Source organism: Vigna unguiculata, chromosome 3 (assembly GCF_004118075.2).
Source record: "Vigna unguiculata cultivar IT97K-499-35 chromosome 3, ASM411807v1, whole genome shotgun sequence".
Classification (NCBI taxonomy): domain Eukaryota; kingdom Viridiplantae; phylum Streptophyta; class Magnoliopsida; order Fabales; family Fabaceae; genus Vigna; species Vigna unguiculata.
Window position 1 is genome coordinate 59,257,933 of NC_040281.1, and position 72,089 is coordinate 59,330,021.

At 28.9% G+C, this 72,089-nt stretch overlaps 7 protein-coding genes across 14 annotated transcripts in view; 2 read left to right on the top strand and 5 right to left on the bottom strand.

Moving 5' to 3' along the window:
* Positions 1 to 7,912: 7,912 nt before the first annotated feature.
* On the bottom strand, positions 7,913 to 15,048 carry LOC114179083 (glycosyltransferase BC10-like). Of its 4 annotated transcripts, none has more exons than XM_028065294.1 (11): positions 14,777 to 15,048; positions 13,623 to 14,138; positions 12,909 to 13,007; positions 11,620 to 11,720; positions 10,737 to 10,808; positions 10,530 to 10,620; positions 10,080 to 10,160; positions 9,175 to 9,234; positions 8,978 to 9,100; positions 8,509 to 8,547; positions 7,913 to 8,425 (listed from the first exon to the last, which is right to left on the bottom strand). In XM_028065294.1, exons 2-11 carry the CDS (start codon positions 14,007 to 14,009, stop codon positions 8,297 to 8,299), a joined length of 1,182 nt encoding a protein of 393 aa, XP_027921095.1. In that variant the 5' UTR covers positions 14,010 to 14,138; positions 14,777 to 15,048; the 3' UTR covers positions 7,913 to 8,296. The 4 variants fall into 4 exon arrangements, with proteins under 4 accessions (XP_027921095.1, XP_027921097.1, XP_027921098.1 ...); XM_028065296.1 differs by having other exon boundaries at positions 13,623 to 14,196; positions 14,777 to 15,042; XM_028065297.1 differs by lacking the exon at positions 14,777 to 15,048 and adding an exon at positions 14,665 to 14,684.
* A 10,592-nt stretch (positions 15,049 to 25,640) lies between these two features.
* Positions 25,641 to 26,484, top strand: LOC114179149. Its single transcript, XM_028065383.1, has one exon. It carries the CDS (start codon positions 25,694 to 25,696, stop codon positions 26,180 to 26,182), a length of 489 nt encoding a protein of 162 aa, XP_027921184.1. The 5' UTR covers positions 25,641 to 25,693; the 3' UTR covers positions 26,183 to 26,484.
* A 1,057-nt stretch (positions 26,485 to 27,541) lies between these two features.
* On the bottom strand, positions 27,542 to 35,781 carry LOC114179759 (oxysterol-binding protein-related protein 4C-like). The gene is made up of 7 exons (XM_028066206.1): positions 35,620 to 35,781; positions 30,099 to 30,242; positions 29,035 to 29,280; positions 28,825 to 28,921; positions 28,379 to 28,670; positions 28,154 to 28,256; positions 27,542 to 27,916 (listed from the first exon to the last, which is right to left on the bottom strand). Exons 1-7 carry the CDS (start codon positions 35,620 to 35,622, stop codon positions 27,665 to 27,667), a joined length of 1,137 nt encoding a protein of 378 aa, XP_027922007.1. The 5' UTR covers positions 35,623 to 35,781; the 3' UTR covers positions 27,542 to 27,664.
* Positions 35,782 to 37,614: 1,833 nt separating this feature from the next.
* On the bottom strand, positions 37,615 to 40,230 carry LOC114179616 (oxysterol-binding protein-related protein 4C-like). Of its 2 annotated transcripts, XM_028066026.1 has the most exons (7): positions 39,930 to 40,230; positions 39,697 to 39,840; positions 39,268 to 39,513; positions 39,100 to 39,196; positions 38,680 to 38,971; positions 38,420 to 38,522; positions 37,615 to 38,311 (listed from the first exon to the last, which is right to left on the bottom strand). In XM_028066026.1, exons 1-7 carry the CDS (start codon positions 39,930 to 39,932, stop codon positions 38,060 to 38,062), a joined length of 1,137 nt encoding a protein of 378 aa, XP_027921827.1. In that variant the 5' UTR covers positions 39,933 to 40,230; the 3' UTR covers positions 37,615 to 38,059. The 2 variants fall into 2 exon arrangements, with proteins under 2 accessions (XP_027921827.1, XP_027921828.1); XM_028066027.1 differs by lacking the exon at positions 39,930 to 40,230 and having other exon boundaries at positions 39,268 to 39,518; positions 39,697 to 39,788.
* Positions 40,231 to 41,034: 804 nt separating this feature from the next.
* LOC114175617 (oxysterol-binding protein-related protein 4C-like) lies at positions 41,035 to 45,766 on the bottom strand. Its single transcript, XM_028060378.1, has 7 exons — positions 45,463 to 45,766; positions 44,538 to 44,712; positions 44,050 to 44,295; positions 43,830 to 43,926; positions 42,751 to 43,045; positions 42,449 to 42,551; positions 41,035 to 41,392 (listed from the first exon to the last, which is right to left on the bottom strand). Exons 2-7 carry the CDS (start codon positions 44,703 to 44,705, stop codon positions 41,138 to 41,140), a joined length of 1,164 nt encoding a protein of 387 aa, XP_027916179.1. The 5' UTR covers positions 44,706 to 44,712; positions 45,463 to 45,766; the 3' UTR covers positions 41,035 to 41,137.
* A 980-nt stretch (positions 45,767 to 46,746) lies between these two features.
* On the bottom strand, positions 46,747 to 53,278 carry LOC114177652 (subtilisin-like protease SBT2.5). Of its 4 annotated transcripts, none has more exons than XM_028063085.1 (12): positions 52,998 to 53,278; positions 52,790 to 52,827; positions 52,455 to 52,668; positions 51,757 to 51,901; positions 51,261 to 51,655; positions 50,916 to 51,011; positions 50,756 to 50,828; positions 50,233 to 50,518; positions 48,768 to 49,093; positions 48,267 to 48,534; positions 47,614 to 47,895; positions 46,747 to 47,514 (listed from the first exon to the last, which is right to left on the bottom strand). In XM_028063085.1, the coding sequence occupies exons 3-12, from the start codon at positions 52,628 to 52,630 to the stop codon at positions 47,108 to 47,110; spliced, it is 2,454 nt and encodes an 817-aa protein (XP_027918886.1). In that variant the 5' UTR covers positions 52,631 to 52,668; positions 52,790 to 52,827; positions 52,998 to 53,278; the 3' UTR covers positions 46,747 to 47,107. The 4 variants fall into 4 exon arrangements, with proteins under 4 accessions (XP_027918886.1, XP_027918885.1, XP_027918888.1 ...); XM_028063084.1 differs by having other exon boundaries at positions 52,776 to 52,827; XM_028063087.1 differs by having other exon boundaries at positions 53,002 to 53,231.
* Positions 53,279 to 70,246: 16,968 nt separating this feature from the next.
* Positions 70,247 to 72,089, top strand: part of LOC114178383 — a 5,651-nt gene continuing 3,808 nt past the window's right edge. The window contains exons 1-2 of the mRNA XM_028064248.1: positions 70,247 to 70,919; positions 71,606 to 71,709. Coding sequence (XP_027920049.1) covers positions 70,717 to 70,919; positions 71,606 to 71,709 — 307 coding nt within the window. The 5' untranslated portion in view covers positions 70,247 to 70,716. The remainder of the gene's footprint in view (positions 70,920 to 71,605; positions 71,710 to 72,089) is intronic.

A 72,089-nucleotide genomic window follows, 5' to 3' on the forward strand; every position in this document is an offset into this window, starting at 1 on the left:
TGTGGCTGCATGCCAACCTTGCTTATATATATTCTATTCCCGTACAGTGAATTAATGAAAGTACACGGTTTTGGGAAGTCAACGAGCTAAGTCAACATTTGGTTGATTCCAGACAATGATAATGGTTTTGGATAAGAGCAGCATGAAAAAGTTGGGAATTACTTAGTAGTAATTTGTGCAGTTATTGTGGTTTGAGTTTGAGAATGTGTGGCTATAAATAGGGTTGAATGAGGGTAATAGATTGAAGGTGAAGAGAAATAGTGTTGCTCTCAAGTGTCTTGCATGAAGGTAGAGAGAGTAGATGTGAGCAGGGATGGCTTGCCGGCATACTTATGCTTAAAAACCAAGCATCCCTCTGTGGGTATTGCTGGGGAGCCATCCTTGCTCATACTTCCTTCCTTTACATTCTCATGTCAGATCTTGCAAAGAGCTTTTTCAACTCATAACATCCATTTTTTCGGTTGCAATGAGATTTTTATTAAATTTTGAACTGATTCATATTATATTACATGTGTGTGTTGTTCTTTTAGCAGTTATGATTGCACAAATATCTGAGTTGCTATGTGCCAAAAACCAGCAAATTTCTGATACAATCTGAAACCTGTTCTAAATATGAACTTTATGTATAAACTGAGGAGAAGCTGTTCATACAAGTATCTCACAAAACAATTTCCTACTTGTTCAGTGTGATCTAAAATAAAATATGGTGTAGTGGTGCATGCAATGGATCCCACTGTACAAATATATTTTTCTTTGTTTCGAAGCAATGAAGTTGTCTTCATTTGGTAAGAAGACAACCACAGAGAAATCAGATGCAAGTAACCATAGCATCCTTCTATAACAAAAAACACACCTTACTTAGCTAGCATCCAAAAAAGTTGTTTGAATATCAACTTCCCTGCAAGGTTTTAAAGGGTAAAAAGGAAGTGTTAAAAGTCCTTGCTATAAAACAGAAAAATAATACACCTCTTAAAAAAAATAAAACCAGTTGACAACCTCTTTAATATTTTAATGATATAATAATATATATTATAATTTCAAGTTAAAAAATAAAATAAATATCATTAAAATTATTATTTTGGTTGTAAAGTGAATTATTTTTTTCTTCCTTAATATCAGATCACCATTCTATGAAAAAAGGGTCATGAACACCACATTTTTAGCTCCACACTTATTCAATACCTACAAAAGAATATTTCTGTTTTAAAATATTAAATATTTGAAGATAAATTAATTAGAAAAATTAAAATATTAATATTTTATTAAGTGTTAAATTGAAAGATGTATGTTTATAATTTTCCATAAAAAATAGAAAAAAGAGTGTGGTTTTCAAAACCCATTCTAATATGATTAGACGTACAAAATTATGTTATTTTTAAAATATTTAATTTTTTCTAAAAACAAAAAAAATATTGTTCAAAAAGGAAAAAAAAAACAATATTTTTTTTTATCTTGGTCGATCTGACAATGATGTATTTCACTCCTACATATATTTATTCACAATGAACGATTAGGTTACATACCTCTTCATGAAAATCTATATAATAAATGATTTACTTTTTCTTTGGTGAATCGATAATGATTAATTTTTTTTCTATGAATTTATCTTAAAAAGGAGAGATCACGTAATTATGAATTAATTTTTTAAAAAATAGTTGATTTGATTTTTTTTTATAATTTTGAGTGTTATGCTCATCATAGATAGAACTAAATATATCAAGTACACTAAATAAGGGACTAAATATATCAAAGTAGATTCTCACTTTTTTTTCCAAACTTTAGGATGTTCTATCAACCTTCTTATCTTTTCTTCTATTGCACATGTTATTTATCTTTTTACTCTTTATCCAAAACCACTCCAAAATAATATCTCTAAGCGTGACATGATAGACATCCATGCCTCTGGATAATGTTACATGAAGAGACTCTTTCATAAATATATATTATTTGTGATTCTATTATATCGAGTTGTATCTTAGAAGTAACCAACTCTTAAATTTTAAAATTCTTTACCTACTCTCTTTTATATTATTCTCGACACCGGAATAAATTATTAACTTTAATTAAAAAAAAATATTTGAGAAAAATTATATTAATTAAACGTGAGTTCAATCCATATAAATAATTAATATCGTCTATAGTCTAAAATATCAAGATAACAAATTTGAATTTATACTCAACTTATTTCTGTCTAATATGAAACTTACACGATAAATAAATAAATTCTTGTTTAAGTAGGGGAACTTTGGTTTGAGTTTTCTTTTATGAGGAGTAACAAATTTATTTGGATAAAATTTCCTGTAAGAGTTTTAAGAAGTAAAATGATAAAAATAAAGAAAAGTATTTATTTCATAAATTAAAATGAAAATTATATGTAAACTAATTAAGTGTGTTAAACTATTATTCTTTTTGAAATGTGGAATTTACGTGCAAATTCCATGAATATATATCATACCTGCAAAAACTAGGTACAGGAACAAAAGACAATGGAGAAATGAAATGCAAATTGTTGTCCAGCTAAAAAGAGAAGGAATTGGCACTATTTTGTGATTCGGAAAGCAACTAAAGTCAAAATGTAATAGGAACCATCTTTCCGATGTGCAAAATTTTTAAGAACAAATTCCCATTGACAAAGCCAAATCAGAAACATTAACCACCAACTTTCTTTCTTCATATATTCTAACAACACTGAATTACTCATCGTAAGTTCGAGGAAGAGAATGATCTAAGTCAACTTTCTCTTCATTCCATACTGGTTTTCGATTTCGATAACAAACAACGTCAAAAAAACCGTTTCATGGTGGGACCTAGCTATCTCTAGTTTTTCTACTACAAACTACATTTTTTTTAATCTAAGAGTGATATCTTAAAACCCTATAAAATAAAAAATTCAGTTCAGAACTCACTTTAATAATATAATAGTATGTTATAAAATAAAAAATATATATTTAATTAAAATATTAATTTATTAAGCTGTTAAACAGTTGTTTTTTTACTTTGGTTAGTGCCAAAATATTAACTTTCTTTGTGCATTTACAAAAGTTAGAAATCGAATCCTATCTACTTTGACCGGAAAGGTGTCTCTTTCACACTCCACCAACCTAAATTTATAGTGCATGTGTAATTTACTAATTTACAAGTTGAAAGCTTATTTCAATCGTGGGTTTCTTACAGGAAAATTTTCGATAAAAACAATATTTTAATTTAGACTCTACACACATAAATACTTTTAAATGAATAAAGTGATATGTATATTTTTTTTATATTTTTAAATAAATAAGTGTATAATTAATTTTTAAAGATAAGAGAAATTCTTCCCCCAAAAAAAAATCAGGGAGAATGAGTAATAATTAATCCATTTCAGAGATTATAACACCATATGCAAAAACCATTTGAATTAATGGATTTATTTGTCTTTTCTTTAGAAAAAATAATCAAAATAAATTATAAGAATAAGAGAGATATTGATGACAAAAGATTCAATAGGCCAATAGGACAAAAGGAAAAATTATAAATGAAGAAAAGATAAGAAAGAGCCTAGATTGAGACATTTTTATGGGTCGGCACAGAATAAAGGTTGAGCCGAGCTGTCCTGGATCGAAGGTCGAACCAAGTTGGCCTGAATCATTGAATTGGTCTGAGATGAAGTTTGAATCGGGCCAAAGTTTGATATGAGTTGACTCATACCAAGCCGAAAGTCAAGATGGCACGGGTCAGATCAACGGTTAAGTATGAAAAATGAGATAGACATAAAAATAAAGATATACATATTCATCTCATTCATGCGCATTTAATTATTTTCATCTTAAATTACTAAAACACTTTTAATTTATTACATCATCTAAAAAATTTATATGAATTTTCTTTAATCTGCAAGTAATTTGGCAATTTAGTTATAAGACATACAATGGATATTTTCGCACTTTTATAATTATTTAATTTTATACCTAATAAATATAAAGATAAAAAATAAACTTATACTTGGGACATAAAGATTCCCAATCAACCCAACTCTAGTCACTAGCTACTTCCAGAATGAATATAAAAGATATGTAAAATGCAAAAGTGAGGGTAACTATACTAAAAAAATAAATGATGGTCTGATAATTGTTCTTGTGTTCATAAAGTGGTACCCCTCCTGTTTCTAGAAATGTTATTCTAGTTAGATAAAGACGATAGTCTTTTTGTTAATGGACTCTCAACAAACAAGAAACTTCAATTACGTGAGAAATCCATGATAGCATATATGCGTATCACTGTTTCTTTAGGAATTCATACTGTTCTGTCATAGACTCATACACTGTATGCGTACGTGTGCGATAATTATTCATTCAAAGCAAATCTAGTATCAAATCAAAATCTTAATTTTTTTTATTGACATAATAGATTAAAAGTGAATGGAAAAAATCAGTCAAATTATTATTATCCTATTGGTCAAACTCCAGGTCCACGTTGACACCAAACGATTTAAAGTAAAAATATAATCAGAACAGAACTCCTTTTCTGATCAACTAAATTTGTGCGAAAATTCTGATTGACAATGCCAAATCAGAAACATACAGCAAATTAGTGAAGGTACACAGTTTTGGGAAGAAACCAGCTAAGTCAACATTTGGTTGATTCCAGACAATAAGAATGGTTTTGGATAAGAGCAACATGAAAAAGTTCACAGGTACCATTTCTATGGGACCACTTAGTAGTACTTTGTGAAGTTATTGTGGTTTGAGTTTGAGAATGTGTGGTTATAAATAGGTTTGAATGAGGGTAATAGATTGAAGGTGAAGAGAGATAGTGTTGCTCTCAAGTGTCTTGCATGAATGTAGAGAGAGTAGATATGAGCCGGGATGGCTTGCCGGCATAAATCTCTATGTGAGTATTGTCGGGAGCTATCTCGACTCATGCTTTCTTTCTTTACATTTTTATGTCAGACCTTGTAAAGAGTTTTTCAAACTCAACATTTTTTTTTCTCTTTGTTCTGGTTGGAGATCCAACAGCAATTAAGAATAACATCAACATGGTAACATAGTACGAGAGTCGTTTAGAACATGTTCTAATCACTAATAAGTGATGCAGAAACTAAATTTTTCATTTTGCCTGTTTTTGTGATGGTTATTTGGCAGTGGATTTTACAGGTTTATGAAAGTGAAGGTGAATCATTATTTGAGGATAGTTAAGCAGAAGAAGTAGGTACTGTTCTCATTTTGACCGAAAATGGCGCCTCCATGCATGCATTGGATCGTTCAAATCTTATTTTACATGACTAGTCAAAACCCATGAATTACTTAACATGTTAAATTTTGTATTTAGATATTTGTAAATGTGTTTGCATGCCTACAACAAAACATATGTATATATAATGTTTCATTTAATTTTTTTTTTTAAGTTTTCACTGACTACTGGAATTCATATATCTTGTAACCAGATGAAATACACTCTTTTTAGTTTAAGTTCTCCCTTTTGGTTCAAGTCTTTTTTTTTATTAATTTTTAAATATTTTTCATTTCAGGTACTGTTTAAGTTTCTTTTATAAATCCTGTAAATTCTTTAACTAATAATTACAAGTATATTTCAATAAACCTGTAATTTAAATTATTTTATTATTAGCTTCAAACAAATTAGATAAGGGAAAATATTATTTAACAGTAAAATAGAGCATTATATAAGCTACAAATCAATTCAGTATTAGGTATTGTTGTAAAAGATTTAGTTACTATCTATTTAATTGTGCAATGAAACAAATTATTTATTTACTAGTTTTAAATTTTGTTAATGTGTGAAAAAACTTTAATAAACAACTAAAATGAGATTGTTGTGGGAGTACTAATCTGCTAAATCTCAATGGTGAAAATTGATGATTAAGTAGCAACCACTAACATATTGAATGTTTCTGATATTTGAGTTGTACACTCGTCTCTGTTTCAAAAACAATACATCATATTTTTAATTTTAATTTTTAAAATAATAGCCTTCTTAATAAAAATATTTTTTTCCTAATAATATTTTTATATATAATTAAGAGCAATCAAGTATTGTTTATATATATATATATATATATATATATATATATATATATATATATATATATATATATATATATATATATATATATATATATATGACTGGTATGACATTGATTCGAAATTTTTAGTTAATATAAAAGTACTATTAATACCAATTTAAGAATAAACGTTTTCAATCATCTTAATAAAAACTCTTTTATTATTTCCAATATTCTGTTGATTACTCAATATTATATAGAAAAATATTAGAAATATTAATTCAAGGTTAACTATAAACAGAAAAGATTACTTTTGCAAAAAATATAGCTAAATATTTTTAAAATATTATTAAGTTCATTTAATTTGTAATTTTCTATAAAACAATGTATTTTTCAAACTATCTTTAATCGTATTTACTACAATCACATTTAAATTAAATTATAGGTCTTTTAAAAATAATAACACTAAATAACGTCAAATCAGTTAAGATATATAGTCATGAATTTTTTTTTTACTTATTGAGTTGAAAGTCTCAATCTGCAAGCTTCTCCTTTTTGTTTATCCCATTAAAAAAATTAAAATCATCCATAGGGACCATTATTAAATTCTCAGTTTAACTTGTCAGTTCCTGCAAAATGAAATTCCGTTTATTTTCCGTATATTAAGCTTTTCTTTCCAAAATTAGCTCCATAAATTTTTTTAACTGAAATTAATCCAATGCCTGAACTTATATGACATATAATTTCGTGGTGCGAAATCTTTAAAAGAACTTGGAAAATAAATTTAACTTTTGGAAAGTTGAACAGATTAATTTTAAGCAAAGAACAAGTTGTTTTGCTTAAGTGTTATGATCAAAGAATACTTTTTTAAATAATGCTATTTTTTAATTTGTTACACAGCCTTTTAAAATAATAAAATTAAAAGTAACAAAAAACCATATTATAATTATTTTTACGAGAAAATAATACTCTAATCGGAAACTATTATGGAATCAATTAGTTATAGAAAAAAAATAGTAATATAAACAAATATGAATTATCTTGAACTTTTTCAAAATGCCAAAATTTATAATACTAAATCATTTGTGGCTTGTTTAAAATCTTAAACAACCTTAAAACTATAAAATTGAACTGTTTCCACTTTATCATTAATTCCTTTAACTCCATATACAAAATACGAGAAGTATATGAAGAAAAAAGAGAGCAAGACATAAAGTTCAAATTTATCTGTGATGAACATTTTTCTGTGATGAACATGGATTTTTCGAAAGTTCCAGAAGAAGTGTGACGCAATAACTTATTCTCAGCCATCATCTATGTTAAAAACGTCAATGGTCACACAATATGGCAAAAGCCGTCCATTTTCGGAATCATGAAAACTTTGACTTTAGTTCTATTTTGATAAATTTAAGTGTTTTTGATTAAAATTTTATTAAATATTTTTGTTATATTGAATGCTCAAAATATCTTATAAGCTTTTATTTAAAAAAAAGTGAGTTGAAAAGTTCTAAGATAATGAACAAGAAAACGCTATTCCCTATATAAAATCAGCTACGCAAATCATATAATGTAATTCCAGAAAAACTGTTTCGTTCAGTCGGCGTAGTTACGAGACACGAGAATTCTAAATGCTTGTTTTTTTCGTAGAGCAACATCTCAATACTTGTTAAATGTGACTTTAAAAGTTATATAAATTACTATTGTAAACAACCATTAAAGGTCGATAACATGTACTTTGGTACTAATTGTGATCGTCTGTTTTTGTTTAATATCAGTGCAAGGTTAATTCAAAATTAGAATTACACTTCCTCAAGGTAAATTTCCAATTCAAAACTTATAAGACTCAATACTAACGTCACTTACATCTGGAAAAAAACACGAGGACAAAGAGACTACAAAATTTCATCAAAGAGATACGCACAAAAATGGACAAATGAATTTGTGAATGAAGAGTAAGGTGTTTTCAACTAAAAAGCTGGCATGTTTTACAGAGATGAACAACCATAATGAGTTGATATGATTCCTCCAAAATCTATCATGTAAAATATAACCGAAATGGAAGGAAAAAAAATAAGCCATCCATCCCAAAGGAAGGAACACTGAATCGTTAGCCTCCTGTTCTGTTCATGTTAAGCCACCCGAACTCCATGGCCAGTTCACCTTGCACTCAATATATGCGGCTGCTAGGCGATCAGACCTCAATAATGCTGCAATTTACAACTCTCATGTCATATGAGAAACCAAGATGGGGGCCGAAAGTAACAACTTTTCGACCAAAGAATAGATCAAATAGCTGCCTCATGCTGCTGAATAATTGGAAAATAGATGCAACAAATTATCCAGTGTTTCAGGAGTGAATTTCCTAGCAAATAAGTAACATGGCTTCTGAATCCCGTTCCATAAGCAAGGCCAGCTTTGCACTTCTCTCTGTGGAAACACAAGATAACTCATCAAGCTGGTTAATTCATCCTCTCTATAAAACAGATCAGTAAAGCTATAATGTATCATACCTTCTCATCACTGGTTACGTGTACGCTTACATCGATGGACTGCAGAAATAAAAATTATTGTTAATATCCATGGACTAAACTTGAAAACAAAATAAACAAAGACCATGCTAAGTTGAAAGAAGTTAACTGTTGCAGCACACTCGCTAAACAAAAATACTATGAAGAAAGGGAAACCCCCACACCTCTATATCAGTTTTACTTTCCCTTAAAAGTCTTATGGTGTGTTTTACTATAACTTAAAAAGATAGGGAGAGCATTGTCAATACCCAGAGAGAGCACTCTGACGCATCTCACTACTTTTAAGGAATTTTATTTCAAATTTGCTTATGCATGACCATTTGAATTCAGTTTTCATTCAAGTTTAGATTTGCATTCCATAACATGGATTGTGTCAATTAGAATGCAATCAGTAGCTCACAGAAAAGAATGAGTATGTATTGTAAAATTTAGAGTTTTAGCCGAACTATACCGTGATATTCTTCAAAAGTTCGTAAGTTACATCCTGAGCCCTATAAGACTTCGGGTGCCATTTTCTCTCAGACCAGTCAACATGAGTTAATGACCAGTTTGCAATTCCACCAGGATCAACCATCTAAAACCAGAGATATGAGATACTTAGCTTAAGAATGAAAAATGTTAAAATAATATTACAATTCAAACTCTCACCTGGAAGAAGGTCGGCAAGTAATGCTCATCAGCAATGCAATTCCGCCCCTCCAAACCGGGCTGGAAAAATAGCAAATTTCACATCAATACTAAATTGGTAGTATATAATACTTAAATCTGTTTATTTCTCCTCCCCTCCCTCCCTTTATGAAGCAAACAAGACTATTCTCCCTCCCATCCTATTCGCTATCCTCCCCTTTCATTAAAAGCCTTCCCCTCTCCTCCTTTAGACCTAATGCTGTAGTAACCAAGTGACCCACAACACCGGTGCACAATATGACTCCATACATATCATGTGCGTATCATCTCTATGTTCCCCAAGGTGTTTTTTTTCTAGCTTACACAGCAGTACATTTATGGAGTTTAAAATTCTAAATTACTAGAACATATATGGTCCAATCACCTTAATCACTAAACAACACTGGCATACAAGATAAAACCAACAATATCAAGGGTGCTAACACCTTTTGACATTCTAGATTGTCATTCTCTTTCAGATTTTTTGCGACACACCATACAGGGGCATACACAGCAGTAGCCATGCAATCTTACAATGGACATATGCTTCTTCTTTTTTCTCAATGCAAAAAAGGAGGATTGTACAAAGTAAATGCTTTCTGTAACGTCTTACATACTTCGGAGAAAAGTTATTAAAAGAATAAAACACAAGTAACAAAATGCAACATCCATGTATTGCTTAAAAATATGGTTAAGGACAAGTAAAACACAAAATCAGAAACTTGGCATCTTGAACCTCAAGAAATACTAAATTTGCTTGGCATGATGGGTACAAATTTTAAGAAGAATTAAATAATAAGGTTAAATACAACTAACAATTCGAATAAATTAAACTATTATACAAAAACAATTTAAATATTAAGCACAACATATGAAAACAACTTTACCTGACAGTAAGACCGGAATTTTGAATAGTACAGGCTATCAGCCATGACTATAATTGCATGCTGCCGTTTCATTGCAAACCACTGCAAGGGAAGATAAATAATAAGGCAGAGACATAAATGGGTTATACATACATGTGTGTGTGTGTGTGGGTAGGTATGCATTTCACAGAAGATAAAGTATTATTCTTGCTATTGACGACACCACCAAGTTTCTGTGACAAAACTCAATTCTGTAGTGTGTTCAGTATAGCCTATTGATAGAAATCACACAAGGGTATGAAACAATGGAAACTTCCAATTATCCAGTTGGTATCTTGGGAAAAGTGCAATTGTTAAATAAAGTAGACAAAATACTTTGTTCCAATTAAAAATTCATTGTATGTAGATAAGCAATGTTTCTATTTTAAATGTTGAATTCCAAGCTCCATCGAGACTTGAGCAAGAATATACCTGTGCACCCTTTCTAAAGTCCTTCACCTCAACTTCAGGAAGCATGCGATCTGAATACCTGCCATTGCCGTGAGGACCAGGATCCTTGAAGCTAATAAGAGAAAGGAAAAGTTCACATTAGTAAAAATATGTCAAATAGACAGCAGAAAACAGAGAGAAGAATGGCTATTATCTCGATAAAAACCCAGAGGAGAAAGATTGTCATACCAGTCAACAAAGCTGATATTTGTATACATCAGATAGTTGTAAATATGATCAAAATGATACAGAGGCACACAACTGCAAAACCAATATATACAAATCAGAAATTGATAAAACCTATAAAACTGAGTAAAGTACATTTTTAATCCCTAAAAATATGATTTAAAGTGGTTTTGATCCCCTATTTTTTTCTTTTGTCAATTTTAGTCATTGTAAAGTTTAAATTGTTTTCGTACTTTTTGGGTCTCGCAATGGAAAATTGGAAGGCGGATAAAAAAGAAGGAAGTATTAAGTATCGAGGCACACAATCATTGGAAAAACATAAATTTCGAGAAAAAAAAAAAAAAAACTCTTCATATAAGAGTGAAGATTTATACAGAATCATAGGTATAATCGATTTTGTTATGCTGAAAACATAATGGATTATGCCTTTGTATATATCTTATAAGTTGAGATATAATCAATTATGTCGTTAATATTTACGTATTTATTTATGTATTACAATAAAATAAATATTTTTTTCAATTAAATCTAATATAAGTTTTTTACTCAAATTCAGCCGCTTTCTTTTAATTCAAACAATTTCATTTTCTACTCTTTTTCCTTTTCCTTTCTCTCTCTTTCCGCTCTCACCAGAGTCTAGATAAAGCTAGGAAAACATTGAAGTATCAACCATGTCACCTCCATACGGAACTATAATGACATGACATGATTAGACACGTATACCATATCACCGCTAAGTAGTGAAAGACAATTCTCAAGATTTAAAATTTAGGAGGACAAAAACCACCGGAAAAAAACTTACGGACAAAAAACATGTTAATGTCTAAAACTAATTATTCAGTAAGAACATAATTAAAAGAAAACTCATAACACATTAACAGTTTACCTATCAGACAGTAGAACAAATTGCTGGTTGTCAGGATCTTGAAGGGCATTCCCTAATAGCCGTCTCTCTGCATCAACCATAGAAATTTTACCCCAAATCACCTGCCACAACACTTCTGATTAAGAGAATTGCTCACCACAAAACCACAGACTATTGGAAAACAACAGGCAATTACACTTGCTGTCACTATCCCTATAATTAAATCATAAACACCCGAATTTAAAAAGCACATTCACCAGCCCTAAAAAAAACACATTCAGACTGATTCCAAGAAAATACCAATTAATTTTAACCAGATGCAACATTGTTTAAGTAGAATAAATTCAAAGCGTTCAGAGTCAAACTGGACTTGTCGACTTCTCAGCTTATTCCACGGAATAAAACAGATACTTTATCTCATTTTACAAGAATGAAAGTGTGCAACAGAACTTTGTCAATAACATTCTAGTTCCCTAAAATCAGAAGTGGTGAGTTCAATAGAAGATGTGAAAACATTAAGGCAAGTACATTTAACTTATGTTGCTTTAAGCATAAAAATAAAATGGAAAATTACACTAGTCTTCACTGGAATCTTGTTAAATGACACTAAAATTCCCCTAAATTTTACATAAAGACTCATCCTTCCTATGTTTATCATACCCCTTTCTTATTTAATAAAGTGACACAAACACTTCTTTATTACTCTCCCAGATCTTCTAAGGGTTGTTTTCAATGTTCAAGAACATTTTTTTCTCAATCACGGCCTTCCTTTCCACCTAATTTTTAATTATCGTAAACATTTATTGCAAAAGTGGAAATGAAAAACAACTCATCCATTTATCTTAGATTATAAATTAAAAACAGTAAACTAGAAAATTTTATAACTATTTAATTAGAAAGTAGAAATGTATTATTTTTTCTAGATCTGTGTATAAAAACTTTAAGTGACACTTAAAGAAATAAAGGTAATACAATCTAAAGGACTTGAGTGTTTGATAGAATCTAGTAGAGGTGTCATTGTCACTTAAGGACACTTCAGGAAAAGTAAGTACAATTTCCCCAAATAAAAGTCATTCTGTGACATAGCTGTGTCAAAAACTACAATATTAGCTTATTATTTTTAGCTTATGATTTCTTTAAGCATGTCTTATGATTAAAAGAACCATTTTTTCTTTAAATAAAAAGTTAAATACAAACAGTCAACGGAAATATGATTCACATAAGAGAATATATATTTACTTTTAACAGTTAATTAAGACAGTACAATTCATAAACGATAGTAAACGGAACAGTAAGAAGAAAATATGTACCTGGTCACTGCGTACATCCCGATTAACAAAATATCGACTCACATGAATTGGTTTTGTCTTGGATGCATGCACATAAACAGAGAATTTTCCTTCGTGACCCTGCGAAAAAGGAGTAGAGCATAATCCAGGTAAACACAAACCACAAGATAAACAGGATTCAAAAGAAAGCAAACCAACTACCAACCAAGGAAATTACAGAAACAAACTATGGATGCATGTGCACTACAATCCATTACGAGGAGTCTATTATCAATAAGTTATTAAAAGCATAAATACTGAATCAAAAATACAGGCCATTTTTTTAATTATTTAAATCATGCAACAGTCTCCTTAGCCCATCATCTAAAGGTGCTACAATAAGGAGATTTTCTTTTCTAATGATTCCAATACAGTTTTCTGACTGAAGGAATGAAATTCTAAAATTCTCCAGAGTCCTAACAATTTGATGTTTCTTCTAGCAGTCACTTCTAATAAAAGAATCATCAAAGACAATAAGGGAGTTCGAACCATAGAAAAATTCAGTGTCATCAACAAGCTAATTTTCTTATAGATAAAAGAAATGCAGGATATCTAAACACTACCAAACTGGCTATCTTCTTTGTCATAAAACATGTGTCACAAATACATTTCAAAGAGGAAAATTGACCGTCTTCCAATGTGAGAATTGAGAAACAACAGCTTGAACATATAAGATTAGACAGGTACAAATCTTACTTGGAAAAACTTGTCCCACAATCTTTCGAATGGCAGAGAGCCCGGTGACAAAAACATGAAGGCAACTTTTGATTTTCTTGAAACAATTGCCGGTGAGTTCAAAATATCCTTAATCACAACACGTGAAGCAATCTCTTCATCGGTGTATTCTCTTGCAGGCATCGGTGGAAGCCAATCAACAAAACCCTTGCACCCTCTGGAAGAAAAGACATAGCAGGCCGAATTGCTTTTTGGTGGGTAGATATAAGCGCAGATTAGAAAGACACACACAAACAACACCAAGATAATAATCCACATGGGCTTCTTCATGGGAGGACGGTGGCGAGACCCGGGCAGTATCTGCATATCACCCACGCTATCCAAACGCCAACCTTTTTCTGCCTTCATCTATGCAAATGCATCACAGTGTTCACCTCCGCCAAATCTCTTTATCATCCACGTGCTCCCTCACTCCAACCCACAGAAACCAAGGGCATATACCCCCCACAATTAACTCACAGATTGACGCAGAGAAATCTGAAAACAAAAACAAGTCAACCTTTTTATCCACTCAATTCTTCACCGAAATCCACACCTGACAAATGAATACAACCCTCATAATATATCTAAAAGAGAGATAAAGATACACAACAAAGCCTCGTCCACCTAACCTTTCTTCTGATTCTACTAAGTATTTCTCAACTCTAATAAACGAATGAAGATAAAGAAAAAAAAAAAAAAAATACTCGCAAGAAGCAAAAAGTCCAGCAATTAATCGCTCACGCTACCGAATATTCACAAAATCTTAACCGCAGGACAGGGGCAGGGACTAATGCATCGTTGTTTCGAAGTATACTAACAGCTAAGACAACCATGATATTCACAAAAACACAACTGCCGAAACAAACTTAACAATCTCAACAACAGGAACTTCAGTTTAAAATTGAAACAGCGGTCGAAAGCAACCACCCGAGGGGTCAAAATCAAAAAGACATTCAAACCCCTGTCCGGTAACAACAGAGTGTGTAACAAAAATAACTTGCAAGACACTAAACAATCTCACCTAATTTATTTACAAGAAAAAGAAGTGTTTATTCAGCGTTAAACCCCCAACAATTAAGCGAAGATATTAATTTGAAATAAAGAAAAGAGAGAGAAAGCAATGAGAGGAATACCCGAAAATGGTGGAGTTGAGGGAAGGAAAAAAGAAGGATATGGATTAAGGTAAACGAAATCTAATGATTGAGAGAGAAAGATCTAGGGCAAAGGAAAGAAGAATCAGAATAGTGTGGGCGAAAAATAGGATTGCAGAGCCCTCCCTCAATTAATTAATTTAATAAAAAAAATTGGACTGAATTCCCTCTGTGTAAGCACTTTCGGAACAAACACAAACACAACAGACTCTCCTTCCCCTTTGTCCGTTCGTCTCACCCATTGGTTGGCGCTGCCTTTTTCTTCCTTTTCATACTTTACTATTATATTTAAATCGCAATTCATGGGGTCTTTTAAAATAAAAAATACAATATATTTATTTTATAAATTTAAGTTTATAAAAATTTAATGGAGATATTTATTTTATAAAATTGGATAATAATGTTTTATTGTGAAATGTATTAAAATTATTTATTATTTATATATTTTTTAATAATACAACTATTTAAAGTAATAGAATCAATCAAAATAAAAAAATTAATTTAAATTTAATTTAATAATTCTTAAAATTTATTTACAACATATTTAAAAATTAAAATTTATAATTATTACTTTTTAAAATTATTATTTCATAAATTATTTTTATAAATAAATAATTAAAATTATAAAATATGAAATAATGATATTTTTTCACTAAACGTTGAACTCAATTTTTTTATAATTAAAATAATTAAATTATCAATTTTTTCTTTTACAAATTCAATTTTTTATTTGACTTTTTTTAAACTTAACAATATATAACTAAAATGAGATGAATTTATAATTTATAAGAGAAAACAAATTTTATTATAAGTTAATTATGTGTTCTTTAATTAAATTTAAAATTTATTTTTTAACTGTAAATATCGTTTTTAAGGGTATCAAAATAAAATTTCACTCTAGAGTCAACCCGTTAGTTTGTTAAAATAGAGAGGGTCAGGTTTGAAATTTTTAACCTATAAATCCGTCTCGACCCAACCCGTTTAACTCGTCTAATTGGAGAGTTGTCTCTGACTCACTCTTTCATTTTGTTTTTTAAAATTAAAATTAAAACAATTAAAAATATTAAATTTTTAATATTCTGATTTTTAGATGAAAATATATAATATTATTATAATTTAAATCATTAATCATTTCAAATTAAGTTTATAATAGAGTAATTTAACATGAAAATATAATTATTATTTTAGTTTATCCAATTAAAAAATATTAATTAATTAATCAAATTAAAAATTTAGAAAAATTTTATATGATTAATATCCTTTAAATATTTATTTAAAAGTATATATACAAATAAATTCTAAAAAGATAAATTTAAAAGTTAAAAAAGAAAGTAGTAGGTCAATGACTGAGATAATTTTTGACTATTTTTCTGTAACAAACCAGTCGGATCAAAATTTTTTTATAAATCAAGAGCGGGTCTAATTAAACAGTCAGATCCAACATTTTTTGATGAATTAAGAACGAGTTGAGTTAAAGCAGATCGACCTAAGTCCATTTTATCATCATCTCTTAATTTAGTATATTTTTTATTATTTTATTTCTTTAATATAATCATTTGTATGTTTGGAATATTTTTTCATAAATGTAAGACTTTTTACATTTTGTTTCAAAATATTTACTCAATTTTATTATATTAATTAAAATATCAATGTAATTAAATGAAAAAATTCTCCTATTATTTAAGTGTAAATTTTTCACATCTTTTAAGAAAAACTATAATGTATTAACTATATAATTTTATTTTTAATACATAAATATATACGTATATATATATATATATATATATATATATATATAATCACATATTAAATATGATATTCTCTAAATCTTAATTATGTAAAATAAAACTTTGAATAATTTGTAATGAACAATAACAAATATAAAATTATTTTTAGACACTGATTTTAAATAAATAATGCTTATTTAAGTATTTTGCAAGTAATTGAAGAACATTAATTAAAAAAATTATTTAAACTTTTTTACAAAATATTATTCAGTAAAATATTTATTCTAAAATAAAATTTAAATATTCTTATTTTATTTTATAAAAATAATTTTTACATTTGTATGTTGTAAGTGATATATTTTATTTGATAAATTGAATTCAAATTTTATTTTTTAATTTCATAAATTTTATTTATCCATTTTTAAAACATACTGGATATATTATTTAAGTTAGTTAGTAAAAATTAAAAACACTGTAATAGAAATAAAAAATATCAATATACTTTAAAGGTGACATTTTATCTCTTTAAATATCTCAAATTTTAGTTTTAGATTTAACTTTAATAATTTTATTCAGATTTAATTAGTAATTTAGTTTCTAATTTAAGTCTATAACTCACTTTTCATATTTTTTAATAAATTCACTTTTAATATTTAGTAAATACAATCAAATTGATAATTAGTAAGAATATCACGTGTCATTGATATGATAATTAGTAAGAATATCACGTGTCATTGATATAATTACAAAGATCGAATTACTAATTAAATATTTAATTTTTTTATTTATCACAACTGGAAAAAAGAAAGTATTGATTTGTAATAATAGAAATACATGAATGACACTGAATAACCTTTATCATTAAACTTTTGTTAGTATAAAACATTTAATAGAGTAGAGATACTGTTTTTCCAAGATTAAATAACTATAAATACTTGTCAAAACGTATGAAATATTTTGGTCGTATATCTATTATTTTTAAAATTACAATAATTGGGGTCACGCCAAATAGAAACGCGTTGGCTCGTTCCTCAGCGTTTGCTTGTCCCATTCCAATCAGCGACCACTTCTGTTGTGTAATGTCTTCCACTCTATTCAACAAAGTCAAATTTGTTATTCATTAACTTCTCATCACACGCTGCTTCATTTAATACAAATTAATATTACTAATACTAAATTGGGAAAAGTTTTTTTTTTTCATTTGTTGAAATAGAAATCATGATTTATGTGAATTGTTATACTTGACTTGAAAAAGCTATCATTTAAAATATTCCGCTCTATACTCAATTACTTAAACTTTAAAAAATAAGATTTCATGGTAAAAATATATTTTTTTAAATAAAATTAAATAAATATTTAAGTAAAATTAGTTGCATAAAGGTAAAAAAGACAAATGTACTGTTTTTTATATTTATTGAAAATAAAATGAAACTGTGGAAAAAACAATACTGCGGAAACATAAAAAAAATCTGAGATGGAAACTTGGTAAATAATTCCTTTTATATATACCTAACTTGATCAATGTGGGAAGCACTTAATTGGATATAATCAATAAAATTTTTGTAACTTGAGTTCCCATGTCATAAAAACTATTGGTAGAAAAATAACTAAAGAAAGAAACTCGTCTAAATTTTGTTAACAATAATGCAAACACGTTAATAATGTTCATTAAAGACTAATTAGTTTATTATATATATATATATATATATAATTTTGTTTTGTGAATGATTTAATTATTTAAATTGGAAAGAACAATTAGGGTATTTTTTATCGGACAAGTCTATTCTTGTTGGATGAATAATTTTGCATTTTTGGCTTGAATTACGAATAATTTGTTGGAGAAATTTTGTTTTATGGAATGTTGTTATGAGTATGAAAGTATATTAATGAGATGGAAAGATGAAAATTATTGAATTGTATGTTTGTATGAGGTTTGTGCTTTTAAAGGAGAAATGCAAATCCTTGATAGTTAATGTTATGCATTGATTAAGGATATGTGTTGGTCAGAAGTAGAGTCAAGACCCTTTACTAAAGAAGTTTTAAGTTAACTTACTCAATTAGGAGAAATTTTGTCATTTTATTAGACCAAGTAGAGTCAAGACCTTTACTACAATCCACTAAGTGGTTTCATGACATGTATAAGACTTTTTGTGCCAAAATCAATACATAAATCTTGATATTGAGTATAGATTTGTTATTTCATAAATATTTTCTTATATTGTTTTTATATATAAAAAATAACATTTGTATTGGTTACTAATTAAAAATAATTACATTATTATAGAAATTTAAAATACAATATATTTGAAATTATTATTAGTTTACCTTTTCTCTTATTGATATTTAAATATCTCTGTTTTGTAATAATTACTATAATGGCGTGAACAAAAGAAATTTTATATAGGAATGATAATAGATCAGATGAGGATTGTGTCATGTGAAAAAACATTATGAGCTTTTGGTCTATGTACATACCTTTTTATAGTTGTGAAGTTGTGTAATCCTTTTAACTTTGAGAGTAAAGTTATGCAGAAATTAACTCATTTTTTACCAACTTTGTTATGGACTGTGATTACACATTTTGGAAATAGTTTATGTATTCAGGTTTGGTTGATATTATGAACTCTAAAGAATAGAAATGATCTATTTTTTTAAGGTTGTTACAATTTAATTTGTATCGAGAATATTAAACGTAAAGAAAAGACGGTGGCTAAAATACAAAGGATGATGTGCGTTTCACCAAAATGAAAATAGGGAATGAAAATGGTTGAAAGTGTGAACGATAAAAAGAATACCAACACATTTACTGCCAAATTCCAACTTTATTATCACGTATTATCTTAGTGTTGCAACTTAGTAACCCTTACCACCATTTTATAAAGAATAAACCATTTATTTCGTAAAATAATTTTAAATAAAAAATACACATAAAATATAAAATACATTAATAATTTACTTCATGTTTGGTCTATTTTTTATTAGAATTACATAAATAAATTTTTTACCATGTACAATTGATTATGTCATAAGGATAAACTAATATTTTTATTTTTATTTTCAGAAGGAAATGGAACATTTATATTACTAGTTTATGTATCTGCAGCTATGCAAACACTTCATGACATAAAACATTGAAAATAAAAGAATATTACTAGTTTTAACATGTAAATATTATCTAAGCACTTAATCCAGAATATAAAAAATATTTTCTGCATTAAGTGTTTTGAAAATTATTTTTAATTTAAAAAACTCTTAATTTAAAATATAAAAAATATTTTTAGATTAAATATTTTGAAAATTACTTTTAGATCTAAAAATATCTTCCTGAATTTTCAATCCGGAAAATATTTAAAAAAAAAAGAAAGAAAGAAAAGGTGGGTTTTTGTTATAATTTTAATAAGGTGTAGTTCGAAAATTACAGGTTTTATAAGGGTATAGGAAGAAAAAGGGAGGTGCATGAAGAAAGCCCCATAGAAACAAAACTCAGAAGGGACTAAAAGTTTGAGCTAATTTGCAGCCTCTTTAGCCCAATAAAACTGTTTGATGACTCCAATTTCTTCATGCGTTTCCGCTGAAATATTTGAGTCTGTAACAAAATTTGTATCACGTTTTTTCACCTCTGATCGAAGAAGTATTCCACATTGAAAAGTGGGAAAATAGTTTTTTTTTTCCCTAAAAAATTATGAGAATAAGAACAAGTAATACAATAGAATATCTAATTCGGAGTTCTCTTTAAATTTAGTATTCAAGTCTCATAAGAAATTTCCAAATATACTAATATACCATGGTGAAAATTTCAAAATTAATATATAAACAACATGTGTTTACATCAACAATTTGAGAATAAAAGTACTTGTTCAAGTGTAACATTGCAAAAAATAGTCAGGAAGGATAATATTTAATTACAATAGTTAAATTAAATTTTTTAATTTGTAAAAAAAATGAAATATGAGGGATATAAATGTTTAAAATAAAGTAAGATTATTGGAAATTAATCTAAAATACGAAAAATTAAAAATAAATTAAAATAATTTAATAAAACTCATTTTTACTTTTTGTTTTTCTTTTATTTATTTGTTTTTATTTTCGTTTCATTTTCAGTGAGAGTGGCAAAACAGGTTAGCCTCATCTGTTTTGGCCTGGTCCGTATGTGGCTTGTCAAAAACGGGTCGGACTGGGCTGGCTCGTCAAACCGAAACGGATCAATAATCACAACTCGTCCCGTATAAGACAGGCTAACAGGTCAGAACGGGCTGACCCGTCTACTTTTTTATTTTATAAAAGTTTTTTAATTTGTTTTCAATTTTTTTATATATAGATATAAATTATTATTAAAGTCATATTTAATCAAATAAAATATTTTTAAGCTTTTAATTGATTAGTTAATATTTTTAATTAGATAAGTTAAAATAATTATTAAATTTACATATTCAATTATTCAACTATAACTAATAATTCAAACTTAATTTGTAAGTGTTAATGATTTAAATTACAATACTATTATATATATTTATACATTTAAAATATATAATACAAAAAATTAATCTTTTTAATTACTTTTATTTTATTTTTTTTAAATGGATCAAGGGGCCAGGACAGGCTGGCCCGTTATGTTGACGGGCTGAACGGGACGGATCAGAACAGGTTGACAGGTTGAGATCTTCAACCCAACCCGTTTCTTTTAACACAGACTGACGGGTTAGCCCATTTGACCCAACCCGTTTTGCCACCCCTAATTTTCAAACCTTGTGCACCTTGAGGCATGATAAAGTTATTTGTTATTCACAGATTATTTTAGTCTTTTACTTCTTCCACCCCCACATTTTTCTCTTTCATCCTCTATTTTCTTTAAATCCCATTTTCTAATTTCTTATTTATCATTTAACCTCAGAAATTTTTATTATTGTGTTTCTCACCATTAGTGTCATATGTAGATGTGGTAATGGGATGAGGGCGAGTTTCGTTATCTTATATTCACTCTTAAAAAAAATTATCTTCATCCCTATATCAAAATTCAGGTATCAAATTTTTTTCACATCCTCATTTTTATCATATAACGGGTATATACTTGTACTCGTACATGTGTCCATTATGACTATTTCAATATCAATCAATTATTTTTTATAAAATAACAAAAATTTACGATAATGAAAACATAGTAATATAAAATATTCAATATTAAAAGGGGTGTATACATTTCAAATTAGAATACCAAATACAATTTCATAATAACCAACATATGTATTAAATTTGTAAATGTTAATGAAACCTGATGATAAAGTTTAAAAATATTCAAAAAAAAATTAAAAGAAAAACAAATTAAAAATAAAAATTATTTTAAATGTATGTGTAGTTCATTTTTTTTATAGACCAATAAAAGTTATAATACATCACTTGATCAAATTACACAAATAACACAAAATGAGAGATCAAACTAATAATAATAGTACTTTAACATATATCTTTTATCTTTTGAACTTCAATATATATTAGATAATGATAAAAAAAATTCATTGCAATTACATTAAATTGTTATATTATAGTAAATAAAATTTATTTACACAATTATAGTGATAAAATTATACCTATGGTAATAATAAGTTAGAAAAGAAAAATAATTATATACAAAATATTAAAATAGTATTCTACATGATAAAAATAAACAACAAATAAAATTATTAAAAAATTGATCAAATGTTTGTCTTAAAAATAATTTGAGAGACCATTAAATGAAATCACACAAAGAAAAATAAATGTATAATCAAAGATAAATATCGTAAAGATTTAAGAAAATTTTTCAAATATCAATCTAATCGATGACCGAGAGAAAACGAAAATTATTTTAGCAAGAATAAAGTTTTTTCAAATGAAAAAATAATAATAATAATTAAATAAAGAAGATAAAGTTCTTACCTTACTTAGTAAATGAAAAATTTATGTTATTGAACACTTAAATTGAAAGTGTTAAACATTACTCATGTAAAAAAAATATAATAAATAAAAATATTAAAAAATATTAAAAATATTCAAATGTAAAATATAAAGAATATTTATTTGATAAACATAATTACATTTTTAGATAAGGCAAAAATTATTTTGAAAATAAGAATAAATTTGATGAAAAGCCAAATAATTAAAATAAATAAGAAATCTAAAGTACGTGGTGTATATATACATTAAAAAAATATATATAAAACACGAGATTCAATTAAGGTAGACTCAAAATATAATCCACATCCTTTTTAAACATATATGAAGTTTATTTATGTATTGAATGAAAACAACATGTACCTTTTAGAGAGCCGCCAAAGGTCGGTACTGAAGAACGATAAATCACGTTAACGGAACGGAAGCGTAGTCTGAGGTTGACAAAGAAAACAACACAAAACGAAGATAAGAATTTTAAGGTTTGAGAATTGAGGAAGAAAAAGACAAGGAAGCAATGTAACTACTATTACTAATCAACCAAACCAAAAAAACGAGTTTGAATTTTGCATTCTTAATTATCATTACCGTCGAACTTTTTCTACTAACATTAAATAAATAAAAGTCAACTCAAACACACACTTGCCCACCTTGCCACACCGACGACAGACACATTCAAAACAAATAAAAACGTTTTGCCAAAGTCAAGTGAGTAACACTATTCATCTATCATATATATATATATATATATATATATATATATATATATATATATATATATATATATATATATATATATATATATATATATAACACTTTTTTTGTTTTTTAATTCGACTTATTATAACCTAACTTGTCATTGAGTTAGCCATTACAATAATCTTGTTCAACTTCAACACTAATATTTTATTAAATAATTAATTAAATCAAACCAATGTTTTGAACTCAAATTAACTATTAAATCCATTAGTTCAAAGTCTGGATTTTTTTCCCTACCATGCTTGTTCCAGTTCACTTGACACAGACTAATTTTGCTCGCAGCTTTGAGGTGTTTGTTGATCCGACATATTTATGTACACAATTTTTTTCACTACATAAATTGTACAGGTAAACGCAAAATGGTTAACGCTTGTGCTTTAAATGTAGTTCAAATAAAACTGAACTTATATTAACAAAAAAAGTAAAAATAATAGTTAAATCGATATAAATTAATATTGAAAAAATATAATATAATTACATACTTACTCCATCATTAAATATAAAATATTGAACACTGATTTACACGATGATTAATTTATTGGTATCTTTTTATTTGATTGTAATTGCAATATATGTTTGGATGAGCTCGTTTCGATTTTTCGTTCTAGGATAACATGTTTGGAACTTCGGTCTCAGTTGATTAATCCTAACCTTTAACATGTGGTGAACATCGACGTATCTTCTCATTAACATAGGGGACCTATGGCTCTCTCAATTTTTTTACATTTCATTTTTTATATATTTTAAAATTATATTTATATATTATTTATATTAACTTTTTAAAAAATTTTATTAAAAACTCATGTATAGTTAATTCTCTTTTTTTTTTCATTTTTCTTTTTTGTACTTCTACTTCTTTTTCATCTCTTCTTTCCTTTTTGAATTTCCATCTTCGATCTATTTTCCTTTTCAAAATAAAATTACACAACGGTGAAATTGATGAGTTAAAGAATATTTTGAATTGATCAATTTTTTCTTTTGAATAAATTTATTTTTATCTTTTTTTTAAGAGTTTTTCTCTTCCATGTGATAAATTTGTTTAGTATGTACTATTGGACAGTGATAAAATTATCTTTTCTTAAATAGGTAAGAGTTGCTAAATTAATATTAGAAAAATTATAATAAAAAGAAAGAATTGATTTTTTTAAGAGGAAAACTCGAGATAAAGATAAAAAAAGCATTTATGTCGATTAAAATTAAGAAACTTTATGAAAATCCAAGAATTAAAGACAATGAAAAACAATTATATAAAATTATAAAGTTAGATGTAATAAATTTGAAAAAAATCTAATTTGGCATCTAAATTTTCTGTCTAAATTTCGTGAGTAGTGTGAAAGTCTTTTATTCATGAGTTAGTTAAAGTCTTTTAATGTGATTAAACTTACTCTAACCTTGTTCCTAACTCATTTTAATAAAAGAATTTGGGGTTGAAATTTGTTGAGACCCCTTGTGAACGAATAAAATATAAGAGAGAGTTGAGACCGACTTATAAACTATATGAATCAAATTTTCATCTCTATAATTTTGTGTGATAAATTAGTTCAATACAAGTTTTGTGATTATAAAGTAAATAAAAGAAAAAGCGTATTATTGCATCGTATCCCATGTTTTTAGAGAAATGGTTTAGGTTGAAAGGGCGTTATTTAAAGTATGGGGGGACAAACTTTACTTGAAAATAATTTTATCAAAATTAGAAAAACATAGAGATCGATTAGAGTTTTGCAACTTGGGCAAGTGGAAGAGTCTCGCTATTATTGGACTTTGTCTCTTCATGAACTATTAATATTGGTTGCAATTGGTTGGTTTGACTTAATTGTTTCAACTCTTCAAGCTCTAATCAACCTTAAGCATCTTTAATACGGGATAAATCTAAGATACAAGCACTATAAGATACAAGTGCTATAAGATATTTCTGAGTATTAATATCTTTTAAGTTTAAAAAAAAAAAGAATTCAAGTATGAGTTTAGTATTTTTTTTGTATTACAAATGCTAAAAAAATAAAATAAAATTGATCTGCATGTGACTCTACATCGAATACGACCTAAAAATTAAAACGACACGCCAAATTAAGCAATTAAGTAGGCAATGGGGACCATGGACCTTGTTTCATGTTTCACACAGTTTGGTTTGAAATTTTGGTACTTGAAAACAACGTAAGTAAGCTTTCGGAATTAATTAGAGCTTATTCTATGAATACGGTCGAACTATTTCATTGCTGGCTGCATGTGTCTTTCTCCTTTCATGCCAATAATGATGCAACAAGTTGATTAATACAATACTAACAACTTGGTCAGAAAAAGGTTCAGTTTCATTTCCAAAAGGTTCAATATACGTGTACTTATCCATTTACCATTTAAATCATCAAAGTCAATCCCCATTTATTTATTTATTACACACACACACACAAACGAACACTATAATACTATTTATACCAGTTAACAAAAACTACTTCTTCATTAGCATATTGGAGAGGTTGATCAAGAGAAAATGGGGGCTTGTTTTTCTTGCGACTCATCCTCCATATTGAAGCATATCCGTGTGGTTCATATGAACGGTTATGTGGAGGATTTTGAGCAACCAATTTCAGTGAGGCAAGTAATTGGGCACCCCTCAAAACACTTTCTCTGCACTTCTACTCAGCTTCTTTCCGCTTCCTCAAAATCAATGACCGGAGACACACACCTTCAACCTGGGCAAGTCTATTTCATGCTGCCATATTCAGTGCTACAAGCTGATGTTTCTCCGGTGGACCTTGCTGGCCTTGTAAAGAAACTCAGCGCAGTAGCCAAAGCATGTCCTTTGTCCACCCAAAATCAACCTGTAAGAGGTGGTTCGGCAGAGCAATATGGTGTTGGTAAGATGAACATTGGTGGAAGAAGCCCTTGCAGAGTACAACCTTGGAAACCTGTGTTGGACACCATATCAGAGAAGCCATATCATAGGAGGAGTGAATCGGATTGGCAAGAATGTTATTGATGGTTGGATAACCTTTCATTCAGGTAGCCATATGCAGAGTGGTGTGCTTTGATTATTAAAAAGATTGAGAAGGATATGTTTCGGTTTGCTGAAGCTTTCGTGTTGGGGAATTGGACTTGCATAATGTATTTTAGAGTTTTCTTTTTTATCTGATTATCCTAAGCTGTCCTTTCGAATGTCTCTGCATGTTATCTATTGAGCACCTGATACTGATACTGTAAATTTCTAATTTAGATTGTATTTAAGATAAAAGTGAGTTAAGATACAATAAAGATGGATTATCCTTCGATGTTTGGTCAAAATTCTTGAAAGAAAAATAGAAAATAGGATTTGTTCTGGTCAAGTGACCGATAATTCTTAACCAAAAATAGAAAGAAAGAAATTTTTACCGTCAACTTAAGACTTGTTTAGATAAAAATCAATCCGTTCCTTGACCATAGGAATAATCTTATTTATAATAGATGAATTAATTACAAATATAGCATATATACATAATGATTTTAAAGATAATTATCAATATCTTCCTAAATCTCAACCAACCTAAATAATAACTAATGTAACTATAATAATTACATAATATTTGTTAGTATTATTTCCTTAATCTTAGCTTCCTAAAAAGAAGTTTGGTTTGCTATTCTTACTGACATTGACTCTATAGCAATACAACTCTACACCTATGCTCATCCTTGCTCAAGGGTTGGCTTGATGGTGATGCCACTTCATATCTTTGTTCTTTGTTGATCATCACCCTATCATCGGTAAAATATCTACACACTGTTTTTGGACGGGTACATGATTAAATATGTTTTTTTTTCTAACTAAAAATTAGAATTATTCTCTTTTTGAAATTTTAGTTTTCTCCAGTTTTAGAAATACATGAATTTATTTTTTTTAACCAAATTTTGTTGAGTTATTTGACATTTCATATGTGTTTCATGATAACATTTGAGTTATTTATACCATTTGACAAATTTTCGCTTTAATATTAATGGATAAACACGTTTGAAACGTCAAATAAACTTAGAAAATTTGGTTAAAAAACCTAAAATAACACGTTTTTAAAGCTGAAAAACTAAATTGAACAAAGTCTCGAAGATGAATTAATTCGAATTTAGAACAAAATAAAAAACATATTTAAGCTATGTTAATTTACAAAATCCACATCATATTGAATCAAAGTAGTTATGTAACCTTTTACATAACATAAAATGTGTAATTTCACGTAATTTGAATATTTGATTCATTTGAGATAGTCATATTGTAAATTTGGTGGCATAGCCTTTGAGAATTGTTTCCCTTATAGGAGTGCATCGTTCTGAGTATATAAGCAGAGTGAGATAGACTTATTGATCTCCGTAACAAAGAAATTGATATATTTATGGATTATTTGTATGGTAAAGATTCTGTTTTGAGTTTTAAAAGGTACAGAATTAGTGATAAAGTGGAATAACATCTTTGGTAACTGCTTTGAAACATAACAAATTACAAGGTGACAATTGGAGCGTTCGGGACAGAGTTTGTGATCGGTGAACAGTGCCAACCCTCTTGTTTGGTATAAGACACCAGGAAGTGTTTTGGGGTCCAATTTTCCCCCTTTGCCTCTCTTTCTCTCAGAAGCTCCCTCTGTCTTTCCTCCACAATTTTCTTTGCTTCTCTTGCTTTTTCCCAGTCTTTGCTCAAGATGGCTTCGCTTAACTCACCCCAAACAAGGGCTGTTTCTGTTGGCCACACACTCTGCATATTGTACAACACAATTTCATTCAGGAAGACGTGCATGCATATTCACATTTTCATTTTCAGCAACACAAATTCAAAAAAGATTCATTCTTTAATATCATAGTTATGGAAAGTGTTGCATACCACTCACCATTCTTCCTTGACTTCATAAAGGAAGACAAAACAAAAATCACACTTTATGGATATTAGAGCCAGAAGAAACTGACACAAACAAGTGAAATACATGGTTTTTACCTCTGGATTCTTGACAATAGGAGCTTGAAGCCCTGAAATAACTTCTCTTGCATCATATATCACTCTTTCCTCAGCGTTGGATGTACTTTTTACTGTTACAGTTCTGTTGCATTTTGCAATTTGGGGATTACGATACTTTTTAAGTAAACAATTGAAAAGCACTGCTTTTTCATGTAAAGAGTTGCAGATAAATAATTAATAAAACTTGAAAGACAGATTAATTACCTGTCCCAATGACCTTCAATTTTGTGTAGAATCTTCATAGACAATGAATCATAGATTTTTCCTTTAATCTGTCTTCGACCTCCCCCAAATCCAAAGAAAGATTGGGTCATGTAGTTTAATTCTGCCACAAGGCCTGTTTCTAGGCACCGAATGCTGAGATTGCCGACCCATTCAGTCCCAGGGATTGGAAGAATTCTGATAACCAGATTAGGAGAATTCATTTCATAGGTCTCTCCATGATTGTGGAGCTTCAACTGTCGTTTGCCATGCACCTTAGTTTCTATTGAAGTACCTGCACATTTGGTTTTGTCATGCATCCATTAACTACAGTTCAATGTTTGAAGTAAGATAATTACACTTCACAACATACATGCACCCAATTGAAGCAAAATCAAGAATGAAAAGATGTTTGATACTGATGTCATGAAATAAAAAGAGTATTATACCATTGAACTTTGAAACTGGAGAGTGACACCATGTGATACCAATATTTTCCTTGTCATCAGTGGCATAGAGGGCAGATACAGGAGGGTGGTGTGAAACCTGGAAACAGAAGCGCATCCATGTACAAATCCTAATCCATATTTACGTTTGAAATGGAAGAAAAGTCTTATAATGAAACATGGTGATTGAGTACATATGAGTACATATAATACCTGCTCCATTAAGAGATTGAGGTTTCCATTGGAAACATGGTGAGTCTCACCAAGAGTGGGATTGTAGGGTGCAACTCCAAAGCTTAGAGGGCGTGTGGTGGAAATGGCCCATGCTACAACCAATATGAGTCTATCTAGAGGAGTCTCGCCACTGTTAATGTTGCTCAACAAATCCGATGCTGTGCAGTATATAGATTCTGCATAGCACTGTAGTTGTGACTTTGCCATGTTGAACATAGGTGGCAGCTGTCCACCAATACAGATTCAACAACCAAATCCAACTTTCACTTTCAACAAAATAATGATGCTTATATAAAAAATTTAACATAAATAATTTGCAGTGTATTTATATATATATATATATATATATATATATATATATTAATGAAGATGGCGTGGTCTAGGTACTCACAAACTATGAAGTCCGGATACGAACACAAATACAACACAAACACGGAGATACGACTAAATTGAAAAAATATAACACATAACACGTCATGCATATACATATTAGTTTCAAACTTTTAACTAACAAATTGTCAACGTACATAAAATGAATCTAATTTATCAATCTAATATCCAAAAAAACGAAAAGTAGTGATCATATAATATTTTTTTTCCTTATTTTTATAATCATAATAGAAACTTATATGATAAATTTACAACTTTATAGATTTTTTTAGAAAATAATTGAATTTGTGATTATTAATATTGTGTTAGAGTCATTCAAAATCATGTTAAAGACAAAAAAAAATGTCTTTCAAATTGGACACTTGACTGATACTTATCATACGAGTGTCGTACGAGTATCGGTGTCCGATAAGTGTTGGACACGAGACACACCATTGATGAGGCATGTCCAAACTTCATAGCTCACAAGTCAAGAAATCAAATAAAGGAAAATAGGAGGAAAATTTTGCTTATTAAATTTTCGTAGTGAGATATATAGATATATTAAAATTACGGGTTTGAATATGTTCTTAGTGGGGAACCATTTCTTATCTTAAATTTTTGTTCACAGAAAATCATTTAAGTTTTGAAGTGATGTGGAACCCTAAACTTGCCTTGAAGCATGAGAGATCAGATCCTTGGCGCATATTCTTGAAGAGACTCAATATGCGTTGCAGAATATTTGGAGCTTCGCAGTGTTCATCTGAATCTGTTTGGCCTTCAAGTGTTAGTGGTTTTGACAGCACAATTTTTGTGTCCTACGAGATATATCAGTAACTTTCGTTATTATTAATGCAAAACCAAAAATTAGTGTCTAATTAATGTGAACTTATACGAGGATATGTAATCGAATAGAGAAGACGTGTATAAATATGCTTCACACCAATCTTAATAATGTATTAAAATGAATGCTCCCCACTGCAACCCCACAAGCAGCCACTATGTTTAAATCGTTCCATGATAAAGTCTTCATAAACATTAATGAGCTTCTAACTTTTTTGGTAACAGTTTATTTCTCACATTGAATTACGTATTAAACTTCTCATGTGCTTGCATGGAAATAACCAACAACAACAATAATATATTATTCAGGTAATATATATGTGCCTCTTGCAATCAATAAAACTTAGTATAGCTCAACGTACACATTTACTTCAGAACTCCAATTTTATTTATACGTATCTAAATGTATTCAAGAGATCTATCAATGGATAATAGTTGCAAAACAGTTAAAAGAAACTAAAAGCATTTGTTAAATAATGATTAATAGATAGGTTAAATATATTTTTAATTATTAAACATGAATGAATGAGAAATTTAAATTTGTTCCAAATCTTAATATAGTTTAATTTCTAAATTTTAAAATTGAATAAACACAGTTTTCATAAGTCAATTGCATTAAGTTTCCTCTTACATGTCGAACAACATTTCAAGCGGTAATTGTAAAGTTGATACTGTTTAGCACTTTATAAATAAAAACCGAATCTGAAGTTTAGTATGTTATAAATCAAAAGCGAATCTAAAGTGTAAAACAATTAGTGTCATTGAAAGCTATATTTTTTATTTTTTAAATTTACAAATCAAAATATAGAAATTTGAAATAAAAATAAGTTTTAATTTTGTGTTCAAATTTAGAAATTATAAACGTATATAACCCTTAATATATTTATTAGAGTATATCAATTTAGATTTATGTTGATATTATTTTGTTATATTTGTGTTATGTTTTCAAATTATATGATTTTTTTAAAACAATAAAATCAATATATATATATATATATATATATATATATATATATATATATATATTAATATAGTTTTATTTGAAGAATCCAAATTCAATATACATCTAGTATTTGAAGTTTGAGTAATATGAATAATATACTCTATCTTACAGAAAATTGCCACAATGTACTATCTAACATACTCTTTGAAAATAGTATTTCTTCTCGCCCTAATTTACATAAACCTCTAACTTTTCGAATAATAATACCAAATTTACATAAACCTTTAACTTTTCGAATAATAATGTGCGTAAACTCATTAGTTAGACCTAAAAGTAAATTTTGAGATTTTTTATTTTAACATGTTGAATTTTAAAAATATTTCTTTTTAACTCTAAATCATATTTTTATTCGTGAACCTCAAAATCAAAAACTTTAATAACCTTATCTTTAAGGACCATCTAATTTTAGTGACATATTAGAGAATCTGAAATTCAATTGCAAATTAATATATTCTCACGTTAACCAAGAAACATTCCTTCCCTTTCTTTACAGGTATCTTTTAGGTTTTTTTGTTGGGTGGAACTAATATTTTTTTTAAAAGATAGTTGCACACTTTTCTTATTTTACTCATTTCTCTCTATCTCTCCTAATATATGAATGTCTAAATTATTTAAAAAATTATTGTGAAAAATATAATAAAAAAAGTATTTATTTTATACGGACAAATTTAAAAAGAAATATTTTTTTAAACAGACGTAAAAAGAAATAGAGGAAATGTATTTATCTCTACACAAAAGTAATAGAAAAATCACATTTAATAGATTTAAATATAAGCAAGTTTCAATTCAGTAAATCTTATTTAATGTTATTATTAAAAAAAAAACTTTTATGTTTAAACCTAACATTCTCCATGAATATAATTTAGGAAAAATTATAAATGTATTGTATGCTACAGGTTAAATAATCTTTTAACTTTTATTTTTAATCAGTATAAAATTGCAGTACCTTCATATCTAATTATAAGAAAAAATAATTGCTTCATAATAATTAAGTTCATTTAATATTCTTATTTTCACATAATAAAGATTTTTCAAAATTACCATCAAATTATATTTGTTGAAAATTATGTATAAGTTTAAAGATAAATTGTTTATTTTGTAATAACTTTAAATAAAGTTTAAAAATTTGAAATTTATTAATATTTAAGTGCATATATCTTTGATTTTGCTTATAGGAGTATTTAAATTCAAAGGAAGTACCACTTTTAAATATAAATATAAATATAAATATATATATATATATATATATATATATAAATAGTCTAATTTTATCAATGAATGCACTATTTAATGAAAAAGACCTAGAACTATATAGAAGACGAAGAAAAAAAAATCAATGCTTTGTTGAAATGTAAAAATACCAGTCAATTTGATTTTTTACATAATTAAAACAGCAAAACAAGATGAAACAGGCAATGGGAGTAAAAAAGAAAAAATTGGTAAAAAACAAAAACTCTTAATTGATGTGGTGGTTTGAATGGGACTTGAATATAGAAGAAATTATTACTTTCACATTGATTAAAAATAATATTAAACTCGTCTATAAATATTGTTTTGTACAATAAAAATAATTTTTATTAAATACATTATAATTTATATTTAAATAATATTATTAAATAGAATTGAGGTAGTTATTAGTTACTTTTTAGAATTAAATAAAACAAATATGATATTATTTTTATATACCATAGCGCACGACTTAATTTTAAACATAAAACATGTATAAAACACATAATTAAAACACATAATTAAAACACCGTATAGATCTCAATTTTTAAATTATTGTGCAAAGACCTACACTTATGAATGTTTGACAATGGAATAATTACAGCATTATAATTCTTACTAGGACCACATAATAAAACATGTTCAAACACCATTTTGGGTTTAAGTTTTTTTTTTTTCACCAAAATAAAAAATATTTAATTATTTTGATTTTAATATAATGTTGAAGAATTTAGTTGTTATATTTTTTTTAATTTTGTCTCTCCAAACAATGTTTTATGTGTAATAAAAATGAAAATAGTATAGTTGAAAAAAATATATAGATTCTCTTAAAATTTTAAAAATAACATAAAACTAAATATATTTTTTCTTTGAAGAGTGACTATTATGCAAGAACATGTACGAATTAATCACAAATTAACGAGTTTTGATAACGAAAGAATGCAATAATTTTAATTCTTATATATTAAAATCATTTTTAAAACAATATTTTAAAAGTAATTTAGTTTTGTGTTTACTTTACTTTTGTGTTTCAAAACATTAATTTCTAATTTTTATAATTTTTCATTTAAAGTTTAGATAATATGATCTTTTAAAATTTAATAAGAGTGGTAAATATCAATTTATTAAAAATACGAAAGGTACAATGTTTATTTAAAATTCAAATAAAAATAAATATTGTTTAATTAAAATAGAAAAAATAAATATTTATTTTGAAGTTAATGCAAATGTTACCGAGCAATCCCTTATATCTTGGCTAAAAGTTAGCAATGATGAAAAGAATATGTATTTTAAAACATTGAATCGCTAATGTTTCTTGTATATGTCAAATTAAGGGAGTTTAGATAATTTCTTTTTTAAAAAGTTAGCAATTTCTAATTAAAGTAAATAACAAGATTTGCCTCTCTCTATATATATATATAATAAAAAACAAATGCATTGTTTCCATTTAAACTTTAAAAGGTGATGCTGTTACAAAACAAGTATGACATATTATTTCTCTCTTTTTAAATAAGAAATAAATTATGATATATATATATATATATATATATATATATATATATATATATATATATATATATATATTAAAAAAATTATATGAAAACAACATTGTCTCCGGTTAAGAACGGATTAAAAGGACCGATACTAAGAGAAATATTGAACACGTCCAAAGTGCGGGACATGCATTAATGACCGATGGGATTTTTTCTTTTTTAGATTACTACATTAAAATACAATGATATTATGTACATAACATGTTCAATCAACCATAAAAAGAATGTCGAATAAAAAAATAAGACCAACAACTACTTAAGATGAACCAATTCCTTCCTCCTATGTAATAATACATGTAACATGAAGTGTTTGGTTAATATTTGTCGGTTATTGGATATTGAATTTTTGGTAGTTTATTATGTAAGTGTACTCTTAAATACTACAAAGTAAAAAAGAAAGAGTTATTTTCATACCACAGTTCATAACTAATTTTTATTTGTTTTATTTTCAATAAAATATTATATTATTTTTTTTTCAATAAAATTTTATATTATAATAAAATATTAATTTATTTCAGTGTCAGACGAAAGTATTTCGTATTGGTGTCAAAATATTAATGCTCAAGCCAAAGTTAGAGTGAAGTGTAGAAGAATTTCTGAAAGTTTTGGCCCAATGCATGCTTTTTGTCTGACAAGTTGCAATTCTTTGGCTTGGAAAGTTTATAAGTGTCTGCAATTTAAGTTTATTTACTAATACAATATTACAGAAAATAATAAATATATCTACTTTTTAAAACATATTTACTAGGACGATATCCTTCGAATAATTAATTTAAAGATTAATTAAAAATAAAATTAATATTTAATGTTAGAAAGTAAAAAAATCTTTTTTGAACTTTTTTAAATCAAAACTCATTATTTTTAGAACCGAGTTTGTACGAGTTAAAATTGAGTTAAAATGCACAAGTATATTATTTTTGGATCATGTTTGGTAGAAAAAACAAGTAAACAAATGCTGGAAGATGAATAAATGTTGTATATTTGATGAAACAAAATTATATTTTAAAGAAAATTATATCACCTACCATATTATGTCCGTTTAAACTAAAACAAAATTCTGTTCTCTGACCCATCTTTGTCTTCCTTTTCAATCTAAGAATAGTATTCAGTTTTTGTTTTTTTGTTCATCCTATCAACTTACTAGAGGAACTGGTTTATGACATTCAGAGTTTTGATGTATTTGAAACCACAATCAATAGATCATTATCAATGAACAATTTTTCTTTTTTATCTTCATACATAATTAATATGTTTAATCTCTAAAAATTGTAGTGACACAGCACAATTTTAATAAATTTTGCTCTATCGGGTATGTCCGCAAGTCCCACCCAACCACCATTAGCAATGTAAGAAAACAATAGAAAGAAAAGAAATTAACCATAAATAGACAGAAAAAAAAATATTTTGAGTATATATTCCTCGTTGTTACTATTTAAAGAATACTGTGTGTTATTTCTGTTAATTTCAAAGATCGGAAAACTTAAAAACTTAGCATGAATATATGAAGTTATATGGATACCAGAAAAAAAAAAAAGATAGAAAGAGAGATTGAGTGAGAAAATAACGTACCATTAATCTGAAAGTTGATGAACGTAAACTGGTATATGAGCAGATGAATGAAACAGAAACTTTATTCTTTTATCAAGCTGGTGTGTGAATATAAGTGAAGATCTTGTTCGGTGGAACAAGCTACTACTGACAGAACCTCTGAGTTCTTTCTCAGAGAAAATTAATACTGAAACCAGCCAAGGTTTAATACAATTTTATAACCATCATTTTTCTTTTTATTTTATTCTATTATCAACGTAAAATGAATAATTTAAAATGGGTCCTAATAATAAATCAAAGGATGTTCATACGAAGAAAAAGAAATGACATTGACCATTTAATATAGTGTATTAGTTGGTAGTTGAAGATGAATTGATTGGGTTTACTATCAATGGAGTAAAATTGAATGCACTTCTTTCTGTCACTGTTAGGTGCATTAGGGCTGAGAGAAAAGAAAAAAAAAAATTCTTTTGAGAACTATATTAGTTCATTCAGATAACTACAACTATTAATGGACTGAATTGAGATATGATTGTTATTATTTGTATAATTGAATATTTTATTGAACATTTTTATTAATTCAAAATAAAAATAATTTGTAGTATATAAATGAATAAAAATTTAATTTTATAAATTAAATTTCATAAAATTAAATTATTTTTTAAAATTTATTTGATATTAGATATCAAAGTTATTTAGAAATACCGATCATTCATAACATATAAATAAAAGTCTCCTATTTGAAAATATTTAATTTTAAATTATTCAGAAAAAAATAGCATGGATTTAGCTTGAGGGAGATACACGACTCTCAGATAAATGAAGAAAATTTAATTATTGTCTAAGTAAAGTATCCAGGTAAGGTTTAAGGAATATAATTTCACAATAGAAAAGAGATTTCTATTTATAGTTAGATAATTTATGTCGAAATATATTTTTTTTCTTCTCCTTATTCTTTTAATTCATAATTTAAGTTTCTTGATCATCAGAAAATAAGTTAGGTTTTTATTTGTTTTTTTTAATTAGCAGTTTTGCCATGTAAATTATGTGGTATTAACGATGAAGATATTAATGTTAATTTTCATAATCTCTCACTTGTAGCTTATTTGGCATTATATTTATTTATTTGAGAAAATTAATATTTTTACACCTACATATTTTTATAACTATCTGATGTTTTTTTTAGAATAATAATAATATAACTCTTTTTTTTTTGTTCTTGAAGTGGTTTAGTGTGAATTATTGATTAATGTATTATTATTTATTTATTTGAAAGAATCAATTATTCATATTAACTCAACTTAGAAAGTAAAGAATATGAGTTAAAAAATGGGAGTCAAAATATAATTATTATTTTTAATAGTAAGATATTGTATTTAGATGACGATGGTGATAAATATAAATAAAATTTTAAAATGAAATTATTATATACATAGTTGATGGTGAATTCTACAAAGTATAAAAGTTGAAGATATCATATTTCTTTCTTTTAATTAATGTAGTGATGATGATGATTTTAATATTGGCTTCCACCTAAAAGTATGTTCTTTTAATACTTTTGTGACAACGAATTGAATTTGTTAAGCATTGGTTAGAATGTGTTAGACATATACCTTTTAACATTAATATTTTTTATTTGATAGTCTTAATTTAATTAAACATTTAGACTAAATTTCTTGATTTTGAAAAGATTATTAAGAAAACCTTGTATCTCTTTTTCAAAATAAAATGATACAATTTTTTATATTAATAAAATATAAAAAATAACGATTGTGTTTTAACCTTTGATTAAGGGTACATTTTTACAATACTTTTTTTTTTTCATAAAACTGTATGAGAAAAAAAAATGAAATTAACTTCGTTCGCATTAGTTAAAAATGAAATTTTAGAAAAACATTTTTACAATTTAAAATTCTTGATAAAAACCTTATATTGGTTCAATAGAATTCTTACAAAATTTTATATTTAACCTAATTTCAGTAGTGTTTTGTGGTAAACTTTGCGAAAGAAAGCTGATTGATTTTGGAACCCATACTTTCACCATAAAGGATTTATAGAACAGGTGGAAGAATCAAAGCTACGTGGAACTTTCTTGGATCGCACATTTTGAATCTTTCAATCTTTCACATTCCTCACTCTTCATTCATTGTGAGAGTTGCATATTCACATGGGATGCATGTGCCTTCATCTTCTACTCCTCTTCTTCTCTCCCATTTCCAACACTAATATCTCTCATCACACACACATTGTTCTTTCAATTCTTTTTCTTCTTTCTGTGCCAAATTCGACAGTTCATAGCAAGAATTCAAAACCAATGCCTGCTTCACTTATTGCTTTTCATAACAACCATGCATAGATGACTTTCACGATATCAAACCACCTCGTTTTAAAACACAGATGCAAACGATGATGCAGTACGTGGTTGTTTCTTGGAAAAGGTTTTGAAACATACAAAAAAAGTTTACAAGGAGATGATAGGGGCATTTGGGACCCACTTTTCAATCGGTGAACAGTTCCAACCCTTTTCTTTGCTGTAAGACACAGTAAAGTGTTTAGGAACCCAATTTTCTCCTTTTGATTCTCTTTCTCTGCGAAGCTCCCTTTGTCTTTCTTCTATACTTTTCTTTGCTTCTTCTGCTTTTTCCCACTCTTTGTTTAAGATGGCTTCGCTCAACTCACTCCAAACATGAGCTGTTTCTGTTGCCCACACACTCTGCATATATGCACAATCACATAATAATAAAACTCCAAACTTCCACATGAAAATTTTAAAAAATGATATGATACGTGTTACCATTTAATGAATTTTGATATTTATTACCTCTGGATCCTTCACAATAGGAGGTTGGAGTCCTGATATAACTTGTTTTGCATCATAGATCACTCTTACTTCTGCATTCTCTGTATTCTTCACTGTTACAGTACTGCAATAACGCATTTATGGGAATGATTGGATTAGCGACATATCACAGTACTATATAGGTAAAGAATTGACAAAAGGTAGGTGGAAAGTACGTAGGTTTTGATTTCTGATCACATACAGATAATTTAGTTAATAAAACTTCAGTGTGGGATACCTACCTGTCCCAATGACCTTCAATTTTATACAGAATTTTCTTAGATAAAGAATCAAAGATCTTCCCTTTAACCAGTCTCCGGTTTGTCCCAAACCCAAAGAAAGATTGGCTATGGTAGCTTAATTCTGCGACAAGGCCTGTTTCTATGCACCGGATAGTGACATTGCCAACCCAATCAACTCCAGGGACAGGGAAAATTCTGAGAAGGAGATCAGGAGAATTCATTTCATACGTCTCTCCATGATTGTGGAGCTTCAACTGTCGTATGCCATGCACACGAACTTCTACTGAAGTACCTGCATGATTTGAATTCAAAGTTTTTAGTCATTGGAAAATTTAAGAAAGACAAAGACTTCCAATTATTATGGAAATTGACATATTTATTTTAGAAAAGAAGATATAAATGTTGAAGAAGTTGAATTACCAGTGAATTTTGGAGAAGTAGAGTTGCACCATATAATTTCTATGTTCTCCTTAGAATCGGTTGCATGGAGTGCAGAGACGGGAGGGTGATGTGAAACCTGAGAACAAAACATGTGTTTATGGAGATTTATTGTGACATGAAAATGAAAAATCAGAGCGAGTATAGTACCTGTTCGAGTAAGACATTGAGGGTTCCTTTGGAAACATGGTGAGTCTCACCAAGAGTGGGATTGTAGGGAGCAACACCAACCCAAAAGGGGCGCACTGTGGAAATGGTCCATGCTACAACATTTATGAGTCTATTCAGTGGTGTGTTGCCACCGTTGAGGTTGCTTAGGATGTCTAATGCTGTGGAATATACGCACTCTGCATAGCACTGAAGTTCTGACTTGGGCATGTTGAACTCAGGTGGAAGCTGCACTGATCAAGTACAATAATCACAAATTATCCTAAGATTATTACTTATTTCAAGTTTTAGTTACATAAAATGAATATTTTCTTATTGCACAAAACTACAATATTAGTTATATCTTATAAAAAAGTAAACAAATAAAATATGAAAACAATAAGTAAGAGTTAAAAGTATGTAGTAGCTTACCTTGAAGCAAGAGACATCGGATCCTGGGCGGACATTCTTAAAGAGACTAAGTATGCGGCGGAAAATGTTTGGAGCTTTAGGGTTTGTGTCCTCATCTGATTGCCTCTCCAATGAGAATGGCCTTGTGAGGACTATTTTTTTGTCCTACACCGCAACACAAACATGCCCACAAAACAAAAACATAAGACACTATAAGTTGTGAATGAGAGAAATAAATATGTGTACTTACTTACCATGTATGGATGTTTGTATCTGCGACAACTTAACTTGTCTTGCAGAACTCAGAAGCTAGCTAAGCTGAACCTGGTGAAGCTGATGAAGCTGAAGAAGCTGAATATATATGGTGGTAGCTACCTACTCTACTTCCTGCTTTTATTTATATCATACGTACACTCTCTGCAAAAACCCTTTATTTCCCCTCTCCTCTACACTACCTACCAGCTTAATAATTCTACCTCACCACCATTCTCTGCAAATATCACTATATGCTGCCCATCTCCATTTTTATCAAATAAATAATTGCATTACTACTTCTTAAATATCTAAATATTGCAGTTTATTCATTAAACTACTTCTTAAACTTTATAACCTAATATCAACTTACTCTTTCACGATACACTTAGTAATAGCATTAATCACAAAATTTAATAGTAAAATGTGATTATTACACATTTATTAAATTCAAATTTATATTTTTTCAAGAAATTAAATAACTATCGATTTATAATCATGAACAAGAAAGTTGAATTTTGGCACTCGCTTTAACAATTTGTTGGTGTTATAGTATGTGTGTGTGTGCGTTATACTAGAATAGAAAGAATAATAAATATGTAATCAGAAGAAAAAAAACAGATAAAAAAGAAGAATGACTCTTACTAAGGTCGCATTCATCTTTTATTTTGTATATTAAGTCTTTTATGCTTATGAATTCGTGGAGATCAAATCTAATAGCGACGTATTTTTATATTAATTAAAAGTTTTTGAAATTGGAAATTAACACTTCACACAAGTTTTCCAAACCTTTTTACTAGTAGTAGTAGATATTTTAGTTAAAAACCTGGGCTTTGAAAGCTATTATATATTTAACCTATCTAAAACAAATAATTGATTTCGATGTTAAGAAAAATAAATAAAGCTAACGTTTCAATCGGTGTTCACATGTTGCATCATGGATTGACAGATTAAGCACGTTTAACCTGTCTCAAACAATCTATGGTTGTGACAATAAAGACTTTATTCCACTCCCAACGTTTTGCTTTGTCTCTGCATCATGTATCTTTTTGGCCCTTCCTTTTTTTTTTTTTTGGTTTTTACTATTTTAATTGTCAAATATCAATCTATTCATAAACGAGATGCTTCATATTTCTAAAAAAAAAACTATTAACTGATAATACAAAAGTACTGAATTTTAAAAAGAAAGTCACTGAAACAATTTAATAAATTACGGAGCTATAATAGGGGCTGCAGGGACCCATTTATGAATGGGTGAACAGTTCCATTCGCCGGTGTCTTTGCTGTAGGACACCCTAAAATTCTTAGGAACCCAACTTTCTCCTTTCACACCTCTTTCTCTCACCATCTTCCTCTCTCTTTCTTCCACACCTTCCTTTTCTGCTCTTGCTTTCTCCCATTCATTTCTCATTATGGCTTCACTCAACTCACCCCAAACAACAGCTGATTCACTTGTCCACACACTCTGCATGTGACAATTACAACAACAATAAAACCTTTTGATGGTCAAAATTATCTAACATCAAGTAAAAATCAAATTACTAACTCTATTGATAAATGCTACCAAATTGTTGGTCGTTTCTGTAAAGTACCAAAATGATAACATAATGACAGAGGTTATGAATGTACATCTGTATCTGCTTGGCTATGCAAAAGTTCTTTCTTACAGTACATGTTTGAAAAGGGACGTGTGCTCTGAATTACTGAGTAATACTATCTCCAACCAAGCCATGCCAACACATCGATACAATTAAATGATTGATGTGATATGTTAACAAAATTATACTTCTATAAAAAAAATCAAAGTTAAGATAACAAGAAGATATTGTTAATGATTATTGATTGCTGTAGGACTCACTAAAACTGAAGCACATAATGATGTTATGTGAGGGGGTGCTCTACCGTATTTAATTGTTTTTGATGTGTTGCTATCATTTGAGTTTCTTTTTCGTTGTCATATGGAAAAAAGAGCAACAATCTTTGACTTCTTTTTTAACTTTGAAAAGGATAAACTGATGACGACATACAAAATAGTACTGTTTAACTGTAAAATTAACCAACTATTAAAAACTTAGAATCAAATTACAACCATTATTACTTTTGAATTTTGACAATCTAACAGTTAAATTAAAAGTTTTTATCAAATAACTAAGCCTGCAGATTTTTATAAATATTTATAATTATTTGATAGCCATCAAATAAAATTACCTTGCTATTAAAAAGTTTGATTGGATTACTTAAATTTAAAACATACTAAGAGTTATTAGGTAGAGTAACTCTTCTGGATTAACTTGTTTCTCTCTTCAATACAGTTTTAGTTGTGTTCATATTCTATTGAAAAGAACAAGTTTTTACTTCACTCTTAAAGGGGGTCATTTATCTAAAGCATATTCTTCTAGTTACTAATCAGAAAAAGCTTTTGCAGGCCATGCCAGGAAGATTAGTTGATAAATGTCAGGGATGTACAAATATAACTAACTAAAGATCACAAGCAAATGGAGACAGAACAGAAGTTAATCACCTCTGCATCCTTGACGATAGGTGTTTTGAGGCCTGAAATGACTTCTTTTGCATCATATATCACCCTGACTTCTCCACTGTTTGTATCCTTTACTTGAACTGTCCTGCATAATTTAATTTCATAAGAAATGTGTCACTATAATCATCATGTTTAGCATAATATTCTTGAAAAACCACGTCATAAGTGTTATTTTTCTACACAAAATTTAGAGAATAATAGAAAAAAATTCTATGAAATGGATAAATTTTAAATCACAGAGATGGAAGAAAAATAAATGCATGTCGGAGGGACTATACACTTACCTATCCCAATGACCATCAACTTCGTAGAGAACTTTGAATGATGATGGGTCAAGGATCTTCCCTTTGACCAATTTGCGATTTCCCCCAAATCCTAAAAGCGAGTAGCTTGATGTGTATGATATTTCTGCAACAAGACCTGTCTCAGGGCACCGTATGTTAACATTGCCAACCCAGTCCATCCGAGGAACCGGAAGAATTCTAATTGAAAGGTGAGGACAATTCATTTCATATGTTTCCCCATGATTTAGGAGCTTCAGCTGCCGTTTACCATGCACTTCTGTTTCTATGGATGTGCCTGCATATTTAGTTTGAAATACTCTCATGAATTTACAGAACATGGCTGCTGAATAAGGAGCTAGCATTTACTACTTGAAATTTGACTTGAGACAGGTTCATTGTGGACCGATATAAGCAATGTTTTGCATGGATTCAACCATGGCATAAGTCAGAGGAACAACATGTAAAGATTCCACAACCAATTAGGAAGACTGCAAAATTGTACTAATAGCATCTGAATGAAATGCAGCACTTGATAGAATGCATGGTGGAACTACTTTTACCCCAAGCTATGTCATAAATAAAAGCATTCAGTTTTCACTTTGATATCTCATTTGTAGAAGGCAGGTAAATGGCATAATGCGAAAAATAGAAGAGTCTTAGTGACACACTCTTTAATATCCTCTTTCTAACACTCCCGGCCCTTTCATCAGTTAAAATTCATCAGAAATTACGGAATGATGAGAGTGACTCAACAAATAATAAGTAAAATTCCCGCACATTTATTATTTGTAATAAGTTCGGCTAGTTATGATAGAGTTTGAAAAATGTGCTAAGAGAGTACTGCAAACATATACTCCTTTGTTAGTTCTTTCTTATATCTCGTAATTGGTCTATGAATGAACCACAAAATTTGCTGCATGCCAAAAACTGAAAGCTACCACAACCATTGTAGAAGTTCACTGTCGAAACCTTAATTAAGAATTGGAGAAGAATGTATAGCAATGGTACATTTCAGTTTCTAAATTATGTGTCAGTGTGGATTTGAGTTACTAATGATCCTAGAAAAAGGTGAAAGATACCACGAAATCTTGGAATAGGTTGCTGCCACCATATCATTTCAATGTTTTCCTTCTCATCTGTTGCATGGAGAGCAGACACAGGAGGGTTGACCGAAACCTGTAGACAACAAGAAGATGATAAAGTTATTGTATTGTACCTAACACATTCAATGAAGAGAGAGTCCAAATTTGAGCATAATGTGACTGAAGTGGTAAGTACAAATTGAGAAGCAACTAGTACCTGTTCCAGTAGGACATTGAGATTGCCCTTAGAAACATGGTGCGTCTCTCCAAGAATAGGATTATAAGGAGCCACACCGAAATATGAAGGGCGTGTGGTAGATATGCTCCATGCTACCACAGATGTGAACCTGTCCACTGGACTCTTCTCAGTGTTGCATTTTCTCAGCAAGTTGGAAGATGTGCAATACACTGATTCACCATAGCATTGGAGTTGAGATTTTGGCAAATTAAACACAGGCGGCAGCTGTACACAACACAAAATGCTTCAATCTATTAGACACTCATCATTAATTTTTGCTAAAAAATTTAAGCTTTAAAATTGTATTCAGAATTTCGGTCTTTCTTATTACAGGACATTATAGGCAAATGTAATTAATCGATACAATCGAAGTTTTAATGTGTCTACATAGATTCATAGAATAGAATAGAATATGTAAATTTGGTAGGTCTAGATGAATCTGAAGGTTAGTGTAAGAGAGAACTTGCCTGGAGGTTTGTGAGATCTGATCCTGGCCGCACGTTCTTGAGTAAACTTAACAAGCGACGTAGGAGATTGGGGGCTCTATAAAACGGTTCTGCGTCAGATTCGCCTTCTATTGAGAAGGGTTTGGTCAAAACAATTTTCTTAGCTTGCTTCCATTTCGTAACATCCATTTCCCACCTAACCACGATCAAACATATTCTAGATTACCCTAAACATTTACCATTCTCTGTGTATAAATTAAATTAAAAATACATTTAGAGTTATTTACAGTAACCTTTATAATTATTAACTACGATATTAAATTATTTTTAAAAACTGATAATAAAAGAGAGTTTCTTGTAGCATTCATTTGTTGTCTTTTATTCTCTTTATTTTAACTTCTTCATTTTAAAAAACCTATAACTTTAGTTCAATTCTTAATTTTGTATATGTTTCTTTATTTATTTTTATATTTTAATTAACTTCTTTACAGAATATCAAATGAATAACTTGTTTTTTTTTTTTTTTTTCTACTTTTGAAGTCCTTATGGAAAGTAGAAAACAGTACCAAAAATATTCTACGTGTGGGGAGAGAACGAATACCAACCTTCTTTTTTTTTTTTTGTTCCTAGTTTCGTTTTCACGTGCCTTAAGTTGACATGACAACCAACGCATAGAATATTATAATAGCACTATGTTGAGTGATTAAGCAAACTGTCTAATGTGATGTGCATTCATATGAATACCACTCATTTGGAATATTAAAACCACCCTTTCGAGGTGCCGGAAAACAGCCATAGGAAAACAACCTTATAAAGAATCGAAACTTATTTCAATCTAAAACAGTGGATGCTGTTGTTGCGATTAATTAGTATGATATGGATAGGGTGCACACAGAACAAACATGCTCGATCACACATGGAAACAGTTGAGAAACACAGGACATACCTTGCACGGCTGTGATTGAGTTGATCAAGAAGAAGAAGATGAAGAAGAAGCAGAGTTTGACATTAGATTGGAGAGAAGGGAGAAGTAAGATGTGAGAAAAACTACGTATGAACTCAAACTTTGGCGACTTTAAGGATTTGATTGAATATGGAAACAAACTTTGTTGTTTGGGCCACTCAAAATGATGGAAAAATATTGAGTGTGTGTTATATGGGTTGGGTTTTCCCATTAAATTTTATCCATCTAAGAAAACCTAATACTGATCGGTTGCATTTGGATATTTGCATATATTTAGAAAGTGGGAGTTGGAAGAGAGATTGAACAGATAAATAATATTCTATCTCACTATCACACCAGTTGCAATCAAATTTCACGAATTCAAAATTTTAAATGGAAATTATTGTTAAAACATTGATAGTTCTGTACGATCTCATTATTGTGATAAATTGATAATTATATCCATTATATCATATGAAATTTATAAAAAAAAAATATATAAAACTTTATAAATTGCACTTCATACTTAATGAGCCATTTAGTTTCTATTAACAACAGTACTCCTCTTTAATAAAGAATAATTACAAATTTCGTATTATCTTCCGTTTTCTCCAATATACCCTCCTACATCCTTTAAAAGAAAAAAATCAAATATAAAAAATAAATGCATCTTAAAATAGTGAAAGTAGGATAATTATTAAAATACCTTTGGAGAATTAAGAATTATTATTGTAATTAAATGCCTGTTCAGAAATCTTATCACATAAAAACTTGTCACGAGCATGAAATTTATTTATCCATGTTTTAAATAGAATACTTTAATTATTTATCCAAATATTCCTTAAACAGATAAACACATACATTTGCTTGAAGAGTTGGAGTTGCTACTATATTGTGTCACTGATTAAGCCACTCAAAGTCTATCATTAAAAACATGTCTTATGAATTATGATTCTATGATTCAACGACCTTAAATTGTTATTTTCTGCAATCCAATTAACTCTAAAAGATTGCCGCACGTCACATACACACCTAGAAGAAGCAAGTGTGGTGGACCACTGGTAGGCATAGTAGTAATGAAAGGAGAAAACCTACCCAGTTAGAACATTCTTGGTGGAACATAATAATACTAAAAAAACAAAACGCAAGAAGTCAATAATCATGTCCTCTAACCAGGTCCACTAACAATCATATTTTGGCCACAACACGAAAACCCAGTTGCTTAATTTGCTTTCAAACCATGACTACTGCTGAAATAAGAGCCAGGGAATTGAACTTGCCAACAGCTTTGGTAAAATTTACGCTGTGCCATTGATACTTTATGTTATACTAGTAATTATTTCATGTATTACACATGCAGTAAGCAAGATACTTTGGGGAATGAGGCAGATACAGGGAAAAACTTATGATGAAGCATTACAACACTTGACCATATAGGCAAAACTTTATATGTGGAAGAAACTAGGAGTGACCCCTTACACCTGCTTACCTTTACATTACATTACATTACACCTATTCATGATTTAATACTATATATATAATTTAGACGAATAAATGTAGCGCCATACCTTATTCCCCACAAGTTACAAAGAATATTACAAGCAACACTGCTTTCCTTTGCTTTGCTGACCAAACTAAGCTATGACATCTATCTTCGGTATCCATTGGCCAGAACAGGAATCCTCACCTTGTGTCCTCTGTTCCCTTTCATCAAAACCTCTCCAAAACTATAGGTTCCTCTCACTGACCGAACCGTCAGTGTCACTGAAAACTGTCGTGATGCGCCTGCTTTGATAGTCATTGCCGGAGGGTTGACTTCAATGGCAACAGCTGGCTCCATTCTGGCTGTGATCACATAGGTTTCTTCTTCGGCGACATTTGTGACCGTGCGTGTGACAACTTGAGTTCTCACCAGATGGGAAATTGTGATAGAAGGGGTGTTTAAATTTGATGGCTTGCCCATGGTGGTGTTACATGGTGTGTGAGTGTAGTTCCTTATCTCATGAACGTCAATGCCTGGTGTTGTGCACAAGAACCCTAGATAGTCCTCGTATCCTGCAAAATTGATTAATCAAGTTTCTTAGATATAATTGAAATAGCTGAGTAAAAGTTGTCTACACTGTTATCCAATCATGGACTGCTATTTAATCATACCTGCATCAAAGATGAGTCCAGGGTCCAAGGCAGCTGTTGGATCAACATGTCCACTCCCATAATCAAAAGGAGTAGCTTTGACCAGCGTCATAGCTTCTGATTCAGATGTTTGCTGGGCTAGAAGAGGATTCCCTGCTCTGTCTAGAGTTGTTGATGTTGTCATCAAGGCTGATTTAATGGCAGCAGGGCTCCAATGAGGGTGCTTCTGCTTTATAAGAGCAGCTATTCCAGCTATATGTGGTGCAGACATGCTGGTTCCAGAGATCATGGCAAACCCCTCACCTGCACAAGAAAAAAAAAACTGCTATCAATTATATGATATATAATATATTACCAAGTTTTTCTTCTAGTTTTATCCCACCCCTCCTTTATGCATTCATTAATAATATATTTAGAGCATCATTTAGTAGGAATTAAAATTATCTATAAGTAATCTCAAAACAAAGAGAAACCCTAAACATCAGTATTTAATATTCCTATGTAGAGCATATTAGTTTGACAGGTTTTATTGTATTGTACAATGTACATGTTCTTTTCTTTCTACCAAGAGGCTCTCTTGTCCAGGTCATGAGGTTGAAATGTATAATTGTAGTAGAAGTTTTCAAGCAACCACAGACAGAAAACACCATTTAGTCAATTCATGAATTACTTACCGACATAATTTGGCTCATCAGTTCCATTTGGACACCAAGCAGCCCAAATCAATGAGCCAGGAGCTAATATATCTGGTTTGAGAAGATCTGCCTCTTGGAAGCTGAAATCCTTTATATTTGGTCCTCGAGCAGAGAATAATGCCACCTGTGGTGCAGATTTATGCAGAATAGGCATCAAACCATCACCGATTTTACCTGTACCTTCAAACCTCTTTACCCGTCCAGTCCAATCTCTTGGTGTAGTGATATTATAATAATCTATAAGTTCCTGAAAAATAACAATTTGAAAGTACTAAATCCCGTGATAAATAGTGCATACTTTATGATCATAAACAAAAACAAATATTATTGATGGAAAATGTAGAAAAATAAGATAAAAATCAGTGGTAAATGAGATAAGTACTCGACTGTGGAATAAATTATAGGCAAAGATAAAATTAACTTAGCATCGAGCTCAGTCTAAACCTGCATAGATATACCATTACAGATAAATTTGATTACCTTTGAATAGCTGGCATCTGTGATGAGAATCCCAGGAAGGCCGACAGGGACTGGATCAAATTTTGTTCCTGGGGAAACATTTTCGACACAAAGAACAAACCCAACTGCACCAAGGGCCTTTGCTGTTTCTGAGACTTTCTTGATTGATGCAGAGCCAACAACAAAATTGAAGGAATAACCGCAGAGAAGAATATTTCCCTTTATCAAGTTCTTGTTTAAAAGTTCTGGTCTCTGGCAATCTGTGGGGCTGTACCTCATAACTGAAGAATCTAGCAACACATCATTTGCAGCAACCAATGTGTATGTTTCGTTCAAATGTGTGGAAGCTGTAGAAGCCATAATGCATATTTTAGCAACATAGATTTGGTATTGAATATTTAAAGTATACATGAAATCTAAAACAAGAAATCAAATGTGAACATCAGTATATCTGATTTGCCAATGCCATGTAAGCGTACATTTAGATAAAACTTGAAACATCTTATTTCTTGATGAAGAACTCACGAAATTTGCTTTGCAGCCTACGTTGCATTAATAAATAAACCCCAATAGAACAAAACAAACCTAATATGTATACAACTCTGCTACATTTCATATTATACAGTAAACAATAAATTGAAAGAAATAACTCGATTAAATCGTAAACAATAACTTATATCCTTAGGAAGTACTCACTGCTTCTGCAGAAAACGAGAACATGAGGAACATATACATCCTCAGTCACCAAAAGATATGTTGAAAAGAGGCAGAACACCTAGCGATGTCAGTACAATTTACCTAGGCTATTAAATATTTTATATAGTATCTTCAACTTAACTTGAAAAATAATTTACAAACCAAATAACATAACATTTCTTTTTGCACGCATTTTTAATTAAGGGATGAGACTTGTCTCACTAAAATGCATTGAGCCATTTAAGGTGAAAGATAATCAGGAATCAACATATCTGATCTATCCTTAATAAACAAAACTTGATTGAAGGAATACTAACACCAAACATTTCATTTTGACTACTACTCTAATTTAACAATTAAAGCTAGCTAGTAAATGCATTTTTCCTATTAAAGTAAAGGTGGGATATGCCATACCTAAGTCCCAAGTAAGACATTTCTACACTTGGAAATAATTGATGTCACACATAGAAAAAAGCCAAGACAATTTTATCTTGTTCTTTCATTCTTTTATAGTGGTACTGGAGAAAACAAAGCTAAAGATAAAGTGAAGCAATAAAAGAAAAAAAATGAGTTTTCTTGAAAACGTGTTTTTTTTTTTCAAATTCAGAAGATCAACTTATTTTTGTGTTCCCATCAACTAAAAAGGAAAATTTCTTCTAAAATCTTCCATATTATACCTCACAAGTCTCGATAATCAATCCATACCATACCATAACTCCTGACTCTCAATATCAATCCATCAAAAAGAATAATAATCTGAAAAAGCATAGTCAGAATTCAGAAAACTCACGTGACAACCCAATTCCAGCTAAGGTTTTTCCATTTCCAAGGATCAAATGGTTTTTATATCTACGATCATCAATTGCAGCTGCTACCGATGCTATCCATGGACTATATGAAACCATTGTCTTCGGAAAAGGACCACCATTTCCAGCAGCCTGTGCGACAAATACACCAGCTTTCACAGCTCCAAGAAGTGTAGCATCAAAAGGGTTCAAAAAGGTAGTTCTGGTGGCTGCTGGAGGACTGTTGGGTCCCACTGAAAGGCTGAGTATATCCACTCCATCATATACAGCCTGTAGATATTCAAATTTTGTAAATTATAAATTTTGAGATAGAATACAAACAGTAGAAAATGAGATTGCAGGGACAAGATATAGAATTTTATGTTGAATGTTGAGATTTACAACAAAATAAAAAGTGCAGCTGAAAGTTGCAATAATATCCACTCATAAGCAATCTAATGGGAGGTACGGACTATTTCATGAATTCTTAAGCCAATGTGTGTATGTGTGTGTGATATTCTTGTATACCTGATCAATTGCAGCAACGACATCTGCAACATACCCTCCAAACAGTCTATAAAGTGCCTTGTACACAGCAATCCTAAAAAAGATAAACCAAATGTATAGTGCAACAGAACGAATTGTAGTTTCAAGTTTTAAAATAACCAAGGGTGTTATTGTTCCTCACCTAGCACGAGGAGCCATCCCACTGGCTCTCCCAAATTCATGTCCATGCATTCTCACAGGAATACCATTATTTCCAGCTGCAATAGAGGCAGTATGACTTCCAGGAGACGACAAAGAAAAAACAGAAAATCATTAAAGAAAAGTTATCAAATCAAAAGATGTATGGCTGTAAGCATAATGTTGTCAAAGAAAAAGAATGAATAACTAATTTTACTTTATAATGATTTGCTCATAAAAAGGATTGAAGGAATTACAAGTTTTGATATCTTTCAATCTTGTAGAAAGGGTACATAATTATAATTCCAAGGAAAGAAGTTAATAAATAAAAAAGGTGGCAGGACCTAACCTTCCATGCCCATCACCATCTAGAGGAGACGCAAAGTCAATTATAGGGTTAAATGCCCCAGCAGCTATTGCAGCCTGAGCAAAATGTTGTGCTCCAACAATCTTCCCGTTGCAGTAACTTCTTTTAGTATCCGGATCAGCTTCACATTTTCCTCTATATTTTGGAACTGGCCCATATGGCTCAGCATTATGAGTTGCAAAACTTGGGTGATGAGGATAGATCCCTGAGTCCACAAATCCAATGACAATGTCTTCTCCAGCCCTATCAAAGCCACCTCCAGTTGGCCAAACCCCAGTTGGAAGCCCTAAAAATTGTGGGGTATGTGTTGTATGTTTCCTCACTTTCCAATCCCTCTCAACAGATTTCACTCCTGGAGCACGTCTTAGAGTTTCTGCCTACTAATATAAAGGGATAACATATTGAAATTAGGGTAAGGAAATGAAAACAAAATATGTTAGTCAGCTGGATAAATAAAAATAATAAAAGAAGACTTCACCTGTTCCGGTGAAATATGAACAGCAAACCCATTTATAAGATGTCGATAGCTATACAGTTTCTGGTATGTCCCTTCCTCAAACAGCAACCCAAGCAGCATGTCATGTTTTTTCTCAAGATGGCGAGCATATGAAGTAACCAATTCACTGGAAGAAGTTTCAAATAGTATAAAAGGTCAGCAACCTTATATGAATGAATGAAACACAACCACACGATCCAATATCCATTTTTTGGTTCATTACATACTAGAGAAAAATAACAGCCAAATTTTTTTTTTTGGTAAAATGAAAATTACTGCTCAAAACAGAGTGGGGTGTTGATCATTGCATTATTTTCCTCAAAAACGAGAGAAAAAAAGGCACCATCTATGAACAAATTGTTCGCAATCACATGCTAGCCAACACAAGAAAGATAAATATCTCCACTTCTCAAATAACTCAGGTTTCCAAGAAAAACTTCATATGAGCAACAGTTGAACAGTTAAACCATTTACTTTACTGTTCATACTTCTTAAGAGGGTCTAAACTAAATTAATTCATGAAGAAATTAAATTAAACACTTAAAAAATCTATTGACAGTTTCACCTCAGCTAACAACAAGTCCAATCCAATGCCCAAAAGGATAGTTTATTGAAGAAAGAAATAGGTCAAAGGAACGCCTCTAACTAGTAATAACAAAGAAGAGTAGTGAGGAAAGTACCTTTCGGTATCAATCTTCTCATCAGATTCCACTGCAGTAGCTTCAAACCCATTAATACCTCCAGTGTAACTTATGACAGGCTCACCTTCAACAGTTACTATGTAAATCTCAGCATCCCCAGAAACCAGAAGTGCAGAAACAACAATCAACACACACCCAAACTCCAACAATCTCATTTTGACCGACCAATCCCAACTCCAATAGCTTACAAGATCTGTGTCAAGTCCAGTCAATGCCAACCAGTTAAACAAAATGGTAACTAAAAAATTACTAAATAGAAATCACAAGCTGCAAATTTGGGCTCAAAGCAACAAACTTTACCAATGCCCACTCACTCTGATCCAAGTGGCCAGCAGTTGCTCCCTCTCATAAACTGGAAGCAGAGAAAAAAAAACAAGAAAAAAAATACGAGAAGGTGAAATCAAACAAAATAAGAATAAGAATGAAGAGTAATGAAGAAGAGGAAGCAAAGAATCATTGTGAGGGAGAAAAGCAGAAGAAGATGGAATCAAAGATAAAAGGGAAAGGACATGGTCTGCACACCTACTTGACTTGATTCACATACACGTCAATGCACTCACTCATTCATTCACATTGCGGTGATCAGTGATCTAACGATCAGTGATGAACCTGAAAGCCATGGAAGAAGAAGAAGGTGGTAAGTGAAGAGTGAGAGTGTTAGGGTTTGGTTTATTTGTTTAATTGAATGTCAATGGAGTGAAGTAAGAGCATCATGGCTGATCTTGAATCTTGATGCAGTGAAGTAATATTAATATTGATGTTAGTATTATTAACAATTAGCTTTCATTGTTTATCATTATTATTGGAATCATTTTGTTTTCGTTGATGAATTTAATAAAAAAACAATGTGAGTGTGAGTGTTTTTATTTTTATTTTTTTACTTTTAGAAAAATTGTGAGGTTGCGGTTCTGCTTTGTTCGCAAATTAATAGTATTAAATAAAAGGTGGGAAAGGGGACATTCGCGCGCAGGCTGTCGGAGGCAGTTGAGGTGAAAGGACGAGATTGCCCTTCACGTTTGGTGGCGTTTACGCGTGTCCGAAATCACAGGGATGGGAAAAGGGTGCAAACTCATTATTACTTCTATTATTATTATTATTGAAATTTTGCATTTCTATTATTACACTGACGTACCCATTTATTGAGTATGGAATTTTTGTATGGTGTTGGAAGTGGAAAATTGAGTAATTTATTACAAATTTTAAGTTTAAAGGGTATTTTTTTAATAGAAAATATTTGTTGTAATCAATACATGTAATTTTTATTCAGAGTATTTGTGACAGTAAAATGAAGTGTATGAATTTCAACGAAAAAAATTACTCTTCATTGATGAAATAATTTCCTCTCCTATTTTCAGTTAGTTCAATTAAAAAATATTAGTGCCATAATTTAAGCACAGATTACATTACTGATTTTTGTGTTGAGTTTTTTTGTTAAGGCCAGGCACTTATAATATGTTTCAATTTAGAGATTCGATAGGATAAATTATCGTATAGAAAATTTGAATTATTTTAAAATAAAAAATATATTATTTGAGTAAAAAAATAATAGTTTATAACTTTTTTTAGAAATAATCAGATTACTTAAAAGTACATAACTTTAAATTTCATGTAACATTTAAAATTTTCAATATTTTAAAACTAATGTGTTTTGTCTTCATAATTTCTTCTAACTTGATTTTAATCGAAAGATTATTAATTTGAATAAAACTAAAATATTATTGAAATACGTACCTTTTAATTGATATTTTTATGTTAATACAAATAGTTTTGTATTTAAATTTTGAATATTATTATTTTTTACTTGCTATTGGCTTGAATTTTATTATCTAAAATTAAATAGATTATTTTTTCAAGGACATGAGGTGTCAAAGTAATGACTCATATGAGTTGACTAGTAATAAATTAAGCTAAAAGCATGTTAATTTAACTCGTTTTATTTTCTAGTTAGTCATAAATTTTTTAACTCAATTCAACCCATCATGAGTTATTGAATTTGGTAATCGACTTACTTAAGTTGTGTTCGCTTCCACTAATATATTGGGTGAGCAAATAGGCGAGCGAGTGAAGTTGAAGTTTGTTTAAAATAATTGGGATAAATTTGTGACAATGGATTTGTGAGATGTCAACATTCAACTATCTCCGCTCCATTGAGGGAGTTTAGTGGTGTGGGTGACACTTTTACACAACTATTCTTCATTTGAAAATGATTATGCATGCATGTGTTGCTTTCATGTATTGTGGGATGTGCATTCTTGACCTCTCATGGTGTAATTGATTGCTCGCGGTGGTACCTGTGATGGTTCTTCAATGGTTTTGCAGTGATTCTATGATAGTCTCAAAGTGGGTGGTTTGTGGTGTTGGAAGCGAAGCATTTCCTTGTGTTATTGAAGATGAATAAGACTAGATGAATAAGACTAGAGGAATGGAAATGTTGGTTTTGTGGTGGGTTTCAGAAGAGATAATTGATTATAAAACTAGTAGAACCGATTCCCGTGAGAGAATGTTGAATACGAAGAAGAATAGGGGAAGGGTTGGTTTTGTGATGGGTCAGTGGAAGAGATAACCGATTTTAAAACTTGTAGAACCAATAATCAATCCAAACATATTAAATATTTTTTTTTTATCTATCACATATATCAGATCACTCACAAACTTTCACATACTTTATTCTTAAATTGACTTATTTTCATCTCTGGATCCCTTAACAATATGTTTTGAATTGGTTGATTTTCTATTTATGCAGAAAGAAATGGAAGTGATCGTATCACTTGAGAAAACTTATTTGCACTAAAAAACAAATATTAATTTATAATAATGTGTTGCAATTCGACCCTCAACAAGTAAAGAGAATAGAGGTGAAATCCACCCTCGACAATGAAATTATATTTATTTTAAAAAAATAACAAATTAATTAGGTTTGTTGATTTATTCAATTACGTAATTATTTATGATTTTGAATTTAATTTATAATAAAAATTAATGTGTAATTCTTTATTTTTTATTTTGGTGTTATGTCATATTTTGTGTTCTATATAAAAGTATAAATAACAATGATACTAAGTATGTTAATACATTTCAATGTTATTTTATTTTAATATGATTCAATAATAATATAAAAAGTATTATTCAAGAAAATGTAATTGATTTTTTTTCAAACAAAACTCTATTAATTTTAATATATTTTTTTCTAATTTAAAATAACAAATCTCATTTTGACATAATTTATACTATTTACATTTAAATTTATATACCATTTATTTCTAATGGTAGAATATTAATCATCCAATTTTGTTCATTAAAATATTATTCTTTAATTTATTTTACCAATCACATTATACACAAAATTTTCTCTCAAATTCATTAAAATCACAAAATAATTTTCTTAATCCAAACATCCTCACATTCACCTCCAAATTCACTTTCCCAAATCCATCATCTCATCAAAACAAAGTTTAAAAGAAACACTACAATTTTATCTTCAAGTTCACTCAAAGTCCCTCAAATTTATCTTCACAAAAGAACACATCCTTAAGCATGTTTTGTTCTCTTAACTTATTTTATTTATTCATTGTAATACAATTGAAGTGGATTGAATCGATACATTTATTTATAGTAACACAAAATTAAACTATACAAATATTTCTCCAATCATTATTTAAACATGGTGAGTGAAAATCAAAGTGTTAACCTTTGTAATTGGTTAAACCAAATAAATTAAACATTTGAATCCTTCAAACATTATAAAACAACATTCTAATTTTTAAAAGTATTAAATTGTCAATCTATATAATTAGAATTAATAGATAATTATAATGAAAAAATGATAAAACAAATTAGAGTAAATAGTTAGTTAAATACAATAAGCATTAACATTTTGTTAGTTTTATTTGTTATTTTTAAAGGTTGAAGAAATTAAATACTTGTTTAGTATTTAGAATTACCACAAGTATTCGTTAAAGAGAAAACTATTGTTAATATGTAATTAATCTTATAATTTTATCAACTCCACTCACGTGTATTCTCTGAGTTCTAAATGAGTCCATACTAACATAAGATTAACAAATAGATTTTAAAGTTAGTTTAATTTTTATTTTTCAGAAATATTTATTATAAATGTTAATTATAAAAAAAATGTTGACCCAATTTGAAGGGAAAGAACATTGCTCCTTATTTCAAAAGAAATTGGAATTAAAGTTAATAAAAAAAATATAAGAACTAAATTGAGACTCTATCACATGACACTCTTATGTCATATTACATGGTACAACTTTGAACTTATACGTGAAAAAAATTCAAAATAATAATAATAATTCTAAAAATAAAAAAATACAAATTAACATGTGATACTAATTTTAACATCGTTTGTAAAATACAAAACATAAATGACCAAATTAAATTGTTTTTAAAAAAGAATTATGACCAAATTGAAAAAAAAAACTAAGAGACCACTCAATCAAAACAAGGACAAAGTGAATAATTAAATCTAAATAAAGCTAATAAAATTAAAGTTCGAAGATCACCTTTTTATTATACTGAAATAAAATATGTCAACATTTGTGTTACTAAATCGATTATTAATATCCAAAAAATTAAAATAACAATTGTTGTTGGGTTACACATCAATCCACCTCGAACCTAGTTTTAGTCTATTTAACTTATATGTAGGTTAGACTAATCAATTTAGTTTGACCATTTTTAAAAAAATATATATTTTGTCCAAATTAATTTTTCTCAAATTTGTACTGAATCATGTCGGATACAATTGAATACAATTTGAACTCATCTTAACATTTTTAGTATTAATTATATTTTATTATTTATTTGATTGATGTTTGATATTTTTATTGTTTAATGTAATTTTTTTATCATCATTCTTTATCATTAATTTTAAAAGAATTATTTCCAAATTTTAACTTGTCAAGTAGAATTATTTTTTGTTAATGTGAATTGAAAGTTTTTTCTCTTGACGAGAATTGAAAATAGAAAGAAAGAAAAAAAAAACTAACGACATTGTAAAATTAATCTCAACTGATATCACTCATATAATTGTAATTGATATCAACTAAAAACAATTTCAGTCGACATAAACACAAAGAGAAATACACTAATATTAATTGAAAAAATATTAACCAGCTGTAAATAAAAATTAACATAAAAAACCGATTAAAATATATCATCAATGTTAACATTTTTAATTGTCGACTAGTTAGTTAACATTTTTTATATTTAATAATAATTAAAACTCAATAAATTTGAATAAAAAATTTAAAAAATAATTAATTAAAATAAGAGTAATTCAAATTTAAAATATTTAAATATTTTATAAATTACAAAATTCTTTATCTAAAACATTACACTATTAAATTATAAATAAATATACATAAAGTTTATGATATTATTTTTCATTTAAAATAGTTATAGTTTTTTTCCTTATGTTAATTTTTTTACTGCCAATATAAAACTCAATCTCATATTTCAAGTCCTGTCATTAAATTCATACTTTTTTCTTACTTTGAAATGTTTAATGTTGTAGTGTATAGAGATATTAAAATAATCTTGAAATTAACAAAAACAGATATATAAAGTGCTTATTTTTCTCCACCTAAATAATTAAACTTTTCAAGAATTTGACATCGAATCCCAATGAGATTTATTCCGTCCAACTAAAAGCATTATTTTATCTTAATATTGTTTGCTTTTAGTGAATAGTTTATAGTAATCTTACTTTAATTAGTCATCTCATCTCACTTCATCATTTCATTACCGCGTACATGAATTCCCCTTTAAATCGATGACAAATATTAAGTAATAAAACTCCAAATCCTAGCACCTTAATAAATAAATAAATTGGGAATTTAAATTTCGATATTCTATAATATGACTTTGATTACGTTGGTGACTTTGCAAATTAAACAATGAGGAGTGTAATGATGGTGTATATTATCTAACTTTGTGCATGTGAACGATTCATGAACATTTATTATTTAATAATGCTGAGAGTCAAAAGGAGAGTTTAGGTGAGTGGACTGAAACAAAACTTTCATCATGAATCATAGAAAAAGATACCAAGAATTCAGTGAGATTTAAATGTGTGTAATGTTATCTTGAAAAATTATACGGAAATTGAATGAAAGAAGGGAAAATGAAGAAAAAATTTATATAGTGAGGAAAAAGCAGAAACTTTTTGGAAGCCATGGAACAGTTACTAAGTCTCATCTTGCCTTGTCATGCACATGTATCTCATTTCTATGTGCTATGCTTTTCATTAAACTTTGTCTTCTTCTCCCTTGTGTTTACATGTTTATGAAAAAATATAAATTATACTTGTTATATATATTTTAGATCATAAAACTAAATATTTTTCTTCTCATATAACGATTGGAATTTGTTAAATCAATTTCAAATAGATATTGTAGTTAAAATATTTAAATAGCAACAAAATAATAAGGATAATAAATATGAGAATTTACCATTTTATAACTTTAACCAAAATCAATTAATCATAATATTAAAAGATAATCAATTTCATAAACATGTTAAATATAAAATGTAAGACCCACTTTTTGTATTAAATGGGTTTGGTTTTATTAGAAGGTCCAAGGTGAGTCCACTTGTTTTTCAAGACCCCATTCAGTTGTCCCCTTACTCCTATTTTGTCTCCTCACTTAACAACAAGTCTCTTACCTTCTCTCTTTTTTTGAAACAGAATTCTGCAACGGCTTAAGTTATGTCCTCCGAGCTAGCAGAACGTTCCTTCTTCTACGTAAGTTAATCCCCAACCCCTAATCCATTTCATTTTTTTTTTGTTTTAAAGATTATTTCCATTGTAATCTCTGTTAGGGTCTCAATGTTATCTTCCTTGATTTTGTTTTCCAGCTCTGTAAGCTATAATCGTGTTGTGGTGTCCTTCTTTGGGGCTTGTTCTTGTTGCGGCTAGCATCTGTCAAGGTAAGGGAAGCTAGAGCTTTTCATGTTTTCAAAACATATTACTTGTTTTCAGTTCTATTGTTGTGTTCACATGCTTGGATGATGATTTTTGATGGTGTGATAATATGATGTATGTGTTTCTGGGTGAGTTGTCGCCCAAGCGAGAATTCTCACCCAAGCGAGAGAATTCTCGCCTAAGCGAGAAGGTCTAGGTTAAGCGAGAACTCGCAGTGACACATTGTACCCCATGTTTGAGCTCTTGCCCAGGTGAGGAGAGTCTTACTTGAGCGAAGGGACCCTGTCGCTTGAGCGAGACCTCTTAGCTTGAGCGAGAATGAGGCGGATTTGTTTCAAACTGTGTGATTTCACTTGTGGATTGATTTAATTACTCTTAAAAGCATGTACCTGTGACTATGTATGTTATGTTTGATGTGATATTGATGTGCTTGGTATGAAATGAATTATGAATTAGTTGGTTGATTGAGTATTGGCATGGGATTATGATGTTTTGAGATAACATGTGGATTAGATGTAATTCCATGAGACTCTTGGCGAGATTTTATGGTGGTGTTGTAATGTATATAATCAGATAAGAATTCAAGCAAGGTTGCCTTCTGAAACTCTAAAGAATCAGTCAGACTCACATAGAGCAGACTAATTCAAGTGGGAAGAGTAGCAGGAAGTCTTAGTCTTTGGCAGTATAATGATCCTAGATGATCATGGACTAACCTTCTGCATGGTAGGGTGAAATCCATTGACAATTGCTCTGCAGAGTAGTAGAGACCACCACAAGTGTAAGCATCCAGTGAATCCGATCTTTTTATAGTTATTCAAATAATTGAGTCAAAAGGTTTTTATTGTTTATTATCACATGTCTGTGCTTACTGAAGTGTTTGTTTAAAGATTTGCTATATATATATATATATATATATATATATATATATATATATATATATATATATATATATATATATATATACACACACACACACGATGAAAATTATTTTTATCTCTACCTTTTCTTTCTCTCTATGTCTGTGTTCTTTGTTTGGTTATTCTTTTTGCGATGATCACCAATTTTGGTGTGAGCAAATTGGAAGTTTCTGGTGATTGTGCAGGTGGTGGTGATGTTGTTGTCTAGTTTATGTGTTTAGTTATTGCTCTTTTTGGGCATCTTTTGGAACATTGTTGCTTTTGTAATTCCTTGTTCTGTGAGTAATCTTCTACTAGAATTATTTATAATTGTATCATACTTCATTTACTAGAATTATTCTATTAAATTGAGATGTCATATAAAAGTTTATAAATTTATTTATAAATGAGGAAATAAGAAATGTATAAATTATAATTATAATTATAATGTTTTTAAGCCTTGTATAAATTATTCATTGTTATATGTATTTAGTTTTTTCTTACATAAAAAAAGTATAAGTCTTCCGAGATGACATGAAAAAAATTTGCAAATAAAATTAAAAATAGTATGTGTAAAAGATTTTTGGATACTCAAGACAATAAAAACACAAAAGATAAAAAAGAACATATGATATTGAGTGCATATTCTATATAAGAATGTATCATATTTACAAACAAAATTGAAGATGATATTTAATTGACAAATAAAGTTAACTGACATGTGTAAAGCTTGAAATTAAAATATGGTATATTGTTAGATCATGTCATCATCCGATCTAGTTCGATCCAATGAATTGAAATGAATTAATATGTTTCATTATACATGGAACTTAGAATTGATTCTCAAATTTGATATTAAAGGAATCCGTGAGATTGATTTATCAAATGATCACGTGATATTGGACTTTACATAAAAATCTAAGTAAAATTAATATTTAAGAATGTACGAATCTTTTAGTTACTCTCAATAAATTAACTTGACTAATTCGATTTTCATTTATATAACTTTACAGGGCATTATTTTCGTGCCAGTTGTTTTTGATTAGGGTCATAAAAAAAATTATGTATATGCGGATATGTATAGATAAAATCTGTAATGGGTAAGAAATAAATATTGTAAATGGATATCCGCAATAACGGATAAAGTACTTTTAATACTTTCATGCTAATGAGGCGGGTATGGGTATCATAGTATCCGTACCCGTGGATATCCGTATCCGCTATACTCTAATTTAAGTAAAAATAAATAAAAAAAACATAATTAAAATATTAACATATTGCTTTTGGATGAGTTTTTTTTTATCAATTAGTTTTAAAAAAAATAATTTTTTTTTTGTAAATTGTCATTCAACACTATTTAAATAGGTTATTTGAACTTTGTTTAAAATTTATGAATGTTATGTATCATAATTTATTTGAATTTACAATTAAAATATATTGTTAAATATATATTTTTTATTTTTTTTTGTAAATACCTACGAATATCCGTGAATATAAAAAATTTATGCGGGTACCCACGGATACCCAACGGATATGAACACGAGTACATGATGAATATTTATCCAACGAGTAAAATACAAAGAAGTTACTACGTGTACTCTACCCGCCCGGTTAACATTCCTAATTTTCATTCACATTATTTTGCATACAAATTTATGGTATAAAATTATATTTATAGTTATATGTGTATAAGTTGTGAAGTGATAATAGTTGAAATTTGAGTGAGTTTTAAGTGATGCGTTGTGCAGATTGGAATAATAACAAAAGATGAAATTGTTGAGATGAAGTGAAGATTATAGGTGAGGTTTTGTTTGCGCAGTGCACATGTTGAGAGACCCACTACCCTTGTCTTGATGCTCATACACCACATGTGACCAAACATGCCCTTATACTCATAAGAGATCAAATGAAAGTGATGAAGATGAATAAAAAAAAAAAACAGATTTTTATTATTTGATGGATCCCATGTAGGTGTAATCTTACAAATTCATTAACGTCTAGTCAAACACTCACAATGTCCTTATCATTGCAATGCAATCAGTATAAAAACACACACACCCTAATATCTCTTACTATTTATAGACATCATCATAACACGCTTTATTACCCTATCTTTATCAACTTTAACTCAATCAATACCCACCATTCTCTAAATGGAAAGAATAAAAACCCAAAATCATTACATCTCTTTAATTTCACACATCATCGTCTCATAAACATAATATGTACTTTCTCTTTTTCTAAACTATCTTACATTAAATACGAAAAAAACAACATAATACTAAGTATATCTAATGGCATTTGATTCATAATTAAGTATAATTTGTTAATAGAATTCAAAGGAATATGATTAAGAAGGCATAAAGGGAAAGTGAAATAATAAAGTTAGTGTGAGAGTTGTGGTTTGTTTGTTTGTGGGCATGTGTTGTGTAACAGGAGTCCCCAATCGGTTTGAAAGGGACATGCACTTGTTATGAATGGGGACAAAAGTGACTGGACTTTTTGATGGCAGTTAAGGACACACAATCACCTAAATCATCTCGCTTTTAGGGATTTTTCTCACTCTTCATTCACCCATTGGATTTGTTAATGCAATATCCCTAGGTAGCTAGTGGTAGCACCTATTCAGGATTTTAACCCTTTTTTATTGTTTGGTCCATGCTTAGAGAGCTGTGAGTGATCATTATTAATCCATGGCATCCATCATGGGAGAGGTGGGCTCTGAATTTCATTATTTTAATTTGAAAGAATCACGGACAAATGCTTTTTATCTTTTGGCTTTATCCTTCACTTCCAATTAGTGCCTTCTTTCGTTCTGATATTTCACCACCTAAACATCAACGTACTAGGTCAAAATCTGCTATTTCTACCCCTTTTTTCTTTTTCTCACTGCGCGTCTTTGGTTGGTATTGGTTTTGGGAAAATAGTTATTTCTGAGACAATACCTACACAGATCACGGGAATGGATCTCCCCAACCCATTGCTTTCTCAACTATTTGGCTAAAAGGCATTTTAAGTCAACTGATAGTGAGAGGAGTGTGTAGAAGTCTTGAATCTCACACCCCCATATTTTCTTTCTACACTTTATAATTAAAATTCCAACTACACCCTTATTGTAATAGTAGTTTTGGATGGTGCAATCCGTAGATAATTTAAATTATACAATCCAGAATATACACAGATTATGATATCTGAAACTTATATTTCATGTCTTTCGTTATTGGTTCCATATTTTTTCTTACATATCATATATTATTATGATTTTTTTATTTGTTTTAATGGACAGTTGTGAATGTTTTTTAAGATGGAGGAGGAGGAAGAAAATGATGGGGTGAAGGTAAATGTGGAAGAAGAAGATGGGTGGAGGTGAGGAAAGTATGAAGCTGTGGGGGAGGAAGATGGAATAAGAGGGGGCAAATATGTCTTTTTAACTTGTTTATGAAGTGTAGTAAAAGAATATGAGAGTGCAGAAAGAAATTCTCCTGTGGAAACATGTCCTCAATAATGGGCTTATTGGCCCATTCGTTAGATAGAGTGAAACAACTTTAACTTTATTTCTTGAATACAATTATTACTAATTGCACTCTTATACAAAAGAAAAAGATTTTCTTATTGCATATTTTATTGTTAGGGATGTCAACACGGAGTGGATAGGATATAGGTAGTAACTTTCTCGTACTTTACCCGCTAAATCAATATCCGCTCTGTACTTGTACTCATGTCCGTCAAATATATGTTATGCGAATATTCGTATAATTTTTTAATATCCACGGATACCCGCAAGTATTTAAAATAAATAAAAATTAATATTTAACAACATATTTGAATGGTAAATTTAAATAAAATACAATACATAACATTCATAAATTTTAAACAAAGTTCAAATAACTCATTTAAATAGCATTGAATGACAGTTTACAAATAAATGAATTTTTTTAAAAACTAATTTATAAAAAAAATAACTCATTCAAAATCAATATGTTAATATTTTAATCATTTTTAAAATTTTTAAAATTTTTAATTTAAATTAGAGTATAACGGGTACATATATCCATGGGTATATATACTATGATATCCGTACCCATTATTTTAACATGCGGGTATAAAAATACTCGTACCCATCGCAGGTATCATTTACTATATTCATTTTCTATCCATTACGAATTTTATCTACATATACCTGTGGGTACAATTTTTTTTTTTTTTGATATTTTTATTTATTATTGTTAGCCCCGTAGTTGTCGCTGCTGTGCCAAGAAAAAGAGAAATAACTCGTTTGAAAAAAAAATCTATTATAAAAAGCTCATTCTAAAAAAGCTATTAATTATGTTTTAGAAAACTCATTTTAAATACATTTCATATATTCTGGAAAATGTGTTTCAAAAGACATTTCATGTGTTTCGAATAGCTCATTTCAAAAAAGTTCATTCTAAAAATACTTATTTAAGAACACATCGTAAATATCTCGAAAAACTTGCTCTTAAAATTATGTTTCAAAAAGCTTGTTTAGGAAGATTTGTTCTAAACTGAAATGCATTTCATATGATTTGGAAAATTTATTTAAAAAATGTTGTTCCAAAAATTGTCTTTTGAACATTTTGGTCGATAAGTTTAAGTTATGTTTTAAAAATTCCGAAACAGATAATTCGGAACTCACTATTACGATTAGAAATTTTGATGGTGCAGGAAGAAAAGGGCCACAACTCTTTTACATAGATGGCAGGCGCAAATCCAATTGTGGTATGGGGGCTTCTCCCTACATCTTCAAATAATTCTACTGCACCTTAAAAAAATTTAAATTTTTTATAGTACTTCTCTGAACCTTTTGACTATTCAGCAGTAAAAGTTTAAAAAAAGATTCTCTATGACTCTGTTCTGTCATAAATCTCACACCCTAACACTTTTTAATCCCTCTCCTTCACTTTTTCTTTACTAAAAGAGACGTTTTCCAGTCAGAGTACCCCAATTTGAAATATGCTGCTGCTAGGAGGCCTTTTGCATCCAAACCTACATTGACCGCTGCACTAAAGAAATATGCAAGGAAGGAAAAAATATATTATGTATAGGATCGTTTCAAAGACTGTGTAGAAGTGAAAAATGGATTTGGATAGACCATATTTCGAAACCCGTAAAATTTTTAACCGGTTTTCAAAACCCGGTGAACAAACTAATTTGTAATTGTGAACTGGCATTTAAAATTCGGTTAAGTGATATAACAGAATTAAAAATCCATTTTCTTTGTATACCGGCATTCGAAGCCTGGTTGAATTATCTACCGGCATTTGAAGCTCGGTTCCGAAATTCAAAATCAGCCTTTTTTTTGAGCCGACATTAGTAGTCCGATTGATGATTTCAATTTTATTGTTTTTTTTTAATTTGTTTATAAGATTTAATTTTAATTATTTTATAATTTATGTATTAATTATTTAATTTTAGATTATTTATATTTTATATAAGTTTATTAAATAAAATTTTATTATTTTAAATTTTAAAGTTATTTTTACTTTGTTAATTTTTAATTAATAGTGATAAATTTTTATTTAAAATATTTTCTTTATAATATCTAGATTAATTATATTTAATTATTTTCAAGTTATTTTTACTTATTTGTTATTTGTTAGTTTTTAATGTTTTTATTTATTTATTTAATTTTATTTATAAGATTTGATTTCAATTTTTTTATATTTATATATATTTAATGTTAGATTTTATATTAAATAAAATTATATACCGGTGGAAGTCCGGTTCGTAACTATTTTTTTTATATTTAAAGTTGATATTTGTATACGCATATTCTAATTCCATTAGTTTAGTTTTTTTTTCTTATTTTATATATAGATTTAATTTTAATTTGATTAATATTATTAAGTTCCTTTTTAATTGTTTTTATAATATATTTTATTAATATTTATTATTTTTTAATTCTGAACTTAAGTATTCATACATTTATTTTTATTATTTTTGTTTTAATTTGTTATTTTTTTATTCATTTTATTACTTTATTTTTAATTTATTTTTCATATATTTTTAGTTATATATTTTATAGTTATATTTACTTTATTAATTAATTAATTAATAATGATATTTTTTTATTTAAAATATTTGTTTTTATAATATCGAGATTAATTATATTTAATTATTTTTAAGTTATTTTTACTTATTTATTATTTGTTAGTTTTTAATGTTTGTATTTATTTATTTGATTTTATTTATAAGATTTAATTTCAACTTTTTTTTTATTTATATATTAATTATTTAATTTTAGATTGTTTATGTTATATATAACTATATTAAATAAAATTATATACCGAGTTCAGTTGGTAAATTATTTTTTATTTAAAATTGATATTTATATACCGGCATTACGAAAAATTTCGTAGTTTAGTTTTTTTTTTATTTTTATTTTACATATAAGATTTAATTTCAATTTGATTAATATTATTAAGTTATTTTAATTCTAATTTTGTAATATATATATATATATATATATAGTTATTATTATTTTTAATTTTATGTTATTCTTACATATTTTCTTTTGTTTAATTTCTAAAATTTTTGTCAAAACGTACGGTTAGAACACGTGGAGCCTCCACACACTCACTTGGTATCTCTAGACAGGAAGAGGAAACACGAGCAAATAGTTTTGTACACAGGGTGTTGTTAGACGCAGACCTACGGGACTTCGAATGCTGGTAAACAATTCTATAACCAAGCTTCGAATGTCGGTATACAAAGAAAATAGATTTTGAATTCCGTTAAATCACTTAATCGGACTTCAAATGCCGGTTCATAATTTCAAATCCATTTGACACTGTTTACCGAGTTTTGAAAGCCGGTTAAAGATTTTACCGAAATTCAAAATATGAAAGAACCCGTGATTTCGCAGAGACAAAAGGAATTTTTTTTTTCAAATTTTAGTGTTGAATAGTCAAAGAATTTAAAGAGGTACTATAGAAAATTTAAATTTGTTTGAAGATGTAGAACTTTTTAGAGATGTAGGAAGAAACCCCTTATGATCTGCATGCAAATTCATGGGTGCCCATTTTTGCAATCACACGTGGGTTTACAAAAATTATGCAAATATATATATATATATATATATATATATATATATATATATATATATATATATATATAATCATATTGATAAAAAAATAAATCAATTGTGTTATGTTTTTCTTAAAACAATTGTGATATGACTTATATTAATGTTAGTTGCTTGTTTTATTCAATAAGCTAATTCAAAATTATATGATTTTTAACTGATTTGAGATATTATATTTGAATAAAAATATATTATTTTATATAAACCAACTCATAATAATATTTATATAATACGGTATTAATTATATTGGTGGTGGGGTCAAATGTAATCATGAATGGGGCGCAAGAAATGTGAAAAGAATTTAAAAACTGTGAAATTAGTGAGACCATCTCTTTTCTTGGTCAAAAGAAAACTATTTCTCATAATGAGTGAGTGAATTATTCGGTGCTAATGCGTATTTTTCTATCCTCTTAATGTACAATAATTAATTTATTTAATTTTTTATGTTTTAAAATTTACAAATGTTTTCTTTAATCGCTAGTTAGTATGTTATTTTTAAATAAAATGAAAAAGTAAGTATCACTAAGTTCCATTCTATTTAAAACATGTGAAATGTTAATGTTTTTTTTTTAAATCAAAAGAAATATATGATTAGCGAGTGAATGTGATGTGTGAGACACTCAATCACTAAGAAGTTTTTATAGCCATCCCTTCATATTAAAGAGCTTTTGAAAACTAGTTTGAGCAATATTGAAGGGAAGAATTACACGTTTCAACACAAAAAAGGAAAATTAAGAGGAATACAGATAAATTCGCGTTACGCAACTTTGGATGCAACACAAAACCAAACATGCACGAAAAATCTTAATTAAACAAACCTATTCTTCTAAAAACTAATTTTCTATATATTTTATTTAATAACTTTTGCTCTTAATTTTATAATCTTTAATGAATACATTATAAAAATGTATATCGTTCACGTTTCTTTTATTACCATTTCTCTAATTAGGTTCTCTAATTTTATTTTATTTTTTATAAATTCAGATTACTCATTATTTTAGTTAATTAGGTTCTCTAAACTGTTTAACGGGCTTATTAAATTGATCTTTAAGACATCTCCGGTACCATGGATCTTAATTTACATTTTGCATGTCCTTCTATGTCATTTTATTTTTAAAACATAAGTAATATACATATTAATTACACTTTAAGTTAAACAAAATATTTTTTATTATTCGTTACCATCAATAATTCTTTTTATTATTGTTGTAGATTATTTCACTCAGGACCTTAAACCTTAAATTTATTATAATATCAATGTATTTTAATGAAAAGTTTTACAAAATTTAAATCTTAATCTCATGATTCCGAATCGATTCATACATTAAAACAATATTATATAATTATAAAATAACTATCAAGACAATAAGTGGATATATATTGAAATAAATTTTCAACATATATAAAAGAAGATATTTTAATTAACAAACTGTTATGAATTAATGATTGTTTATTGATTTAATACAGTTACTTGTATGATGTATGATTGATATACTTACTCTTTATAAAGTTTAGTTTAAATATTTATATAAATTATTTAATTTGTATCATTTGTAACTTATATTTTGTATTTATAACCGTACTCTTTCATTAGACACACATAAAAAAAAAGTTCCCATTCTTCCATTGTCTATTATTCTTTTTACTCTTCATTATTAACTATAACACAAACTTAAGATAATTTAAGCTCATTCAATTATTAACATTTAACAATCCCGCAAGTATACATGTATACATGGAGATATTTAACAAGACAATATCAAATTCACAAAAAATTGTATTAAATGTGTTTTATTACAAACAAATATTTAATTTCAATCAAAGCCATACATGTCATAATACAAAAAAAAAAAAAAATCTAATCACATAATATATTAGTTTACCGTAATTTAAATAATTATTAAAATAATAAAATGTTTATTATATGTCACAACATAAATACCCATACTTAATATAAATTAAACAAATGGAGATAGTTTTTACATTGATATCTAATTACAAAGTAACAATATACACAAAATTATAATTGTATTAATTTTATAACAACTTTTATTGTAAAAAACTACATCCATCATATTTTCTAATTAATTAATAAAATAAAACTTCTAAATGAAAATACAGAAAATAAATAATTTTTTATAAGTCTTTCATTGAAAAAATAAAAATACTATTAGGAAACTAGGTAAGATATAAACAATTATAAATTTATAATTTTAAATATTTAGTATATACACTTATAATGTCTCTTTTATGTTTTACGGAGGTTAAATATATATTTTTAGTTTATAAATTTTAATGCAAAATTTGAGTTTATTTTTGTCTGAAATTTTTATATAATTTGATTTTCAAACTTAAAAAATAAACTAATAAAATTTTTATAATTCAATTGAATTAATTTGTTTTTAACATATGAAGCAGTGTTTTGGATTGGTGTTTGAACTCAAATAACAGTTCGAAGGAATGTTTAATATGTAACAAAAAAAATATTAACACAGTTGAATCAAGAGAAATATATTTATTAATTTTAAACTAATATCAAATTTTATCAAAATTTTAAATAAAAATGACAAATGTCAATTTAACGTTCAAATTCATAAAATAAAAATATACTTAACATTATTTTTATTTTTAATTACGAAGGAGTATTATTATTTTTTGACTATAAAGAAAACAGTTGAGAGAGATGAGAGGGGAGAGTGAGAGTAATTATGGTTGACCAAATGTAAAAGAAAAAAAGATAGAAATTCTTACTGAAGGACTAAAAGGGAAAATGGAAATAAAATGCACAACTCAATTAACCCCAAATCCAATACATTGTAACTTACTTCCCAACAACACATTTGCACCATTGCCTTTTCCTTCCTTCTTCTTCTTTATTCCCATTTCATTCCTCTGCTCTGGACCAACAAACTTCCTGTTCTCCCCTTCTCTATTATCTGTCTCTTCCCACAAAGGGAGAAACAAATAAAACAGACACATTCAGAAGCAGAGAATCTCTGCACAGACACATCCAACTCTCCTCCTTATTTTCTCCTTCTCCGCCAACACTCTCATATCCCTGTTCACCCCTTTTCCCTCCACTTACCGTTTCTCTTCTCAATTACCCCCCACAATAAAATCTCCCTTATCCTTCTACACCCACCTCAAAATTTTCGATTTTTCGCTTTCCCAAAAAGACCAATTCGGCAAAAAGACCAATTCGCTTAACAACTTGTAGCAAATTTCGTTGATTTTCCCGTTTATCTGGATTGTCGTTGGTTTCGAGCATCTGGGTCGGTGAGGGGTAGCCGGACAATCATGCCACCGGCTGTGATGGATCCACCATTGCTAGAATCATCGTCGGTGCTGTCTTTTTCCTCTGACATCGTCTTTCCAGGAACGGAGCCAGATAATCGGCGATTCGGGGATCTTAGAGGTCTGCAGTGGCGTATAAATCTTGGGGTATTGCCATCTTCTTCCATTGATGATCTTCGTCGTGCCACAGCTAATTCTAGAAGGAGGTAAAGTGGCCAGTTTAATGATCATACCGTATTAGTTTCTTTTATGGTGATGCAATTTTTTTTAATCCAATGCTTGGTTTTGTATAATTGTATCCCTCAAGGTTGATGCCTATTTGAGAGGTTTATTGTTAGTGGTAGGTATTGTAGCCAAAATTATACGAGTTTGAGATTACTTCCTTGGTGTTGATGATAAACTTAGCGTGTAGCTATATGATATCAATTTTTTATCGTCACCATGTGTAATTTGCCCCCTTCAACTCTTAATAATAAGTGAAGGGTGCACCTTATACTTTTTTTTATAATGGGGGCATATACAGAGAAAAATTACAGAATATTTTGACAATTTTTCATGGATAATGCTTACATACGTGTTTGGGCCAATTAGCTTAGATACTTTATTTTTTTGGTTCCCCTGTCAGGCGGATATAATCTTGTATCAAAGTATTGTTTTATTGGCTGAAATAAAAAAAAAAAAAAAAAAGCTGTTTCTTTGGTTGGCATTGATTATGGATTTGGCGCTTGACTGCTCATGTATCTTGTACAGTGTTGCCAGGACCGAGTTTTGGATCCACCTGTTTCTTGATGTCTGTCATAATTGTGCATTAAAAGCAAATGTATATTTGTTCGGTTAATTCCTATTGTTTGGGGGTGTACTTCTTTAACATGGACTGTTAAAATCTTGTCAGGTATGCCAGTTTGAGAGGGCGCCTTTTGGTTGATCCTCATATTGTAAAGGATGAAAGTAATTCGCCCAATCTTGTCATGGATAACCCACTTTCACAAAATCCAGGTAAACCAAAGCTTGTCATGGATATTCTCTCACCCCATTCCTGCACTTTTAGATAAACCTCTTTACTTGTAGATGAATCTATATCTGATTACAATCCGTGATTTAGCCAATATACTTTCATAAATTCCTTTATATTGAGTTAGATAGAAAGTTAGATATCTTAATGCTAATGTACAATATTTTCTTCCACCTTTCCTGACATTGGTTTAATAAGAGTTTCATCCTCTGGTATCCTTTTATTTTATTTGTTGACAGATCATATATTTATTGTAAATTTGCTATTTTCCAAGATTTTGTAAATATATATCCCCCTAAAGGAATATTTAGCAATGTTCCTCTCTCATTTCAAACCCATGAAAATGTTAAGCTAAAAAAATAAT

Coding starts and splice junctions, on each gene's coding strand:
- LOC114179083 (XM_028065294.1), bottom strand. CDS start 14,009: ATGAAGGCAGAAAAAGGTTGGCGTTTGGATAGCGTGGGTGATATGCAG. Junction 13,008..13,622: donor TGTGGGACAAGTTTTTCCAA/GTAAGATTTGTA, acceptor CCTTTTTCGCAG/GGTCACGAAGGAAAATTCTC. Junction 10,161..10,529: donor ACTTTAGAAAGGGTGCACAG/GTATATTCTTGC, acceptor CTTCCCTTGCAG/TGGTTTGCAATGAAACGGCA.
- LOC114179149 (XM_028065383.1), top strand. CDS start 25,694: ATGGGGGCTTGTTTTTCTTGCGACTCATCCTCCATATTGAAGCATATC.
- LOC114179759 (XM_028066206.1), bottom strand. Junction 28,922..29,034: donor TCAATCTCTTAATGGAGCAG/GTATTATATGTA, acceptor TTCTGTTTCCAG/GTTTCACACCACCCTCCTGT. Junction 27,917..28,153: donor CTATTGTCAAGAATCCAGAG/GTAAAAACCATG, acceptor TACAATATGCAG/AGTGTGTGGCCAACAGAAAC.
- LOC114179616 (XM_028066026.1), bottom strand. Junction 39,514..39,696: donor CCGATGTCTCTTGCTTCAAG/GTAAGCTACTAC, acceptor TGATCAGTGCAG/CTTCCACCTGAGTTCAACAT. Junction 38,972..39,099: donor TACTTCTCCAAAATTCACTG/GTAATTCAACTT, acceptor CAAATCATGCAG/GTACTTCAGTAGAAGTTCGT.
- LOC114175617 (XM_028060378.1), bottom strand. CDS start 44,705: ATGGATGTTACGAAATGGAAGCAAGCTAAGAAAATTGTTTTGACCAAA. Junction 43,046..43,829: donor ACCTATTCCAAGATTTCGTG/GTATCTTTCACC, acceptor CTAAATATGCAG/GCACATCCATAGAAACAGAA. Junction 42,552..42,750: donor GTTGATGGTCATTGGGATAG/GTAAGTGTATAG, acceptor TAAATTATGCAG/GACAGTTCAAGTAAAGGATA.
- LOC114177652 (XM_028063085.1), bottom strand. CDS start 52,630: ATGAGATTGTTGGAGTTTGGGTGTGTGTTGATTGTTGTTTCTGCACTT. Junction 51,902..52,454: donor GAGAAGATTGATACCGAAAG/GTACTTTCCTCA, acceptor AACTTCTTCCAG/TGAATTGGTTACTTCATATG. Junction 47,515..47,613: donor TGGACTCATCTTTGATGCAG/GTATGATTAAAT, acceptor TCAATTTTGCAG/GATACGAGGACTATCTAGGG.